Genomic DNA, 72,089 nt, shown 5'->3' on the forward strand with positions numbered 1-72,089 from the left:
TCTTAATCTCCCCTGTCTCATCTGCAGGCCACTTCCTCTGGTCCTCTCTCTGCAGTCACGGTGGAAGAGACAGACCCCACCTCACCTACAGACTGTTTTCAGGGAGTTGTTGCAGCTCAGCGTGGCCGATCACAGAGCGCTGGTTCTGCTTGTCAGAGTTCATCATCTGAGAGCTGAAGGGAGCAGTTAAATCCCTCCGCGGCTTTTATCGAGGCAACTGGAAGAACGTGGACACATCTGAGACTTGCACACCATTCCCATCGTATGAGGGCTTTCCACATAAACTTTCTCTCTCCTTACTGAGGCTTAAGAAGTGCCCGAAGGCACAGCACAGCGTTGACACGTTGACACAGAGCTCCAGCGCTGTCACCCCGCAGGGACAGGGCCCCGTGTCCCAAACTACAGCCTGTGTTCAGCCGCTCCCGCAGCTTTTGATTGTTCACCTCACAAACTGCAAAGGCCTCTGTGCTAGAAATGCCTCAGACCCAGCGCCTTTTCCAATCCCGCTCACTCTCTACGGCAGGAAACCCCACACCTCGGCACACTTTGCTACCTCCCATACACACGGGCTGCCCCGGGGCCGAGGCTGCCACCGCAGCCAGGTCCCCGAGTAGGGGTCCGTGACACCGCAGGGCAACGAGGAGGCGGCAGAGCTGCTTCCTACGAGGCTGGCCGCAGGCGCGGCCGCCGCGGGCCCGAAGCGCCAGGAGCGCCGGCCAAGCCCCGCTCGCCGCGGCCTCCCCGAGCAGGCCCGGCCGGGGCTGGCCCAGCCGCGCCGTCGCCACTGCGCATGCGCGGCCGCAGCACGGCCACAGCCGCCGGGGCGGGGGAGCGCTCCCGGCCCGGGCGCGGAGCGGGGCGGCATGGCGAGCCTGCTCCCCGCCGCCGCCTCGTCTCCCGCCGGCGCCGCGTCCCGCAGCAAGAAGCGTCCGGCGAGCCCGGGCACCGGCGGCGGCGCCGCCAAGAAAAAGAAGGCGACGGCGCCTGGCGGCTCGCAGGTAATGGTGAGAGAGGGGCGGCCGACACGCATGCGCGGTAGCGAGCTGCCTTTCCCCGCCCATTCCCGCCGGGCCGGAGCGTGTCCCGCAGGGGCCTTCCCGCCGGGCTGTCCCCGCTCCGGTACCGCGAGTACCCGCGACACGCCGCCGCCTCCCGCCCTCCTCCTCTCCCGTCCCGCCCGTGGCCGCGCTGGGAGCTGCAGCCCGCTGCGGTGTCCCTCGGGCCGGCGGGGCCTCTCCGAGGTCGGGACGCCGACTGTCGGGCCTTCCTTCATCCCGCTGTAGCGTGGGGCTTGTGTCCTCTCCCCTCCATTTGCACAGCTGGGGCTGTGGGCTCATTCTCCCCACTTCCCGGCCGGGTGCGCGGCCGGATGAGGCAAAGCTTAACCAGGATGCCGTGGGAGCTCCGTTTGTGACCGCGGAGATGCCGTGCGTGGGGACACACGTGTGCGGTGACACTTCCTGACCGAGCTGCCCCACAGCGCTCTGTCCCCTTAGCTTGCCTCCAGCAGCAGCTCTGTAGCGAGGTGTGCCGCGCCTGAGCCCCGTGCGTACCCCCAGACTCATCAGCCTCTGACCCTGCGTGGTGCTGGTTTTACTGTGAGCAGGCTGAGCGGTCGGGGAGGGACTAGTGCTGGACAGAGCACAGTTCAGCAGCTGCTGGATCTGCTGTGTGCACGCACATGGCATTCTCACAGCTGGAGTAAGTGGATAGAAGATTTACATGTGAAACGAAGATGTAACCTCAGAGCCTGAGTTTTGGGGAACAGGGTCGATCAGGGAGGAAGAAGGGCTCTATTAATGTCAGTTTGTCCTAAACTCCAACCCTCAATCTCAGCAGGTGGTGCAGCCTCATTTTCCACTTTGTGTGACACCAGCACCCATCTCCAGATGATGTCATCTGCCTCTTGATGATGGCAAGGTGTAGATCACACCATTATAGAAATAAGCAATCACTCAAACCCTTCTGTTTTTCATCTACCTCTTGATCATGAGGTGGCATCTCATGCTCCTAGATGTTCAGAGTCAGCATGTACATGACTTCTGTATAGACTTTAGATGCTTTTATGTCTTGGGTTATTTGTTCCAGAAAGATTTGGTAGCTGCAGTGGTCAAAAGAAAGTTGGAAAAAATGGTGGGCTCCTTTCTTCCCCCTAGAAATGATTCTTCTCAGTAATATTTCATGAGCTATAACAGTAGCATAGCTACAAAGTCTGCCCTACTGCCAGTTAGGTTGCTTGTTTTCATGTGAGCCACCAGATCAGGGGAGTGCTCATGCATTTTTTACCAATCTTCACTCCAGGCAAATAAAAGCTGTTGTGTACGCACGAGAGCACAGACACAAACTCTTCCTCATTTGAGTGATGCTCTTGTTTTCACCCCGTGGCAGTTACGTGGTTTCTTTTCTGGTGGGCTTATCCTAGGACAGGGAGTACATACCATAGTGCTTATTGTCACTAACAAACTGCACCACAACTGTGAAAAATTACTTCTTGACATGATCAAGTTTGACAACTTCTTCAAGGTGTGATAGAGATCATGGTCTGGATTTTCCAGCATGGAGCAGTCTGCTCTTTGCATGCGCATGTGTGTGTGTGTATGCAGATATAAAATGTTATATATTGATATATTACTTAAATATATATAAATTAATTTATGCTTAAAAGATTTCCCACACTCTTCAGCCTCTAAAACTGTTTTCCAAAGTTCACACCATACTTAAGCTTGTGGACGACTTCCAGTGTTATGAGACAATCCATGATTTCTTACTCAAACTGGGTTTCAATAGTGTGTGATAAACAGTTTTTGTAATGCTTCTCACAAGTCATTTCAGTGGAGGAAGAAGTTATTTCTCAACACTTCATCCAAGTCATCGTATGCATTCATTGACTTCAGCAGTGCAGATCAATCCCACAAGGAAAAGAAAAAAAGTGACTCAGAAAATATTTAACCTCAGGAATGGGACAAGAAACAGCTCATTCAGGCAATCTCATTCAGTGTTGCTGGCTGGCTCTGAAGCAAGCTAGTTAAAACGGAAATGGAATAGGGGCTCTGCATGTTTTGAGTTAAAAATGTTGGTTATGCCACAGCTCACCAAAACGTATCATGCCATAGCTGAGCATTAAATGGTTTGTATTTTAAGTAAACTGACGTTATTTCCTTGGTTGACTAGCAAACTGCAGGTAAGAGAATCCCTACTGGGAGGTTTAAAACTACCTGCAGGGGTCAACTTAGTTCTGGGGACTCTCTATTGTATTAAGTAGTAACTTCTGCTGAGAACTTTGTGCTGGTCTACATAAAAATACTGTTCATGATGTGCCAGCTGTGAACATCCCCACATCTCTGATTCCATCTTTGTGAAATGAAACAAAAAGGGATTGTTGTTAGTTCTGCAAATCACATACTTAAATTTTTCACTCATATGCTCTATGTCACAAGCAGCTGTCACAATGCTCACCCTGAAAGACACACTGGTCTGGTAAAACTGTAAATTTCAAGAGTGTGTTCATTTTTTTATAGAACAGATTTGCTTAAGCATAGCAATGTAATCAGCTAGTTTGAGTAGATGTGTATATCCTATAAGAAGGCACAATTATCAGACAGCATACAGATTTTTATAAACCTCATTTTGATTTTTTTTTTTTCTCCAACATGTGAATTGCTACTTTCTCTAAGATACACCTCAGGAACATTACCAAAAAACATTCTTCAACTTTTTTTTAGAGCGTTGTGCAAATAACACCAAGGTTGTGGGTTCAGTTCCCATATGGGCCATTCACTTGAGAGCTGGAATTGATGATCCTTGTCAGTCCCTTCCAACTTAGAGCGTTCTGTGTGATTTGTGTGAGTTACCGACCCAAAGGTATTGAGTCATATTTGTTTTGGAAGCACATTGCTCATAGAGCTTGTCAGTCATGTCTAGAGAAGGAGATACATGCTTTTAGGACATAACGCCCATTTACCAAACGCAATATTAAAAGTGAGTTTACAGGAAAGCATGATTGCAAATTGGTTACTTCACTTTCATCAGCATTACACAATTATTCCTCCCATGCTGTTGTACCACTGCAAAATACCTCAGTTTTTGCTGCAGCCACTTTGAGGATTATTATGTATATTAAATGGTAACATTAGTGTGTCAAACCCAGTGCTGTGCTGTGATTTACACAGCACCATTCCCTTAGAGATCTCTGCCCACTGGTTCCCAGTGGCTGCCAATTCAGCTCCATCCCTGGCTCTTGTGCAGACTTGTTTCCAGGTCTCCTGTCTCATTAATTACTGTCACTTAACCTGGGATAGAATCTTCGATACTGATCTTAAAATGCCAACAGTTGCTCTACCTTAATGTTCACACCATAATCTTTATAAACTATACTGCAGCAGAAGCTTTTAAAGGAGTATGTTCTAGATCAAGATGTAAGTAATGAAGTAAAATGCTTTTCTGTGACAGCTAACAATCTTTAACGATAGAATTCACAGTAAGATTGGAGAATGATTTGAAAAAAGTTTCTGATTTTATCATAGGAAAAATTAATGATTGAAAATATGCTAAATAATATGGTAAACCTAAATTTGCTTACATTATTTGTGAAATAACTTCAGCCTTAAACTGGCAAAGTATTAATATTGATTTTATTTATAATTATTATTATTGCAGCAGTACTACTGGTATGTCTACTTAATGCTTTCTGTGTTTCTCATTCTATAATTAAAAGCAAAAACTATACAACAATGTTAGAAAATAAATCAAAAGAGTTTAGTTACTACCCTGTTAAATAAACTCCTCTAATGCACCACACAAAAATAAATGGAGTAACTCTGATACAATTAGAACTGCATTTTTATTTTGGATTTATCTATATTATGATGGTTTTACCTCATAAACTGAAGATCATCAGATTTCACAGTTCTGATAGACACGTGTAAGCTCAACAAGTGGACTTAAATAGATACATATTAACATGGTTACTGTTACATAGTCAAAAGCTGCCCACTAAGGGCAGGGAGCTTATCCTGGTATAGAAACAGCGCAGAATTTGACCCTAATCATCAGTAAACTTAATAAATTCTCCTGTTATGCTATTTTACCAAGCCTAGCACTCTTAGCAGGAAACCATCAAATCAATTTAAAAATAACTTTTATTTTAAAGAGCCCATTTGATCTGGCTGTTAGTTCCTGAAAATCGAGGTTAGGGGGAATGGGTTTAGCTACAGAATCAGCAAGTACCACTACTGCTACTGAGCTGAGCTGCTGCTGTCACCATGTTCTGGGACAACCTCTTGGATCACAGTGTAGCACAGTATGACAGCTTTCTGAGTGAAAGTTTCAGACCTTGTTTACTGCACTCAGTATGATACTAAACTTATTCTCGTTATTTTAGTATTATTCCATATTAGACTTTCTGCTACAGAAAAGCATGAGTCTCCTTTGTAGTTGGAAATATAATAAACAAGTAGCTATTATCACCAATCCACCTGCCCTGAAAGACAGAAGGAACCTGACACAGCATCCTAGTAGGGAGATACAAGAACATACCTACTTGCCACTTTATTAAAAAGCTGTCAGGTCATTATGCTCTAGACTACACTTTGTTTTAAAACCTCTCTCATCTTGTAAGATTGTAACAGTAACCAAACATACATTAATTTAACCAGTGAAGCAGTTCCAGTCTGAAGCTACTACTTGCCTGGAATGATATCTTTAAAAGATACAGTGTGTACAGGATGTTGATTCAAACCTAATTAAACTGATTTAAATGACACTTCCATTGGATAAAATATAGATACCATGATACACTGCAGATGATTGCTAGTTACTGATAAAAACTGCCAAGGTGAGCTCTTCAAGTTCAGCCACTTGTGCAATTACATCAAACCCTGCCCAAGAGTTTTGGCCCTTACAAAACTAGCAGCCAGTTCAAAACAAATAAACTTAACAAGAGTTTTAGCAGGTTGCATTTCCATTGGCAGAGCTATCCCACACATGTTAATGTCCTCTGGGATCACACTGCACGTCACCAGACCACTGAAAATCTCCCAGACCTGCAGTTCTCAGAATGAAGCTCTCAGAGGGTCACAGCTTGTATCTAATCCTTTCAGACTCCACACTGCAAAGATACTTTCTGCAACAAAGCTGATAATGAATAACTGGAATACTCTTTGCAAAATACATCTTATTTTCAGGCAGTCCACTAAGGAGAAATGGGATTATCCTGAACCACCAGTTTTTGTCACTTGCACATTTGAAGTTAAATCTGTTAAAGAACCAGAATCTCTCCCTGATGGGGGAAAACGGTAATTAAAAGACAAAAAGCAGATTTTCTACAGAAATCTGGCAAAATTTATGTGTGTTTTAAACTTAGCTTTATTTTAAAAAGGGAATTGCTTTTATAGAGCAATCTAGGTTAAAATGGAAACTGTCAAAACAGAGCTAAGAATTAACTTTGCTTGACATTTATCAGATTTTGAAGGCTTCAGATGATCTGTAATCATAAAAGTACATGAATTTCTAAAACAGACTATGCCAATCTCAGAGAATTACCTGCCTCCCCCAACCAAATGTGAATAGATTTTAGTTTTAGAGTAAACACAGATGTGTTATGTGTAGAAAGGCAGAAGCATATGTGTGTTGTCTTTCACTGTGGGCATTAGTATGCTGGTGTCATGGGTTTTTTACCCTTTTTCAGTTGTCCTAGCAGACGATTTTAATCTCTCCTCTAGCTAACAGAAAATGGAGTCTTACTATGATCACAACTAGTTTCAGGATTCATAATAATCATGCAGGAAATTTAGGAGATTTAATAACAATGGTTCATCATTTCTATCATAAAGAGAAAAAATAGGATAGGCTATTTTTTTGAAGGAGAAAGAGCAATCTGAAACACCTCACACATGTTCTTTAGCATGAAATTTTCTCTGAGAGGTAGTTCCCCTAAAAAGGGATCTCAGAATCCAGTTAATGCTGTAAAAGAGTCAGATTAACAAAAGAAATTTTGCAATAACTTAGCTGTCTAGATGTTGCAGATTTGAAGAAGTGTTAGACTGTTTTTCACATTTTTCTGAAGTGCAATAATTGTGATTGGTAGTAACTTCCAAATCTTGCTGTAGCAAGACATTGATAGTTACATCAATTATATATTATATCCATTTATTCAATGTGTTCATTCTGGATTGGAAAGGCAAATATAAATATTAATTTATTTGCCAGGGAGTGTTGTGAACACATATTTCAAACATACCAAGAAAACAGACTGGAGAGATTGGCTGTTTGTTTAAACCTGCAGGAAGCCATAAAAGCTGTGACACACTGTGTTGTGAGGTTTGCCTGGCCCTCACACAAGAATTCGTATCCATAAACAGCATGTCTTGCCTCATTGCAAAGCACACCTGCAACTTTAAGAGGCTCAATTGGGCAAGTGGGTTAGTTTCTCATTACTGGAGTCCCAGTCTCCTCCTATCTCCTTCCCTCTTATCCACCTCCACAAGTCTCAGTTGCATGCTCCTGCTGCCTGCCTCATGCCAGCTTTGGCTCTCCCCAGACCTGTTCCCACTGCCAGAGGTCAGCAGTCAGGACTTGCAAAACATTCCCCCCTCTTAGAAGCTGCATTGCCTTCTGCTGCACTGGTGGGCTGGACTGATTCACAGGGAAGTCTAACAGCTGTGGGGTGTAGCACAAAGAGTCATGACCAAGTGACAAGGAAAACCACTTTTCCATTACAATCTACTTCATGAGTTTACATACTCTTAATTCCAGATTTCATTAGTTGACTGTAACAGACTAAATTAAATGCTCCATCCAGTGTCCCTGCCTGCAGGAAGGCCTGGAAAGTAACAGCTTCAGCGGTCATATTGCTTGTCTGTCAGCCTCCAAGTCCCTCAGCTGATTCTACTGACGGTGAGATGCCACCAAAATAAGCTATCAAGAAATGTGTACTACTCCTAATTATACTTCTCCCTGAAGATTGAGGCAACTCGTTCTACTTGGGATTCAGAACCATGAGCATCTGTCTTTTTGAAAGCAGGTATTAAATCCTTTCTTTCAAAAGTAGAAGCACACTTATGCACTGATACTCGCTTTTTATATTGTCTGTCCTTACAACTGCTTAATCTGAAGTTAACTGAAGTTAACTGTTCTGCCACTGCCTCTTTTTCCCAAGCACACTCCAATGACTGGGTTAAAAGCAGGTCTGGTGTGGGAGTGTGGAAAGGTGTCCTCCTCTACAGTCAAGGATGGAAGTTTTCTCTCTGTTCCAAAGAGAGCAAATCCATAGTTTGGTCATGAACATGGTTATCAGAATGGTCTGCTTATGTATTTTAGGTCTTTATTTCTATCATGTGTTTTGTCTTATGATCATTTCGATACAAAATATACAGTTCTGCAAACAGGGATCAGAAATAATTTCCTTTCTAAACTCTAGACAAAAAGTGAAATAGTCATATCATCTAATAAGATGTGTTTACGTTGTAGTAAAAATGCAATACTGTTAATTCAAGAAGCAAATTTGAAATGGATAGAAGGAAACTCTTGTGAGTAATACATACTTACACTGTAGCAGAGAGGGGTGAATTCACCCCTTATTTTGGGAGGGGTGAATATCTGTGGCTACATGTCTTACAATTGTCCCAGGATGTAAGTACTGGCTGACTCAGGAAGAAAAAGTCTTTGCTGTTTAAAAGACCCTCCTGTGGATAAGGAGTTTTTTTGAGAATTAAAAGTAAATTCCTTTTATAAAACATTGTAGCCATTGCTGGAATTTACCACATGAAAAGAGACTCTTATTATCATATTTGACTTTTTATAATTTATTTAACAGAGAAATATGATTTGTTGTGTATCGTATGTCTTTAATTTTCAATAAATACACAAAATCCCATGCTTCTGTGTACAACCTACCTAATATGTGTACTACATAAAATCTGATTTAGTTAAAAAAGATAGCTCATTTTGCAAACAGGCCTAGAGGTGAAACCTTCTACACAGTTTTAGGCAACTTAGGTTTTTGAGTTTCTGCCCTTGGAGTGTGGACATGCTTGTAGCTTTACTTACTCCAGTGTTCATAAGGACGCAGTGCACTTATCATGACAGCCTTATTTATTGCTTCCTCAGATTTTTACTTTTCTGAGTTAATGAAAGAACAAGAAGAAAGGCAGGAAAGGCTGAGACACCTATGATAGTTTCTGCATAAATTAGACAAGGTTTACAGGCATGGCTAGCATCACTTAAGCAGTACAACTGGAAAACTCAAATTTCAGGCATTTAAGTCTATTTTCACATTTGAAAATGAAACAGCAATTTTCCAAGATAAATACAGAACTATTGCTTAGAATTTGGTTAGATATGAATCAAAGAGACCATATTTGAAGAAAAGGTTATTGGCATCTCAGGAGTATAGGGGATGTTCATCAGGCAAGAGAGAAAGTACTGTGAGAACACTCATCATTTAGGATAAAGGTGGAGGGAGTTAAAACCCCCTAGGAAACTGTGTTCAAGTTATGTGCCATAAAAAGTTTTCCTGTTGAGTCTGTAGTCTATTGGTATGCAGTTCATCCAGAAACTTGTCTTAATTTTCCAGATAAACAGGTACGTTTAATAAAAGATGACTCCTCTGTCTAAAAACTTTGTTACATTTCTGCCCTGAAATCATCAGGACTACAACAAAATACTGCTGAATTGGAACATCCAGAAATTAGGGCAGTAATTAATGTGAGTTATATGACTGCTTATGACCAAAAGAGCTTTTTGTTACTAAAACCAGTATTTTCTATTTTATAAGATACTGATTTCTAGCCAGGGAGATGGAGAGTTGTGCAATCTCTGTGCTTGGAAGTTTTCGGGGCCTGCTGGGGCAAAGCCCCAAGAATCTAGTCCTAGGTCAGTCTTGACCCTGCTTTGAGCAGGAGGTGAGCTGGTGACCTCCTGAGACCCCTTCCAGCCTCAGTGATTCAGTGTTACTGTGTCAACTCCAAATGTCTGATTATGTGTCTAAGATGAGTGTGTCCTCTCCCTAAACAAACAGTCCTACAATCCTGTTATAGGCAGGTTCAAACATGAAAATTTCCACAAAAATCAATGACTACATTTTGACATTATTAAGTCTTCCTATACTGTAACAATGGTTATGTTTTAGTAGAACTGCTCTTCCCTTAAAAGGACTGGACAATGGTCTGACAGGAAAATTAACTGTGAAAGTTAAAGACTGGACTAGAAGAAGGCCATTTTTCCCTGATATATACACAGTGTGTTCAGGCTCCTCAAACCAAAGGAGTAATCTGAAAGGCCTTGTTCTTTAAGTTTATTATCCTTATTTACATAGTCTAGAACTAGAAGTGCTAGTTTGAGTCTTACATTCATGACCCTGAATCTTCTCAAGTCAGAAATTCCACTTTCACCTGAATTTTTGTTAAATTTATTTGTTGCGGCCAGAATTGCCTTTTTTACGGATACAGACTTGCCCCTTTTTTAATCTGTCAAAAAGATATTTTTTATTTGCTGAATAATTCATTGTGGTAAATGTCTTAACATAGGAGCCTGTTAAACCCACCACAAAATGTTAATACTGTGTTTCCCTCTCACCTACAATTGTGGATGTGATACCAAAACTTCATTAATTCTAATGTAGTGGCAAGTCAAGTCTTTTAATAGTTCTGTTCTATTTCAAGCAGAAAAGGCAGTTAGAATAGAAGTTTATTTGAAAACACCAAACTGTCTGGCACGTTTCAGATCTGCTGCAGTTCCTTAATTTCAATATATGGTATCAGGGTGAAGTGCCACAGAACTTGCATAGCTGAGTAAACAACCACCTACTTGTACAAATGTTTCTGCAGAAATATGTCAGAAATTTGCCTTCAAATTAGCTCTACCACACAACTCTCTCTTCCCTTTTCCTCCTGAGCTGCCTCAAAATAGCCTACAAGAGATACTTATATTACCTTATTTTCATCTAAATTAGAATTTGCCATATGTTTATTTTGGCTCAGTTGTTAGGGTTTTTTTTTTCCTTCTCCAGTTAAATGTAGGTATCCATAGGATAATGCACCTACAGTTTTGCTGAGTACAGGAGACTGGTGTGCTATTCAAAGAATGGGGTTGTTGGTAGTGAGTTTACTAGATAAAGGAAAGTGAATGCAGTATTCAGGGTATGTGCAACCAGATTTTTTTTTTTTTTTTTTTTTTGTCCTATAATATGAGACAAACAATAAAGATGACAGATTTAGCTTGAAGAATTTTTACATCTAAGGTATAGTTTCTTGTCTTGTCTTCTTTAAAAGACCTTTGGAGCATCTGATAAAATTACTGTTCTCTGATACATTATACCTTTGATAACTTTTAGAAAGAATGTTTTTATTCTCAGTTCTTGTAGCATTGCAATGTTTCGTAGATTGGTGTACCTAACCTTTGTCTTTCTGACATGGTGTTTCAGTATGGCAGTCTTAAGTACCTGTGCACAAATGGAAAAACCTTCTAAGTAACTTCAGACTGCAATGCACCATGGCAAAAAGTAGTGTGGTTAGCAGAAATGAAATAAAGCTAGAATTTTTATGTACTTAAAGTGACAAGAAAGACAGAATCAAGTGCTAAAATGTGCAAAAAATAGGGAAAATGCAAAAGTAAAGTTTTATTTTCTATATTGGTTTACCTGGTAGTCCATAACATTTTGAAGATAAAATTTAACTCTTCTAATTCGGGTGTGTTTTTTCCTAAGCAAAATAGATAGTGTAGTAGCTCTGAAAGAGTTTGCAGTTGAAACTATTTAATTGCCTTCCCTTGAAGAAATGTAGTTTTGGTTTTTTTGTTACTCAGGTGTTCTTTCCCATCAGAATGGATAATATTCTTCAGAATAAACTACAATCAGGAAACTGAGGTTTTGGTTTTTTTTTCCAGAATGAAATTACTCTCCCATCAATCATAGGAGCCGATAACTTTTTGGTTTCCTTGTCCTTGATTCAATCCCGTGTAGATAAATGGACTTGGATCCTTCTCCTGCCTTGGCTGAAGGCTGTTACCCCGCACAGGGATTCTGGTGTGCGCCCTGAGCGCAGCATTACAGTGGTAACAGCACATGAGCATATTGTAATCCTCCACTCTTTTCTCCAGAAGTACTTTGACCTTAACTGTTCTGTACCAAATGATGTATTTTAAACTTTAAGATGCAGTTAAGCCAAAGTCCTTGACTGATTTTTTTCTGCTAGAGAAAGGAACATACTGGCAGGTTTTTTATAAAAATTCAATTGTGATTTACTATAGTCTTTCTTGCTAGTACGCTTCCATCCATTTTCAGTCTTAAAGCCCATCAATTTAGGAGACTTTTTTTATTTAGAGGGATCAAAATATTCTGTTAGCTGAGCTCACTTTTACCCTTGATGAAAGTATGACCCAACATGTGTTTTTGGATTCTAAATATACTGAAAGTTTTAGCTCTAGGGCCACTTCAGCAATGCCATTCAGTTTATGCTTAATAATTTGTCCAAGTTACAGTTTTCTTAATAAAGGAAACTGTCAAACTTTATAAACAAGGAATAGTCTCAATCCACCAAATGAAATCTAAAAGTGAGAGATCCCTTGTAATTATTTAAACCAAAAGGAGCTTTGTGGCAAATGCAAATTAAACCAAGCTTTTCTGGGATAGTGCAAAGCTATTCACAGTTGTGTCCCAATTACATTCTATTTGAGGCTTTTCCCCACAGGAAATAGTAATTTTTTTTTTCCTTTAAATATCTCTAAGTTATAAAACTTTGTCTTTCACAGTACTTAAAAGCCTTTAAATGGGAAAGCATGTTTGGCGTGTGAAATCTCTTGAGAATAAATCCAAGCATTTTACTAAGGCTTGTACTCTTTTTCTGTTTAATAATTTTGAAGAGAAGAAAGTGAACTTGAGTTTTTCCTTGGTTTGTTGTTGTTGTTGGTTTTTCTTTTTTTTTTTTTTTTTTAAGTGAGCAGTACCATTATGAAAGGAGATCTTTTGTCATGAAATTGCTATGTCTTTTCCTCCCAGGTTTTTAAGAAATGCTTGAGAGGTGGGGAATGTAATTAAAATCTTATTCTCCCTTTGGTTGCATTTTTAATTTTGAATTCTAACCCTCTCACATCATAATAGAGCTTTGCATTAGGGTGTTTTATACCTCCATCAAAGTGACTAAAGTAATTAGTATTTTATACATTTTGGTAAGTATTTTGTCACTGAAACCACCAGTGCAGGTGAATGATAATGGTTTGAAGCTCAGGCACTGACAGGATCCTAAATGAGAATGTCGCCTTTTAATCAAGAGCACTTGGAGTCTATGGTATTGAAATGCCCTACAGAGAGCATAGAAAAGCCATCCATCACTTTGTGACAGTCCAATCTTTTAGTGCATGAGTAAAATTTTATTCAGCCTTTCTGAGGCAGTTGGAATGTGAGATGTTTAACTTGCCTCAGAGCAGCAGAAGTTCGAAAGCATAATATCAAGATTGCTATCTGGGCAGCTTATGTGTCTTATGTATTACCTTTTTTTAAATTGCAATTGAAGCATTTTCCATGTCCTGCTTCAAACACCTTCCCCCATACTCTTATATACACAACAGCAGAGATTACATCTGAATTTTAGTCATATGTTTGGAGTTGATTTGCACAGTTGATTAGCTCTTGATGCTCAGTGGAAATACTAAGCAAATCAGAGGGAAAGAACTGCTGCTTTAGGAAAGCAGGTTTTGTAAATCTTGTACAGGTAAATAGTTTGACATGTGATTCAGAAATCCTCTGGGATATGGTTAGAAGAAGTGCATTTAGTGATACATGTACTTGGAATTGTAAACTATTATTATAATAGTCAACAATCTAATTTCAAACTTTGTGTTGCTATGTTTGTTTTTAACACCCTCTTTCAGCTTTCTTTATAAGTGAAAACAGCAGTAGCATCTGAGGACAATGTGGTAATATAAGCAAAAATATTTTTGTTGTCAGGCCTTTAGGGTATTTACTTGTGATGTCAGTGGAAGCAGAAACCTATACCAGGACCCTTGTCTTTTAAGATGAGTTGACAGTGATAAAACCCACTGACTTAGATGGTTTTACTCCCAATTTAAACTATATGCAAATGAGTTGCCAACCCTAGTGCTTGCTTGAAATCGGGGATAATGATCTGCAATGTACTTAATTAGCTGGATACTACTCAGGATTTTGGTTTTTTAAAGTAAATTCAGTTTTTCAATGCCCTTTGGAACCAAATTTGCTCTGAATGTGCAAGATTAGGGATTTTTTTTTTTCTGTCTTGGCATTTGAATACAATTTTTTGTCTTATGCCAAAATAAGGTAGGACCTTCTGTGAAGGAAAAACGTTCCTAAAATACTACCATGTACCCAAATGCTGAGAGAGAAAAGGCTGAGGAAATTGTACTGGGCTTTATTTTAGTGAGTAGAAAGGAAGAAGGAACAAGTTTTTCCTGCTGAATCCAAGAACTAGTAAAATGCAACCAGATGAGGAAGACATGTTTATACATCTTATATCTTACTGAAAAAGTCTTTCCAGCAAACCCTTTCCAGCAAATCATGGACATGGATAGAGTTAATCTTGTCCTAGACAGTGCTGCTTCTTCAGTCCTGCATTTTTACTGAATCTTCAGTAAGTTTGCTTTCAGAAATGTACCATGGTTATAATCTTGGCAACGGGAAATTTTTTAACCATCATTTTAACTTGAGCTTAAACACGTCTAATTCTGACACCTTTCTCAGTGAATTATTCCCAGCAATGTAAAGAGCTGCATTTTTGTCTGCCAGAGGGTACGTGTTCAAGATTTAATGGCCCCTGTCATGTCATCAGGCAAAGTTAAATGATTTAAATATTCAGAATGTGCAAGAGCCCAGGCCAGCCTTGTTATAGTGAGAGCTAATATATTAATCAAACAGCTTAATATATGTTCCAGTATGAGCAGTATTAGCTGGCACTCTGTTAAATAGCTGACATTCAGGATCTACTCCCAATTTTAAAAAGTCTGCTCATATAATCGCTGCTGTCATCTGGTGACATTCGTGCTCTTTTTCCACATGGCATTCTCACTCACTGTAATTGTCTGCTAGTGAAAATACAGGTATTATCCATCGATTTTATAAATTACCATTTTCTTCCCTGGCTGCATGCCACAGCTCTGTCAGGATATCACAGAACTTACACACAACCAAAAGCCAAGTAAGTTCCTACAAGTTGGATACTGCTGCTTTAAAAGTAACCTACTACAGGAATGATTAGACACACACCATTATTGAAGCTGAGTTAAAGCAACACTGTAGTAGTATTGTGATTATGAAAATCAGCTGCCAAAAGAAAGTAAAACTAAATTAGAGTATTTATTGAATTTCACATAGAAAGGTTGAAGACAAGTGGGTTTCTCAGTAAACTGGGTGCTTGGGGCCAGACCCCTCTAATTACTTCTTTTTCAATAGTGACATACAACGCCCTCATCATCACTATAAGACAAAGCCAGCATTTCAGAAATACTGAATGCAGAAACAAAACCAAACCAAAACCCAACATGTGCAAGCACCTTCATCTACAATTCCTGTACTCAATATAGTGTCAAAACTAACAAATTAATGACTTGCAGAAAACAGGAAGAATCAATGTTTTCAGTATTGTTTTTGAATCCATAAATTAGAAACTCTCTTTCCAATTCTCACAGAATTTATTTGTGCATTTAAGTTTTGATTTACCAACACACTGTTCAGTTAACTTCTGGTTTTAAATTTTCTTTTAGCATGTAAACTGTTAATACCTAGTGAAACTGGCCACTGATGATCATAGTATACCTTCAGTGATGTGCAAATCAATTTTTTTTTTCTAAGGCATGATATGCATGTATGCAGCGACAGGATGCCAGAAATGCATGTATTTGTATCTTTGACTTTATGTTTCATATTTTCATGGGTTTTTTATACATAGTAAAATCCTATTAGTCTAAAATAATAAAAAATATTATAGAATATAATCCAAAAATAAATAGGTAAGAAATTTTACTTCAGTATATATCAGCTATTCTTATACGTACTGATATTGCGGAGTTCTAATCCTTACTGGGGGAATTAAAAGAAAAAAAAAAAAGAAATTATGAGTGAAACAAGCACTTTCATAATAAGCTAATTTCACCTGGTATTTAGTCCCATTGCTGACACACATCCCAAACCCCACAATGCTGATTCCACCTAGAAATAGCCAAAACAAAGAAATTAGCTTCCATGGTCTACAAGTTTTGCTTGTCCTCTCTAAATAAAACCAGACAGATGGCGCAATCTTTGGAAATCAAGTGAAAACATCTGTGGTAGGGAATTTGGAGCAAAATATATACAAAAAATTAATAGGTCTATCAAAACCTAGTACTGAAAATAGTATGTGAATAGGCGGCCTCCAGTGTGTTTTCTCACAGTACAGACAGTATATACAGCAGGGTCCAAACTAGGCTCATTCCTGGGGTTTGGCTTTACTTAAAAGAAACCAGTGTAAAGGTAGCAAAGCTTAGGTCTGGTCTCTTCCCCAGACTTGGCTGCTCCTAAAACAAACTTATTAGGACTCCCCAGTGTTTGCTGCAGGTTTTCAGTCTCTCTAATTTTTGCTACCAAGTTCTCCGCTGTCTTCCTCCATTGTGCGACTGTCACCCAGTCCTAGGACATAACAGGGAGGGCAGTATCCCACCCAGCAGGGATGCTCAGAATAGATGGTCTTGTGAAAAGAACTGCAAAGTAGAAGCTCATCCCCTCACTATTTCTCTCATCTGTCCCAGGAGGGATAGAGGTTGCCAACTTGCCGTACTGTGGTTGTAGTTAAAATTCAGCTGAAGCACATAAACGTGAGTTTACAGAGGGAATAAAATTGCAAAAATGCTCCTGTAAGAAGTATTTGCCCTGCTGCCTATGACTTTTAATACATGCCATTCCAGTCAAGGTTGCTCAGTGCCTTGGGGATACTGGGAGGAGAACGAGAAGAACAGAGAAGGGTAACATGAGAAGTGGCAACATGGACTTCAGTGGGGATTAATAGCCACAGAAAGAGGTGCTGGAAGAGTATGAATTACTGATAGTTACTTGGCTTAGCTGCAGTCTTTACTGCAGTCTTTTTATCCTTATTTGAGGTAAAACTAGCACAAGCATGTTCAGCTGTACTGACGTCACATCTTCATTTTTCCATGCAAGTGTACCCTGTTAACGTAAAGCCACTCCAAAATTTTTGTTGCTATAATCTTCAACAGACTATGGAGAAAAACATACTGCTTAGTGACTAATGTAGCACAAATTCCCTGTAGCCCTAGTTACATAAACTACCATTTAAAAGACACAATTTAGTTATAAAGTGCACGTTAAAAGCTGCTCTCTCCTTGAAGTGTATATTGAATTCCTCATAAAGATTGTTTACAAGATCAGTTAAAAAAAAAAAAAAAAAAAAAAAAAAAAAAAAAAAAACTTTAAAGAAGCTTTTGAGCATGGTTGCACCTTCTTTTGAGCCCCACAGCAAAGCACTTGGGATTATCCCAGGAGTCGGGGGTGAGGGAGTTAGCTAAGAGAGCAGCTCAGTAGGGAAAATGTGCTGGGGATGGGCTGTGGATTGGGCAGGAAGGGGAAGCTGCCCCACATGTGACTGAGGGTTACAGCACACATTGAGCAGAGCATGTTCCCTGGTGACAGACACTTCCTCACTGTGCTCACGACACCACCGGCGCTTCACAGGACTACAAAGGGCATTTGAATTCCTGTTTGTTTGTCCCAACCCATGACACTGAGAAATGAACTGTCTTCCAATCTAAACGACCAAGAAAACAAGCACATTTGGGAAAGATTTGTTCAACTGATGTTAAAAGTTAAATATTACCTTTACGGTGCAGTAATTGTTCACTGAGGAATCTCTTTTCAGACTGTAAATAATGGTTTGTTTTATCACTGTATTATTCACTTTCAGGAAACGTGTTTTGGAGAACAAAGGTAGATAGATCCATATCCCCTGCCTTTAAAAAACTTCCAGAAAACGAACCTGAAAAATTATATGACGTTCCCTATGCTTTAAATCCTGACATTTTAAACATAGGCCAGAGAGATTTGTAGATTCTGGAGGCACTTGCAGTTTATGTCTGTAAAGCTACAGAGGATATCAGCTGAGATTTCTGCAGGCTGCAAGGGAAGAGCTTTTCAAAGCTCTGTACTGCCAGAGTTCACGCCTCTGTGCAATAGCACATTATTTGGGAAAGAATGCTTCTGCTCAACTCTTTAATGTTTTTCCAGAAAGAAAAGCACATTAGCTGAGTGTGTCTCTGCCATGGTCCCATTGCTAAAAATCAGAGTTTTTGTACAAGCAATGCTGAGTGAGGGAACTGGCATGCCTCTACAGTACATCTTTATCTCAGTTCCCAGCATTTAACTGGAATCACAATACTCAGTCTTATTTGCTTCCCAGTCTGTCACAGGGCTCTGAAATCATGGTATCAACTGCATGCCTCAGTCGTATGAAAACTGCTTTACAGCCCTGCACTCTTTGCCTTAGACAGGAGACCTCTGCTCCCAAATTGCCCGTGACAGTTTCAGAGGCTACTGCTGGCATTATGTCTCACTGGCACTGGAGGGTGACTTGGGTGATCCCATGAACCTGATGCCTTGATGGGCAACAAACCCAAAAAGCAGCAGTTGCTGCTCTAGATCCTGCTGCCTGTGCCACCGTGCAAGGGATACCAGCACCAGCAAAATCAACATCTGCCCTGTAATGAGAACAAGCCCAACACTTCGCAGCTCTAATACCTGAAATCTCTTAGGAGTCTGTATGGAAAAGAAATTACATGTAGTATTCAGGAATTGTCCTGCCAGGAACAATTCCTTACTTTCCTTCCCACTGCACCAGCAAGATTAGCTCTGAATCCACACAGAAAAAAAAACCATTTAATATAGTGAGGGTAGTATGGAGGTATATCCAGCTGCAGAAATTACAGACTATATGTATAAGGAAGTTTCTTCCCCTTTACTATTTAACTATTTTTATTTGGTGAATCTCAAAGTACTAGTTACTCTTTTGAGATATTATTGAAATACTACTCAAAGCCTGTTTCATAGAAAGCAGAATACTTAGGAGATCACTGAAGGGGCAAAAGTGATAAAGTAATTATCTGTAGAACTGGATTTAAAACCAACCAGATGGTACCAAAGAAAAGGCAAGAATGCTTTGAAGCATAAATCTGAGTGCTGATTCTTCCACTTACGAGAATTTACACTGATAATGAGCAGTATCAGAGATAATGAATTCATGAAAAATAATCTCGTATCTCAAGCCTTGTCTTTCTCAAAGCTGACTAATGTTTGCTGCTGAAATCTGAAGTGCTGGAAGCATGCATGTACAAGAGTATACTTTGAAACCTAGGAACTCAGTGTATAAAGCCACTTTACTCAGGATTGATGAAGATATTTCCTCTGCTCACTGCCACATAATGTACATGTTTCCAAACATCCATCTGCATTTGTGCTGTTTCATTGACAGTCACTGTCTTTTAATGTTTTCTGTCTTCAATGAAAGAATGAAGTTTGAGCTACAGGCTTCAGTGTTGCTTCTGCTGTTATTATTGCCTTATCCCCTGTAATACAAACTTACAGGGGACTGTGTTGTTTTGAAAACAGATTATTTCTATTCATATTTTTATTTTAGTAAGGCACTAGAAACATGGCTTTTTTACTTTATACTTCCAATACTTAAGACCTCTCTTTGCTGTGTTGAAAACAGGCACTGCAGAATGACTGAAGTATTTCCCCTAAGAAGAGTTCAACTTGCCTAGTCCCTAATCCTGTAATTACTTTTGCATGTATTAAGAGTAAAAACACTTCCCTTGTAGTCACATGGAGAAGGATATGCTGAATCATGGCCTTATATAGTCCAGTTTGTAGAGATGCTCCAATAAGCCACAAAAATAACAGTCCTTTTTTCATACTTAAATGAGTATTGTATCAACACAAAAGGTTTTTACAGGAAAACACTTTTCCACTAAGTATTATCTCTCTAAATGTAACATAAAAGAACATTTTAACCATCTGCTCAGGAAATACTGACTTAGCTTTTAGCCAAGCTTTTACTCCAAGTAAAAAAAAAAATCAAGATATGAATTCCTATTGACTAAACTACCAAACTCAGTGGCAAACATTTATGTATGTAGCATGGACTAGTTCTGGTAATGTGAAGACTTACAGGTCACTAACAAATTAAAAAAAACAAACCAAACAACTCAGCTGCGTAGAATTATCAGAAATTGCTTAGACTGGCACACAACTTTTTTAGCGTTCCAGTCACACACATGTTTTCTGGCTGCTTTTCCTGCTAAATAAATAAACAAACCATAAAGAAAACCTAGAAAACACTAACTAGCACCCATGTAGATTTTGTGAATCTTGCATATAAAAATAATATATAATAAAATACTTTTTCTCAGTCCTCACTCATGCACAGCTGGCCCCGAAGGATGAAGAATAAAATGATTAATGAATTTTTCTTTAGAAAGTTGATGAAAAGGCTTTTTATAAATTTTATATATTCCTGTTAATACTTTATACAGAACATTCTAAAATAGATCCAGTGTACATTTCTGCTGTTTTGGGTTCCACATGCTGTCTTGCAGTTTATAAAGTGAAGTGAGGTGGCTTCCATTAATGCTGCAATAAACCCCATGCAGTTTTTACTCAGTGGGCTTTGGCCACTCTATTCCCCTCCTCCCGTTTGTGTGTCAGTTGTAAATTGATTGAGAAATACTTTCTTTCATGCTTCCCCACTCTTGGCATACAACATCTTTAAAGATTTAAAAGAGATAGGGAAGCTAAAAAAGCAACAGGTAGGTAGGTAATACAGCAGATGGCTCAGTCTCCAGTTAAACTTGCTGAGGGTAAGACTGTATTTTTTTCTGCAGAGTGCAGGTGGAGAGGCTGTGAGTGAAAATAAACTTCTGAACACAGACTCCAGCACGGGATCAGTGGAAACTACTGCCAAGCCATTACCATTTAAAGACCCAAACTTCATCGTAAGTATATTATTTTAACAATTTGAAATTTCAAAGTTTTCCCATAAAAGACTAACTAGGATTCTATTTAACCATGTTCTTAGTGTAAATATTAAGAAAATAAGCTTAATAGCCAAAAAAAAGCTTAACAATTTTTAAGAAATTTACCTCAATCCATGTAACGCCACGGTCTAAAGTGCACAGTGTATTATAGCATGAAAATGGCACTGGTCCAGAGGCAGAACTGTTACATTAAATAGGACATCAAAATGGAACAGAGTAAGGAAACCTGTTAGATGCAGGTAAGTGTGGAAGTTTTGTGATATGGCATCTCACAAACTACCACAGCTAGAGAGGAACAATTAATGCTACAAATGCAGGAATCCCATGTTCCAGTTCCTAGTCAAGGCAGGCTACAAAGCAGTTCAGCTAGAAATTAGCCAGTCATTAGCAAATAGCATTTTTTTCCTCTTCTGGTCCCTGAAACTCTTAACACTCTTAACAGATTTGTGGTGTCTTCCAATCATTGCTAGATTTAGAAGTGAAATGCTCTGTGCTCCCTAGAAGTTTGGCCTGCCAGCATTCAAAGTCATGTAAACTCTTACAGCTGATGAAATGCAGGCTCCTAACACTCTGAGGGTTAAACTAGGAGAGAAGATGAAGAAGATTAGGTTAGTAATGCTGGGTTTGGTTTTGATATCTTTTTATCTTGCTGTGCCAAGGCCAATTCATTGGCACACTGTACAAATGCTTTCTAGACAAGCAAACCTCTCAGATTGCTGGTCCTAAGCCAGTACTTAGAAAGAAGGATTTCATCCCAGATTTCATCCTGTATGAACACAATACAATATCCCAGAGCACATAACTAGTAATCAGGCAATGCACAGCTCACTAAGCACAGGTTTGGCAGGGGGTATGAAATTAATCTCTGACATGTGAGTTGCTCTACATCTGCTTTGCAGACAACTTCAGTCATGAGAGGGGCATTCACACGACTGTATACTTTGCTCACTAATCCTCCAGCAAGCATCAGCATCTTTGAGAAATGGGGCTTATTGCAAAAGCTCCTTTTGTGCCCAGAGGCATCCCATGTAGCTTCCACATAGGATTTAAATATCCATGAGGTCCTGAGCTGATCCTTCAGTTCTTAGAGAGATGTCACCATTTCCAAAGAGGCGATACTTATGTCTGCATGCTTGAAATAATAATGAATGCACAGGGTCTTTGGCAACCGCTGCAGAAATAATAGACAGTTATAATAAAACCCATGAAATTGTCTCCTCCAATACAGTAACTAATTTGAGAAGAAATGCATTGAGTGCTAATCAGCATTTCGTTGGTATGACCTGGTAGTAATAATTTGGATGGATTTTTGCATCTTTCCAGCCTAATTGCCTTAAAATGAAGAAAATAAATCAAACAGTGTCTACATACTTGGCATATGTATGCCCAAGTTTGAACCATTAGCTCACTGCAGAGGATAGACTTAAGAGAAGAGAAGGAGGAAGAACTGACCTTTTCCTTAACTTTCTGATTAGAATTTACATCCTTTGGCAATGGGGAAGGGAAAAAAGAGTTTCTGACACTTGTGTAGAGCAATGGCTGCTGTAGAGTAGTAGCTCCACCTGTCCTAGCTCCAGCTTTCTCTGAACTTTGCTTAGTTCATTTGTGCTTGGCAGTCGTTGCCTTTTTGTTGTAAGTGTGTGAGATGATGCTCAGGCCCAGTTTTCAGGGGCATAAGTTCATATAGAAACAGAGGTTGGTTTTGAGAACACTAAAAAAAAAATCATTATGCCATGATTTGGGGGAAAATTCATTCAATTAATTTGAATTAGTAGTGTGGAAGTATATGTAGTTTCATCTCAGGCTGTAGCAGTCTCTAGTATACAACGATCTTTGGATCACTAAGGTGTTACCCTAAGAGCAAATATTTGCTTCTATGTTTTAAATCAGATATCCATCGCCAAAAACCAGTATATCATCAGCTCGTGAGCATCTTTCCTGAATATATCTTATGTCTACACAAAAAAAGCTTTCTCATTGAATCCTTCTTCCTGTCATCCTCATCAATTTAACTGGTTAATTTATAAACATCCAAAGCAGAAGAATGTTTACAGAACTTCACTGAGTTTCAATGAGGCTTATGGGGCAAGTAGTAATTATTAACAGAAATAGCAACTTCTCAATTGTAAGAACATTTTACTTTTCTGAAGTTAAGCTGTAAATCTGTGTCCTTTGATCATTTAGAAGTAGTACAGTATGTTGTGCAGCTTCTGTCTCTGGAGGGACATAAATAAATTACTCTGTAGCAATCACATTTGATAACTGCAACTGCCATTACAGTACCTGTAGCAAGCCTTCCATTAGTGTTTCTTTCAAAATGCAAAATTGTCTTGGCAGCCAACATTCTATTTATTATTCTTTTTCTATTATTCTGTCTCCTAGCCTTTGAAAGAAAAATAAAATTTCCAGAAAGTTTCTCATAGTATTCATTACATTTTACAAGATCTGTTGTGTTTTCTGCAGTTATGGATAATTTGTAAAAGAGCTGCACCTGAAACATGCCAAAAAAGGAGGGGGAAAATTTAGCTGTATAATCACAATTTTAGAAACAACTTCATAGTAATAAGTTCTAATATGATAGGAAGTACATACAGAATCCTGTAATCTCAGGCTAAGCCTAACCACATTGATTTTCTATTTCCATGTTAAAGCAGATTTTAATTTCCTTCAGTTAATAGGAAACATAGAAGCTTTGACACAGTCCAAAAAGCTTTGTTTTTGCTTGCAGCCAAGATTAAAGTGTACAGTATTGTAGCTTGCTGATGAAATAAGTGAGAATAACAAATGGTTCATGACAAGATGAGACATATCGGAAAGACTATGAAATAGAAGTGTCATGCTCTGAAATGGTATTCTTTTTTTTTTTTTTTTTTTTCTCTAAACACCATATTTTTAATTCTAGCACTCCGGCATTGGTGGAGCAGCAGCTGGCAAGAAGAACAGAACGTGGAAGAACCTAAAACAAATTCTTGCTTCTGAAAGGGCATTGCCATGGCAACTAAATGATCCTAGCTGTAAGCTGCTTAGATGCTTTGCATGTATTTATAAATAATAGAATCCACACAAATAACTTTCTTTAAAACTAACCTAAATTATTTCATCGGTGCATGCAGTATCCTGCTTGAACAAGGTCCAGTAGTACATTGAAGATTACTCCAATCACACTCGTCAGCTCTAAGTGGAAAGTAGGGGAAAGCAAATAATTTGGAGTATCATGGCAAAGTTCAAAGACATTTGAGGGGAGGGTTTCATGAGAAAAAATACTTATCCAAACCAAGTCAGAAACCCTTATTCTCATGAGGTATCGCCTTTTTGCTGGTTAGGTGCCTACTCCTCTGTGTACCGTCCAGAGGTCTTTTGGTGGGTGGCTGCTGCTTGATTAGCTCTATTTGAGCACTTTTCAAATAGTTTCTGCTAAGCCACATACCTGCAGTAGCTTAGACCTCAGCCCAAGCTTCCTATCCAGCTCCTTATCCTAGATTCTTGGGAGATTTAAGTCCTACATCCTCTCTTTAGTGCAGCACAGCTGAAACTACACTATTAGCAGTGCTGATTAGCAGTCCTAGCTGGTTACATTCACAGGAGCAGAGTTACAGCAGTGGTCTTAATCTAGATATTCTTCAAGTCTGCTTGTAAAGTAGGATACTACTGAATGTAGCTGCCAGCAGAATGCAATCCTCAGATTGTATTTAAGCAAGGGGAGGCATTTCAAAACTGAGCATATGCATATACTTTTTGTCAAACTTGGTGCTTTATCCAAAAATAGCTTGCTGCTTTTTGAAGTGTTTTAGATGCAACTGTTACAGAAAAATGCAGACTAGTGTGTTCCTGGCCATTGTAACTGACAGTGTGCTGATGTTGCTATTTCTACCATGCTCTGTTTGCAACGAGAAATTTACAGAACTTTTTATAAGAAGGATGGAAAAGAAATTCAGTTTCGTATTTAAAGTCAGCTGTCTGTGGCATTAGGGTCTTTTGAATTATGAGATGATGAGTTAGAAATTTGATATGGATGGAATATGAATTGAACATAGCATCTCAATGAGTTGCAAGGGAGATCAGGAAAGGGGAAAGAAATTAGTCAGGTACAAGATATTTTTTGTAAACACCCAAAAGTGAGGATTTAACTACTTAAGCATACCAACTGTATCTTAAAAAACATTTATGAATGATAATTACTATCTAAAGGGCACCAAAGAGCAGCAATTTCCAACCCTCAGTTTAAACATTCAGACAATTTTCTAGGTCATTGACTGGGCTTAAAGTGGTACACGCTTAAAGATTTAACTGATTTAGAAGATTACTTTGCTTTTCTGGATTATAGTATTTCCGAGCTGCAGTCTTGAGCAATGTTTCACGGTCTTAGCATACAGTGTGCATTTGATAATGGCTATTCTTTGCACGTGACTGACTGCAAGGGAATTCATTAAGACTTGAAAGAAATGGACACATTTCAAATGGCATTTTCCTTTTGGGGAGGGCAGTTCTGCTTGCTGAACTGTATTAATAAATGAACAGGATATGGCTGTGATTTACAGTGCTAACAGGATAAATGTTTTCAGAGGTGATTCTGCTTCGGATTTCTTTGCCTTAGTGTTGCTAGTTAATAGAGACCTCAGAGAGTAGGTTTATTATTTAGAATATATATATATATATATGACACCGAGTTTATGCTTTTGTTTCTCTCTAGATTTTAATATTGATGCTCCTCCTTCCTTTAAACCTGCTAAGAAATATTCAGACATCTCAGGACTTCCAGTAAGTTGTTGTTTTGGGATTTTTTCTCCTCAAAATTGGCGTCTCACCTTCCACAATGAAATAGCATTGGTGCCTTGTTTTGTAAAAGATGATATGCTGAGGTTCCTACTCAGACTTGGCCCTAATAATTAACCGGTGATTTGGACCAAACCCCAAATACTTGTCGCTACATCACAAAACCCTTAGGTTGTTAATAGATGTCAGGACAGACTGAATACCTTGTCCTGCCAAGTAACGCCTATAACACCTCTTTGTCACCTGTAGAATCTACATTGGTGCCCATTATTTCTAATTCTTAACATATCTGGAGGGAAAGCTGGTCGTCCACAGTCTCTGTGACTGTTAACTTTGCCAAGGTATAACCACACTGACTGAAACTTTCCATGCTGTTTGCCTGATGTGGATTTATGTCATTGTATCTCGTAGAGGAAGTTTTAAAAAGATGGCTCAGCAAGTTTCAATAATGAGATTAGGCAAATTTTTATTGTTTGGCCTCTTTTCCGTCAGGTAAAAAAAAAACAAACCTTGTTATCACTGCTCTCAAACTTTGCCTCAAACAAATCAGCCTGAAACAGACACTTGGCACAGACTGTTGAGAATTTCAAATACTCCTATGCTTCAGAGCTGAAAGTTGGAGTTTGGCAGATGTATAGCCTGTGTGTCACAGATGGGCTCTTTTATGTGTTTTTGTTAAAGAAAGGGGGAAAAAAATGAGCCGCATTTGACTTAGGTACATTTTGTATATGCTCCAGAAAGTCTTGGTAGTTACAATTTGGTGCCTGAATTCCCCAAAGATTCTGTTGGCACAAAACAGGAGTAAAATCATTGAATTCTGCCCAACACAAATTTGTATCTCCTGTCGAAATTGTTTCTATGTTACATGAATAATCTTTACTTAGAAGAGGTATTCTTTTCACCCCCAAATGTTAGTGATTTATTTTGCAGAAGCCTGTGCATTTCTTACAATTGAAGTGAATGGAAATATTGTATTTTGGAGTAAAAAAATGCTTAAGTAATGCTTACACTAAGTACCTACACTAATGAAAACTTTGTAATGTGAAAGAGCCTTGCACAGAATTTCTGTGGCACTTCCCGCAGTTTAATCTGTTTCTCACCCATAGGGCACTAGCCCACCTTCACAGGCTTGATATCACCTCCTGGAGATGTCCTTAAAGGTAGACATTTGTTATGCTGATGCAGGTTAGAATACCACCTTACATTCTGTGCACTGAATTAGGCAAAAGATCCTCATTAGAACAGAAAAAGGGTGAGCACTTTACTAAGGGCTGCCTTATAGTGGATATTTAGTGAAAGGCATCCAAGAATAGATATAGCACCAACTGTAATCCTGCACATCCTAGCATTTGATCTTGATTTGGTAGCATATGTTTTCTTAGACTTTATTTTTAAGTAACACATTTAAATAAGGCACCTAGAAGGTGGCACGTGTCCAGCCTGTTCCTCTGAATGTGGTTTGGAAAGGGAGTGAATTGCTCAGTAAAGGCTTGTAACCCTTTGTTTTCAAGAGGGAGTGGAAAAACAACATCTCCTTCACAGATGAACTGGCAGACAACAAATGGAAGAGACTGCTCACAAACCCAGGGAAGATAATTTCCTCTAGCCAGGCAGACTCCTGCTCCATCTCCAGGGAACCAGACAATGCTTGCCAGTGCATGTATTTCAAAACTAATCAGTTGTTGCACCTATAGTGAACTGATGATGGAGGTATAGATGGGAGAGGAGACCACATCCCTACCAGTTAAGGGTCAGTTAAACCTTAGAAGATTCTCTCAGTTCCTCAGTTTTCCTTACCAACACCTCTTTTCCGTCAGTGATTTACGTACTATAACTATTCTAGCTTAGTATAGATACTCTCTATACAAATGTATAGACGTTTCAGTGCTGCTTTTGTTTTCTTTTCTTCTCTTTACACTTTTTTTTTCTTAATTTTCTATCCTCCAATTGCACTGTGAGTCAAGTTTCCTATTTTACCTGGCCTGAAGATTTCTCCAGGCTATGATAAAATTACCACATTTAAAAAGTCCTTTTTTCAATTAAAATAGCTGAGACGGTGTGTCCTTTAAATTGCTAGGCTAGAAATGTTTCATAAGAAAGACTGAATATGCTTTCAAGATCGCTTCCTAGTAGGAGGATATGTGGGACAATAGAATACTGTAGAAATGCAGTATTAGAAAAATATCCCTGTATTTTCTGTGTAAAATATAAAAGCATTTGTGTAAGAATGTATTTTCTGTGGGAATGCTGGATTCCCCATGGGGGGAAAAAATTCCTTAGCATTACCCATTTAGGGAAGAATTAAATTGTCTACTAGGTACAAAAAGAGAACTGTATTAAAACATTTTCAGTCAGCGTACTTTCTCTTATATTAGATGCCACAATTAAATTCTACTGATCCCCTTCTCTTTCTGTGTAGTAGCACAAATGGAATTAAATTTACCAGTGGTCTCAGCAGAGCAGCCAATTTATATTTGTAAGGCAGCCTAGAATTCTAAAGCTAATATCTACTATATTGACACTGCAAAATAAACCTATTGTTTCCAAACTTGCAAGATGAGTATTTAGATATTTTAACATGCAAAACAGAGTAGTTTATTGTAAAGCAGATTTTAAAAAAGACCAAACCTTCAAATGTTTATGCTTCTCTTCCATTTCTGAAAATGGATCAGCCCTGTTACTATAGAAACAGCCTGAGATACCTAGTTTATTGTATTTTAAGAGCATGTGTCCATGGCCTTTGACTTAGTTTTCAAACACGACAGAGTTTTTTCTTTGAAAATTCATATTAATTTAATATTCTAATCTATGATCATTTCTGGAGTATTGGTGAAGTTTCTTTTCAGGCTGAAGCCATGGCATGAATGGCTGGTTACCATACATTAGTGTCTGCAAACAGGATAGCTCACTACATAATACCAGAACAGTGAAGAGCTGCCATAATATTTTTAACCTAGATTGGTGCACAGTACAACTTGCAGATATTGCTTGTTTACTCTATTACAGAATCATGCACATTTGGAAAGCAGTCTAATTGCTTAGCTTTTTGTTACATGAGGCAGGATGTAAAGAGTGAAATAAAAGTAAATTTATACCTGCTGTAACCATGAAGTTACCAGCAGGGATAAATTTGCTCCTAATGTTCTAACTTTGCCATTTGTTTGAAAACTTAATTGATGGCTTGAACTGTTACCTGACTACATTTAATTAACCTGGCAGCATTTATTTGTAAAGAAAACCAAGATACAAATATCACTAAATTTTCTAAGTCATATCAGACGAAATGATTGGCTGGATTGTTACCATGGTCAACAGGTGCTTTCCAGCATAAAAGTGTAGAGAGCTCTGCACTGTAAATGTGTGGCATGGGGGACTACTCCAGCTCTTCCTGGCCTTCCCTATTTTTAGTAGCAATGCCTTGAGGGCTCTCAAGTGCCTTGCAGCCTTGCCACCATGTTGTGCTAAAGAAAGGCACAGAGGACACTTTTGGAGCCACGGCAGGCACTTGGTAATCCAATGCCGAAGAGGCAGGGTTTGTCCTGGAGGCTGAGTGTGGAGAGGCAATGCTCTGATGCCTCCCTTCTCCCAGTGCAGCCCCTGGCCTACCCCTGAGCTCAGCCAAGCTCCAGGTTTCTGTAGCAACAAGGAAGGGGAGAGGATAGAAGGAAACTGGCACCGCTCCCAGTCATTCAGGGCCCAAATATAGCCGAGGATACAACTGTAGCCCAGGGTGAGCTGGCCAGGCTGCTATCCTTGAAAGCAGGCATCTGGAGCAAACAACAATGCTGGGTTCAAATCTCTTATCAGTTCAGTCACAGACCCATAAGCTGAGACTCCCTAGCTTTAACAACCACTTTAAAGTAAATTAAAAGCTAAGTTGTATGCAGCAAGAGAAAGGCAGTCCAAAGCTATCAGAGCACCCATAATTCAGCCTCTTTGTGGGTAATTTATTGGCAGCAGCCCGACTCTTTGGAGAGCTGCCTTTAGAGAGACTGCACAAGGCACAGAGTTGCTAGGGTGAGTTTAGAGAGTTGAGGAATTTCTTTTGCACTGTGTTTTATAGGAAACTTACTTCAGCCCTCTGTTATGTTTAATGCATTTCTAATCTTACTTTATAGGGGTCTGTTAACTTCTCATAAGTTCTCACATGAGGAGAAAGAAAAAAAGACAGACTTGTGGCCACATGGTAGAACAGCAGCGCTGTTACTAGGAAGAGAAACTCACTGTTTTGTGGTCTTGTAGTTAAGATACTTCTTTTACTATTATGGTTAGAAATTTTATTTGAATTGTATCTCTACCATTGTTTCTTTTTCAGGCAAATTACACAGATCCACAGAGCAAGCTAAGATTTAGTACCATTGAAGAATTTGCCTATATTCGGATGCTCCCTTCAGATGTGGTTACAGGATACCTGGCTCTAAGGAAAGCAACAAGTATTGTTTCCTGAGCAGACTAAATATTCTTGTATATTGCTTATGAATGGTGCTCATTTGGAGTATCATGACGGAAACTGACTGTGGGACTGAGATTCTTTAAAACAATGCATAGATTTTTACATCTGGAAGTAGTTGATGATACATGCATTTGAAGAACATATGGATTTAATTATCACAAATGCTGATGTTTTTTAGTTTGCCAATTTGTTAGCAATTTAGTTTGGTGAACAGAATAACTTAGACCTTGAGGATATGTATCTCTACTATAATGTCTCATTTATATTAATTTCTGTAAAGACAGGATTTCATCTCCACCCTGTATATTTTATGTGCTACTCTGGCTCAGAAGAAACTGTCATTTGAATTAAGGAAAAGGTAACAAGTTATCCAAATGTCTAAACCTGCCTTACCAGATGTGCTTGCCACTTGGCTATGAAGCTTGTCCCATCTTTAAAGCAAAGCTGAAATACCCAGCAAGTGCTGCTGTTGTGATGACTTTTCAGGGTTCTGTGGCACTGTGGAAATGAAGACACAAATGTTTGCCGACACAAATAAAGTTGGACTCAAACTTACTTGTAAAATGCATTGCTTTTTACATGTTCTTCAGTGTAACAGGATCCAATCAAATCACCGTGTAGCTCTTAGTCATGACACTTTCCAGTTTGAGGGCTTCATTTCATAACCTCACTATTCTTCTACCTTTCCTAGTGATTATAGTACTTGTACTAATTAGTATGAAGAAAGTACTAATTTTCCAGTCTTCTAAAAAAGATGCTAAAAAACAGGAGTTCCCCTCCCTGTTGGCATTCTGACACCCAGATGGCCTTCAGCAAGGCAAGACCTTCTACATGAGAGCACTGAACTTAGCACCATGAGACACTGAAAGAATACATGAGAACAATGGAGCATTGTCATACACTAGAAGGAGACTGAGTTTGCTGGGAGGATGGCTGACAGGTACATGCCAACACACTGGTGTAAGAATGACCATGACTTCCTGAAACTAAGTCCAGGGGAAAAGGACATTCTTTCTTTATTTCTGTCCTCTTTCTTATGACAAGCTACTGTCTTCCAACTTCTGAGTCTTTGTCCCAGCCTTAAAGTCCGGATGAGTTGTAATCTGGACTCCCTCCTCAGGCTCAGCTGTTCCTAGCCCCCAGTCACACAGCCTTCACTCCCACACTCCGTCAACAATCCTGCAGTGGTGGCTCTACAACTGGCTGCTACATGAGTTACCACTCGCTGTGGGAATGCTCTTTTCCCATGTGCAAAACTGCCAAGTGGAACACTTGTGCCATAGTTTGTTAGTCTTGGACTCCCCAGGTCACTGGGGAGGTGAGGTGCTGATCAGGGGACAGCGCTCCTGGCTCAGGAAGCTCCACCATGGACATCAGGATCCTGTACAAGTCACGCTTCTCTTTGCCTGCATTAGCAGCACACAGTGGTGACTATTCAGTGTCTAGGCTGTGTTTTGAATGCATATTTCTATAGACATGATAATAATTAAGATAATTTTTTTTCTGATTGAAAGAATAAATGTGCAGAGTGCTATTAATGCTAGTTTAATTTCAACTCCAGAACAGGAAAAACAATGATGACATACATTGATTAATGGAAGTTGGTGGGACCCATTCCTCAGTTTTTGTGATCTAATATTGCCAAAAACAAATTCTAAAAGTCTTTGACATGCTTTCAATAGATCCTTCAAAGCCTTAGATATCTGATAATGCTACAACTGTATCACAGTACAAAAAAGAATAAGACAGTATATCTCCCTGCATGCTAGCAAGCATCCAAGCCACATTCTCTTTGCATTGGGTTTTACAATGGATATTTTTAACTGAATTACATACTGAACATGTGTTTATAAGATAAGCTTAACACTGGTATGAAAAGGAAACAAGTAGAACTGCTATAAGATCATTTTTGTTTTAAATAAGCAGACAGCAGCTCAGAAAATCGATTTCACAAGCTTGTTCTCTCCCACAAATATTTTTAACATTCTTTGGGAATGACTGTGTAGGAGCCCTGGCTCCTCCACTGTCAGAAGTGTTCTATGCACTCCTGCACTCTATATTAAGATGTTGCTTCTCAGCTAATTTCTCCTGTGCAGCATTTATCCATCCTGTTTTCAAAATCTGTGTCTCGCTGAATAAATCAGCATGAGAAAAGCAAATACATCTTAAATTTGGCAAAAACAATAGTGACTCTTCTCTCAATGCTCTGTATCCATATGATGGCTGTGAGACTCCCTTGGCTTCCCTTCCATGTTTCTCTCCTTGTTGGCCTTTTGTTCCTAGTCAGTAGTACCTCCCTTTTACTCATTAGGTTGTGCAGGGGTCAAGCCAAGAGTGATGAATCAGCCACCAGCACCATTCAGCATTACGTCAATCAACAGCAGTTTACTATGTGGAACAATCAAACCAGGTTTCATTTAGCAGGAAGCTGAGGACAAAACAGATCTAGTGACCAACATGTGCAATGACATTCAGTCCTGCTGGGTTCCTTTTGAAAACAGCACATGAACCTGCTGCTCTCATCAGTACCTTCTATGAGACAACTGAGCAGTACCTCCTTCACTTCAGTTAAGAGAAAATATGAATGAGTGAAAAGCTTATCTGTGCCAGAGAACAGTTTTAAAATGTTTTAGAAAAAGTGAAAATTGAGAAGTACATTTATATGTAAAAGTACTTACAGGATATTATCTAGATAAACATTCATAAGTTGAATTAAAATTGAAAAGAGGACAAGAGAAAAGCTTTTGAAAAGAGAAGCAGCAATGAATACCATTTCAGACTTGGGAAGAATGTGCTTTGGATAATAGCACTGCTGTATCTCTAAAGCAGAAAGGCAGCAGTCAGGGTGAGGACTAATCTGTTAGAGTACAACCATTACTGTGTGGGAAGTATCACCTGAGTGCATTTCTTCACTCAGACCATGGATGGCTTCAACCTCACACACATTTGCATTGTGATGTTCCCTGTCATGCCCCTGTAAGGGCTTACAGCACACCAGTTGCTAAGCGCCCACAGAAATCCCACTGACATTAATGAGAAGTGAGCTTGTCCAGCAGCTCTCAAGGTGGAGTCCAGCTGGCAAAGCTTTAGCCTCAGTTTTTTTGGCAGGTGGAAAGCACGTTTTCCATGCCTCATTTGCATTATCCCAGAGGCCAAGCTCCTGTTTTCCTGTGCAGCTTCCTGCCCAACACACACCACTAGTCCAGTAAACACTGGAGATGGGGAGTTGTCTCCAGCCTGCTATGGGATTTTCTGTTTTTATTTAAGACTGCAGTAGCTTTGCATGGATCTGCTCACCCTTTAAGGATAGTGCAGGCAGCTGTTGTCCCAGAGCAGCAGAACCACTGTATCTGAACTGCCTGGTGTGGCCTAAGCCCTGGTGCTGCCAGGATGCTGTGCTGAGCTGGGGCAGGGGCTGGGCCAGGTAGGGTCAGGGACTACAGAGCCGGCTGCTCCCAAGGGAAGGGGTCTGCTGGCAGCCCTGAGAGGAATGAAGCAATCAACAGCTGCAGCTGCTGCCTCGGCGCTCTTTAGAGGAAGGGAAAACAGGGTGCTGGAACTCCAGGGCTCTTCCCTTGATTATTCACTGCTGTTTCAAACAGCAGGTGTGTGCCCATGGAAACTTCCTGCCCCAGCCCTTCCCTCTACTGCATCTGAAGTAGGAATGACCTTGGCCCTACATCCTAGAAAGCTGCAAAATTCAATTGAGAGAGGCCTTGGGCCAGCTCTTTTTGGAGCCCCTCCATTTCACTGTCCTGTATTTCTTGGCTTTCTCCCATCATAATGTTCTAGATCCCTATGGAATTGCTGTATATGGGCTCTTGGAGGACAGGAGTAGCAGTTGTAGCATCTCCACTCAAGGAGATGTGTCTTAAGCTCCTTTGACAGCAGAAAAGGAAAGTAAGCAAAGGGGAGGGGTTTTTACTTGTTTTTACTGGGTTTTTTTTTTTTTTTTTTTTACTTTTACAAAACATCAAACTTAAAATTAACCAGTATAAGCTTAAAAAGGTTTTTCCAAGTCCACTCTGTTAAGAAAAAAAGCTTAAAAAGCATGATGACAATAATTTTCCTGAAGGGCTAGGTAATCTCTAATAAATTCATGCAACAATAATTTATTACTAGGAAAATAACCAATGGATTTTTAAGGTCTCTTATAATCTCTATCAATGTATGTGGCTTACATTCTCAAATAGCACATAGCTTTTCTTCCTGAATCACTTCAAGTAAGGAGAGTTTCATAGACTTGATGTCAGGTTTTAGGAGGAAAACCCTGACTTAATGCTCTTCTAAACGTGAGTCAAGTGGTATCTGTATTGTTACTGAACATTCAGTCACACTATAATGGTCAGACAACTAATATTACAAGTCACAGAAATTCCTTCATAATTCTCTTTTTTGAGTAAGTATTCCCCAATGAAAGACCATTTTGTCTGTTGGAGAGTGAATGGTGGAACATAATAAAATAATACATCTTCAGGCAAGAAAAATATTTTAAGTCCATTTGGTATCTGAAAGTACTGCTTGACTCATTTTTGTATTACCTGAGAAGCTTAACAAACCCAGTATTTTCAGGTGACTATACTACTGTAAATCAGAGCCCACAGACACCAATAGCACTAAGCTCTCAGGAGAGGTAATAACAACTAACAAACGCTGTTTAAACTACTGTAGTAGTTTAGTACTGCCTGTGTAATTGCACATGGTTTATGACTTACGAGGTCACTTGTATAGATCATTGCTGTCTCTTGACACTGCAGTCTAAAATCAATAAATCTCTACATAAAAAGCATAGAACTAGTGGACTGGGCAGTAAGCTGGGGCTGGCTGTGGTTACTGTTTACCAGCGTGTTCTCCTCGGAGCTCCCCTGAGGTATTGTATGCTGACTGCTGTGGCTCTGCTACTTGACTCCAGCACACCCAGCCTTGCACCCCAGAACACAGCATCTGGCTCAGGGACTGCCTGAAGCCTTCTCCAATGTCCCCAAGCTGAGATGGAAAAACTACTCATCTCTCAAATGAAGGAATCGTTTACAAGTCAGAGCCCATGTGAATAGCTCATGTGAATCCAAAGCACAGTTTATGGTAAAGGAGAATAGGTGCCCCTCATGTGGGTACTTCTGTTTCATACAGAAGTAGAAGCAGATCATACACAAGCAAGTTCTCAGCATCAGGTTTTGGAATTTCTCAAGACAGCTGCCTACCCTTGCATGGGAAGAAAGTGTTTCCTGCCTCGTCGTACTGAAATAAATGGGGTGTGTGTGCATTCAGTGCCACTGTGTAGAGTTGATAAATGTACAGCAATTTATCAGAGAAGAGGGGAAGGCCTGGTCTGATACCTGGTGTGAGTTGGGCACTGAGCAAGCAAGGGTAATAGGGAGTTTTTGAATTTTTGCTTGATCTCAATTATATCCTGGGGGACAGCACCTTCTCTGGAGTGTCTTCTCCCAGGAGGAGGAAATGCCTTTAAAAGGACACCATAAACATGTACATTGCCTGTATACTGTGTGCCTGGTCATTAGTTCCATTATTAATGGATAAACGTGGTGCAAAGGGGAGAGAATTAAGGATCTTTCAGTAAATTATCTGTGGGCCCAAATCTTGTTCTTGCAACAGAGGCAGTGTGGGATCTGATAATAACCTTAATAAAGAAGAATCTCAGGAATTTCAGCCAGAGCTGGACCTAGACCAAGGTGGAAGGACTGGAAGTGGAACTGTAGAAGCAATTGCCCTGACAATATAAGGCTATGTTGAAGAGAAATCATTTATAAAACAGTTTGTGGTGTGATCTGTAATCCTCTGAAGCAATATATACAGCATTATAGTGGCCTTAATATTTGAAATAAAGAATATAAATAGAGCTTAAATGACCACTTCAAACTGTGCCTTTCAAGAAGGTGTATATATATGTCATAGCTGGTGATGTGAAGTCAATGGCTGATATCAGTCTCATGTGTACAAGTGGCAGCAGCTAGTAGGCACAAACCTTATTCTCCTCCAAATAAAGTGGCTTATGTTACTGAAACCGGTGGTAAAGCAAAATCAACCAAACATTTCTGCCCTCTAACAACCAAGAATTTGTTTGTTATGCTTCATCACTTCTACCAGGCTGTACAAAATCAGAGAGCTAAGAAATAAGTACCAGCAACTCCTTTCCAGTGTTATGTGAGCTATGTAAACTGATAATTACTACCACCATTTTAGTGAGGTACAAGGCGTTCCATGTCCATGGGTTTGGCCCGTGCCTCCTGAACCCTTGGGAAACAGCACATTGACCCCTCACTGTGAAACACAGCCCTGAAACACATGGAACTGCTTTCTCCACAGGGGTTTAATTTACCTAATAATGAATTGGAAGCCAAATTCTCTGTGGACCTTGAAATGTCCCTCTGAAGCATCACATTGGGACAGAGAGTGCAAATGCCATTCTTCCTGTACATATCCTGTATACAATGCCACGGGACACACAGACCTCTCCAGAACCTTTGGGCAGTAACTGTCATCCCAAGGCCTGTTTATATCTTCCATTAAAAAGTAGGCATAAGCCACAGGGATGATTTCTGGCAGAAGCAGTGGAATCCTGCCCTTCCACCTTTCACACACAACGTGCACTTAACAGATTCTTGATTAATGCCTCTAATTGTATGAACTGGGATTGCACCGCAGCAAAACAGTTATACACAGTCCTGGAAGGTCAGACATGCCCCAGGGAATGGGAGAGCTTCTTTGAATCTGTCAGCTGAAAGAAGAGACAGCTCATATGAAAGGACCAGGCTGGGTGCAGGGAAGCATCCTTACCCTGGGTGGTGGGATAAGGAGAACAGGGACTGCTGCAGCATCCCAGCTGTACTTCAAACAAAGGCAGTAGCCTACAAGAGCCTTTCTGCAGATGCAATCTGGAAGAGCTGCATCTGCTGCTGGGGGACAGACCTGGCACTGAGCTGCTCAGTTCTGCTGAGGTTGACAAGCCTCTGGGCATGCTCAAAGGCAAGAGCTTCAGATAGCTTGGTAACCTCCCAGGATCCAGTCAGCAGCTGTGTGAGGATAGAGGAATGCAGGTTTGGGCACAGGCTGTCTAAACTCCAGCCCAGATTCTACTGGGGATCTGCAGCTCTCTGAAGATTTGGGAATGAGTCTCACCAATTCAGCGGATTTTGATGCAACAGCTTTATCATCTGACCAGCTCACACAACACACTTCTTGTCACCAGGAGGCACCTGGTAATGCTCCCAGCAGTGATCAGAAGTGGTGAAACATGAGCATTAGAGAAGTAAATAATCGAGGTCAGACAGGGGTCCTCTTATCATTCTCCCAGAACTTTTCTGCCTGTGAGGCCGTGTCCCCATAACCTTCATGATCTGTGCTGCACTAGCCTTTATATCCAGCTTGTGCCAACCTGACATGGATAAGACATGGGCAAGGTTAAAAATCCTGACCTACAACATACATTTCTAAGGAGTTCTCAAAAGACAACCAGAATCCAGAAATAAGAGGTGTCCTAAAATTACTCCTTTGCACCTCTGTATCGCTATAAGTGGCAATGTTTTGGTAAGAGGAGGGCTGCAGACATGGCAGCTGTTGGAAGGGCTTCAGGGGCTGTTAGGACTCGTAAGAATTACAGATACAGTTGCCTGAACCCCTACAAATGAGTGTTTGAAGTAACAGCTGGCTTTTTGGGTCATACAGAAAGAGAGGCTTTATTTTGTCCTAAATAGCACGTATGAGTTTGATCAGGTACTAATTATATCTGAGCCAGGAAGTTATAATCTCCAAGGCATAATTAGTAGCAGCACTTTCCCTTGAGATGTGATTCCCTCCATCTCTCATTTCCCCTCCCTGCTCCAACAAACCCAATAAGCAAGCAACCAAAACCCTTCAGAAATCACCAGAACTCCGTGATGTTCATCTTAAGAATGACTGAAAAATACATGACCAATTTAATAAAAGGAAGGGTTTATACAGAATGAGTAGAATCCACCTGCAGATCTGCAGTAACTGCTTGCTGTAAAGAGAAGAAGAAAACTCCCAAGTGGAAAGCAAGAAGAAAAGCTGAAACCACAGGAGGAAAGCTAATGGCCCATGTTGCCAGAAAGGACAGACTTGTACAGAGGATAAGCAAAATACCAGTGTGGGTCAAAGCCAGAAGCCTCACCTGAAAATAAAAAATGGCTTTGCCATGGGGCCAGCCAGCTGTCCTAATATAGGACAAACATACTTCAGCAAGTGTATTACTGCTGCCTAAGGCTTGCAGTTACCATTTGAACTTAAACTATCTTAAGTAAATTAAAAAAAGGACACAAGTACACACTGAAACCCTCCAGATTTCACTCAAAAAGGTACATGGACACTTATTCTGTTCTTTTACTGTTCTTGTATAATTCTGTTCTTTTCCTGCCAACTTGTCTAGATAGGGATATTTGTCACACCATAATTATATCCACAAACCCCGAGTGTAAATGTATGTACAAATCCTGAGTGTAAATATATACATTGTAAAGATTTTGCCAGGAACTTAATAGTGCATGAGCACTTCAGGCTTATCTCTAGATAAGGACTTCCATTTGATACTGCTGAAATTAATTCTCATCTAGACCAGCCCACACCCAGAGCTGTGCAGCCCACATGTACCAACCTCCAGCCTTGGCCTCAGGCTCCTGTAGGAAACAGTGCTGGGGATGGCACAGTGATTACAGCCACAAGAGTGACAGGGTTTACTGAGAGATTTGTTTTTCTTTGCTCTGACTTCATACACATCTCCACACAGAACTCCCCCCACATGACATTTTTAATGGTACCTGTTATATAAAGAACATGACTGGAAAAGGCATCTGCATAACATAGGGTTGCACCTTATGAATAATTTATTGTAGTTAAGCAAAAGCTAGGGGATAAACTTTAGTTTTGTTTGCTAAAATATAATACCTGAAGATGCTAAAAAGCCACTAAGATACTGTCTATTACAAGAAATCTTGCCAGGACCAGGACATTCAAGCAGTTTATGGCCATCTCAGTTATCTGGGGAAAGGTGAAATGGGTCTAATATTTTTGAAGTTTTATGGGGTATTGAGAAATCCAGACATGTATTTTAATATTTAGAAAATCCTGAGATCAGCAAGACTATCGTCTGCAGATTTAACCACAACTTGGACCTACCTCTTAGCACGTCTAGAAGTCTTAAAATTGCTGTAAAAACAACAACAAAACCCCCACCAAATTACCCTAACCAAGCAAACTAAAAAACTCCAAATGAAACATAGTCTTCCTTTTTAATATGTACACATAACAATGAGATTTGTGCTGTAAAACATTTATCTTTAAATGACAGAGTAGAATATTATAATTAATGCTTTTTTCATAACCAAGCTAACTGGAAGTGTCTCAGTGGCTGATTTAAGTAACTTGCAGGTTTTTGCCTGCTGGTCTGCAATGTGTGAGAGGGGTAAGAGTATCTCAGAGGCTTTGCAAGACTCACAGGCTCACAAAGTTCTCCTCCTGCCTTCTAGATGGTCCTGTCACCCAGCTACCATCACATCTACCTCTCATAGTAGGATATTTTTTAAACACGAGTTATTTGGTTCAACAAAGAGGTGCTGCATGTACACACCAGTGCTTTTTGCTGACAGACACAGTTTTCAAATTTTAGCATTTCTTCTCTTGTTACTTGTCCTTCCATATTTGAAATTCAGGAAAAACAGGAAAGTAGGCCCAACTCTTCACAATACTTGAGATTTTTAATTGAGTGAGACATTGAAACAACTCTAACACTGTCTGCAGGGACTTTCAACTAAAAACATAATAACACAATGACTTCCCTTTTGACGGAAGAATCAATAATGTCAAGTGCTTAGATTTACACCTCCCTTCATATGTACAAATCTACACCACCATAACTGCTTTACACAGTTTGAGTATTTACTTTACCTTCCTACACCCCCTGTTAATCAAGTCTTATTTTTCCATGACACAGACAGCTGTCTTGAGCTTTTCTAGAAGCTGATACGGCACACTTTTGTTTGGAAACTACAATAAATCATGGATGCACAGCTAATGCAACAGCTACAGTAGAATCACTGCTCATTAAAAAGTAAAAATAGGTGGATTGTGGTGTGTGGTGCAGTGGTGCTGGGGCAGCAATACAGCACTGCTCCAAAATGAGAGAAAAACCTAAAAATGTTAAAGCCATTTATGACACTTATCTCCAGCAAAGACACTAATTTCAGGTATGTGGAACAAAGAACAGTGTACTTTATTCTTTTTTTCATCTTTCTGCTTCTAGATTGGGCAAATTAAAATTGTTTTCTTACCACAAACTTCTGGAGACATCATGGTGTAAGTACGTTTTTCTGAACTCTTGCGCTAAAAAGCAATCAAGCAGCTACTGAGCTTTGCAAGAAGGGAGTGGCAACTTGGTTCATAAATCCACCTTAAAACAAGTTACTTTGCAGGGAGCCAGCCTGGGTGAACTGAGGCTAGCCAAAGGAGCACTGCAAAATCTTTTCCCTTCCATCCAGAGCCAGCATAGCTCACTAAAGCCAGTATTTCACACATGTCATATTGATGAGCTTAGATTAAAAGACATGAACTTCGGTGGGTCTCATCACTACCTAAACCATCAGCTATATGCTGACAAGAAAAGTAGAGGCATGTTGTCCCTCTCTCCTCCCTCTCCATGGAGGAGGATTGCTTCTATCCCAGACAGCCGGCCTGCTGTCCTAGCCCAGCCCCAGCCCAGCACTGTGCCATGGAGGCTGCCTAAAACTGCAGTGATGGGAACCCTACCACAGAAGAAATGGATGTGCGTGGCTAAGAGGGAGAAAAGCAGAAAAAGGAAATAAACATGACTGTCATCCAATCATCCAATCTGCAATGTATCTTTTTCTACAGGAAAGCCATTTTGTTATATAGTAACCTTTTTTTTTTTTTTTTTTTTCCTCCCACGGCGGCCAAGTTCTAGCGGAGCAAAGCTTTAGTCAGTTTCTGAGAAAGGAACCAGAGGTTTGCTGCCTAGGCAGGGGCAGTGGAAGGGGGAAGAACTGAGCAAATACCCTTTGAACTTTTCCAGTAGGCTCACGCAGGACTCTCTGCCAAACACGCTCCAAGCCAAGCAGCCGGGGAGCCCAGGGGCCGATTCGGTGCTGTAGCGCGTCTATCTGAACCTCCCAGAACACGCTGGTGGCCGAGCCTGGTATCTGTCTGACACAAGTTTCCGGGAAAAGCCGTCCCTTGCCGCGCTCCCGTGCCCCATTCCCGCCGCCGAGCGCAGGACGGAGCCCCGGGAGCACCGCGGCCGCTCTGCTCAGGGGCGGTGACATACCGCTGGCACTCCGGGAAGCCAGCTGTCGGGCTTGGACACGGCCACAGTGACACGCACACACACAGGTGGCTCCGTCTCTTGCGACATAGGGTCAGGCTTGTTTGGAAAGGCTCTTGCTTTGCGCAGTTGTTTCTCTAGGGGTCCGGAAACACGGTGAAAAGCAGACCACTTGTTGGAATTAAATTCTGGTGGGATTTACTCTGCGAGAGCAGCTCCCTGGCATTTCTCAAGAGATCAGCCCAGGCCATCAACAACATTTTTTTGGTAGCAAAATCTCATTTCTGTACTACTTTTGAGGAACATTACAACCCAGACTTGGAAGCCACTTTGTGGCTGACATGCATTTCCACTGCAGGTTTGGCCAAAGTCCCACTCCCTGCTGACTTCTGTTGCAGGACATTTCTGTTGACTTCTGTCTCCTGAAGTCTTCCTGATTCTGTTGCCAGGGTCTGGCACAGGCTCCTTGTGCCCTGAAGTAGGGACTCCCTGACTGAAAGAGATACTTGCTAAGGTGTGGGGCACCTCTGGATGTGTGCAGTTTTGACTTTGAACTGTTTCTCAGCTGGTTTTCACCTCTTCTTGATTTTTGGTGTAGCACTGATTTTAACATGTTTGCTGCTATCTTTTACCTGGTGGTATTTTCCTCCTGTGGGAGAAAGTGTCACTATTTTAAACCTATTGGAGGGAAAAACAGAAACTAAGAGTTAAGCTCTCTCTCAGCAACAGGGGCTCTTTTCTTTTCTGGATGGTCTGCACATGCTTCATTGCTGTTAATAATTTTACTCTGAATAAAATTAAATGGAGACCCCTACCTGCCAGGCCTGAGGCAAGCAATTTATGCCTTGAGTCGGCCAGCACGTCAGACATTGCTTGTAATGCTGATTCTTCTTTGCCAGCACTGTTTGATTAGGATGCAGGAGGGAGATGCTGCAATTAATGATGGCAAATGCTGTATGGAAAGGCATATTTCAGAAATGGAAAGAAAGCACTCCAAGTTCCTCCAGGTGGGGACTGGGTAAAATAAGGTTGCAGAGCTCAGCCTCAGTGGTCACTTCCCTCCTGTTTCCATCTGCAGGCTTCGGCCAACACGAGGAGTGATTCACAACTTGGAACTTGTGTCCCCCTCACCCCCTGCCTCTTTTTCATCTCTAGCCTGGCAGGGAAAGGCTTCCCACATGATCCTTGAGCCAAATCCAGCTGGAACTGCAGTTGTCTCATGGTGGTTTCATCCCAAATATCTTAGTTGCTATGCTGCCTTCTGTAGTTAGGAACTGCTAAAATTTTCTGTTTTCTTAATAGAATGCATCTCTTGATAGGCACAATGAATATGGAACTGGGAGCACAACTATGGCCTGAGGAACAAAAAGTCCAGTATTGCACAATTGGTTCGCATCTCTTGCAAAGATTTCATTAGTAATGCTCTCCTGGAGTTAAACAAATTCACTGCCAAGTACAGTAACTGAAGTATTCAGTAAGTAATTTGTTGTACTTGATACTTCTGACCACAAATGGATAACATTTTTTACAGTCTTTTTTAATAACCGTGTGGTAAAGAAGTTCAATAAAATCTCTTTTTTTGCGTATGGGTTGCTGAATCTTACCAACATCTCCAAGCATTTTTGTTCAGGATTCAGATATCCTGTGTGACTGGTCACCAGTGTTAAACAATATGGTTTCTATTCCTTACCTAAATTGTTATAGAGATCAGAACTATCTGAAAAATTTAAAAAGGCTCTGAAAGGAGGTATAGGGAGAGAGTAAATTTTAGAAAATTCAGCAGTCTTCCCTCCTCTTGCAAAAGAAATTACATCATATAATGCTGGACACATGCAGTTCAGAATTGAAAATACCCTCATTCTTTCTGTGCTTGAAGATACACCTTCCAAGATGATGTTTTACTCGAGACATCTACTCCAGTTCCTTCCTTGTGCATGTATACCTCATTCTTTTTATTGCAAAAGGTGTATTTACTGCTTTGAAATATAAATGCCAACTTGAAGGTTCACAGAGATGCTTACTTTCATATGGCACATACTTCAAACTGCTTTACATATTTACTGGTTCTCTGATTGGAATTGTCTGCTTTATATCATGGTGTGGCTGGCTAAGTACACCACTCCAGGTGTGGAAAGGGCATAAGCGTGTCTAGGAGCCCAAGGGCCTTCTTGATTACTGGGAACTTCAGATCTCACCTAGTTCAAAGTTCTCTCATTGACTTTTTGCCACCACAAAGAACAGCAATGAGCTGGAAGCAATTGAGGCCCTTTGATGTGGTGTCCAGAGGGAAGTCTCCATCTGATGAGAAAGTCAAACAGGGGCAGACTGTCATCTCCTGAGATTTCTGTATTCTGTGTTTTTTCTGCTAAAGAATGTGTGTTTAATGCCTGAAGGAGAGGAGACATACCATGTGCTTGTAGGCAGAGGACCTCTCTTTCTCCTCTACCACCCATCTGTTTATCCTGCTTTTGTGCGCCCTGGTATTCAGGCTAATGATTATTAAAACACATCCTAAGATGTATCCATTAGATAACAAGATTAACACCCAAATTCAAGCAAGAGCAAAGTCAATGAACTAAACTGTCAGCCTGTCCCAAAAACCTTATCAAAACAAACTCCTGTCTGTGGTTGGAGGCAACTTTATATTTCACCTTATAATGCAAGCTCTGTGACTTCTAGAGACTGCCTAGGATACTAAACTCACAGCTTCCATTAGGGTGTTATTTCTGGTCAACTTAGCAAAAGCAAAAACAAAACAAAAAAACAAGCAAAAAACCAAACAAACCCAAAACAAAACAAAAAGACACCTATATTTTGAGTGTTAAGGCCTGTAGCCTGCATTGATGACTGGTGAATATACTGTTTATTAACCTCAAAGCAGTAACTACTTTGCTTCCAAGCAATTTCATAGAATCGTAGAATCATTAAGGTTAGAAAAGATTTCCAAGACCATAAAGTCCAACCTCCAACTGAACACTACATGCCCCCTAAACTATATCACAAAGTGCCACATCTCCTTGTTTGTTGAATACCTCCAGGGACTCCACCATTTCCCCGGGGAGCCTGTTCCAATACTTAGCCGCTCTTTCAGTGAGGAAATCTTTTCCAACCGGAGCATTGCCTGGTATAAAAAGGTTTGAAAATTTCTGCAGCATGTATGCAAGCAGCCAGCATTGCTGTATAGGATAGTTTTCCATAGCTTCACAGAACAGATAAGGAACAGTTCATTCTGGTGAAACCTCTAGAAATACAGTATTGTTGTTATTGGTCTTTAAATGGTAGCTGTCTCTGAGTGCTGGCTATCTATAGTAACACTGCATCAAGCTTAGTGATCATGGATAAAGTTTAAAAGTCCATGTTTCATTTATTTACACTTACATAAATTTACTTAAGATATAAGCCACCCTTAGCTTTGTATTTTTAATTGTGAAAATATATTTATGCTTCAAATAAATATTTTCCTCAGAATACACAGGCTGCCACAGAACTTCAGCTGTAAGGATGATGCATACAAGCCCTCAAAAAGTGAGGCAAATAACAAATAAGGAATATGCAGTGCCAAGAGTCAAGTACTGAAAAATATAACCTCAATAAACCTTGCTTTACATAACCAGCTGTTGGAAAAGCCTTTCATATGTTGAAAAGAGATTGAATAACAAAAGCTGAATCCTGTCTGCCTTTGCTACTTATACAGGTAATCTTCTGGGGGCTCAGATGACTTAAATACTGTGTTATATAAATGAAATTGGAAGTTTAAACACCCTACGTGGGTGTCACAACCTCTACAATATTCTAAATGCTTTCTCAGATAAATCATTTGGTCAACTTAGAATGTTATATCATCAAAAATTACATCTTTCAAATGAAGATTCAGTTAAAAACCCAAACAAAATATCTTCTGCATATGAGGTAATAGAATACATAAATTAAGCTCTTCGAAAATTGTGAAAGAAGGAGATACTAGTAAGCATGCATATCATCTGTGCATAAATTCAGTAAAAATACAGCGTGTGGTATGAATGGAATCTATTATCAAAATGCATTTCCTGGGCACCAAAGCAGAAAATATGTTATCATTTGGTGGAACCAGTGTAAAGAAGTATCTTCCAAAGATTAAAACAATCTACAAGGGGACCTTCCAGTGTCTAATGGGACTATGTGTTTAACAATTTTTCTTTCTTCATATTGGTGTTTGAACTGAGTCACACACATTTCTCTTAAGGTGACAGTTTAGAACCTATTTATAGACACTTATCCTGTCTACATCATCTTGTTTTAATTAAAATTCGATCTTGAAACAGACAGAAGGATGGAACTGGGGGGACACTGTTGTACCAGCTACTGATGTTCTATTAAAAGTTTTTCTGCCCTGTGAATGGCAAGGCAAAGCCTACAGAAAAACACCAGCACAGAAACACTGCCCTGAAATCCTGCAAAACCTCCCTCTGTGGCAGGAGAAGGACAGTTGCAGAGGCCTCCTTCCCTTCCACTGGCACCACATGCTGCCCTGAGCCTTTTTGAAGTGATTTTTTGCTCTGCAGGCCCTGTTCTTCACATGCCTTTTGCCTTTTTATATAGTGCTTTTTGCCCCACTTCTCTGGGTTTTTCAGAGTGTGAGACCACTGTCTAGCTTAGAAAAAGCTTTTGCATTTTAGGCTTTTATTTATCAAAGGTCTTTGTGGTTTTCTGTTTTGAATGTGCTTCTGGAACACTAGTAGGCTCTTCTGAGTGTCACTGATCTCAGGAATCCTAGGTAGTTTGGGGTATTTCATATACTCCTGCATCCCTCCATTCTACCCCAGCAACTCCAGTTCATATTTCTCAGTCACAGTGAACTCAATCTTCCCAACAATACTGTCATTTCTTTCCACGGGTCTCCTCTCTGATAGGTTACCTCTGGCTGACTCCCAGATCCCCTGGATGCCCCTGGAGGAGGACTAAGATCTCCACATCTCTGTCTGGCTGAGACTGACACATGTGGATGTGAGCAGGGTCAGCGATGAGGTAACATAGGAGGAGGAAAAATTGATAGAAACATCAAAAGGCCTAAAAAGATAATCTGTACATTTACAGCTATGGCACCCCCTTTGCAAGAGAAAACACCTTACTTCAGGCTGCATATGGTGCAGTTCACACTTTCAAATAGTTGTGCCCTTTTGAAAAAGGCAGAGAGATCTGCCTTGGGGCATCTGGAAACTCCCTCTGATTGAACTCCATCTCCACACAAGCAGACAGTATTTTACTATCTAGTGACCCTCTGCCCTCTCAAGTGAGGCTGAAATCAGCCAGCTGGTTCAAAACCCACTGGAGAAATGGTGGAGAAAACTTGCACAGTACAAATGTAAAATAAAACCCTCAGCGGTGCTGCTGTCAGTGGGAAACAAGGGGATTTGGGAGCACAAGCCTGGTCTTGAACCAGAGGTGCACCTCATGACAACAGGCACTCATAGCTGCCAAAACGCAGAATACACATTTCATACCGGGCCTGAAGAATGGAGAGACACTTGAGCATCTTTGCCCTCACTCCTGGGAGTCCTGCTGCCCCAGGCCCGACAGCTCTCCCTGCCTTGTGCTGCCCTCCAAGGTGACAGCAGCCCCCAGCTGACCTCACAGCTCCTGCATCCCACTCTCCTGGGGTCTCACCATCCCAACCCTCCTTGGCAATTGCACCCAACCCATGCTGACCCAAGTGCTCATCTCCTCCTTCTGCCTCACACTAGCCCAGACTCCAGTATTCCCTCCTGTATGCACACACAGTCTCACATTTCCTTCCTCCGTTTTTCTGTCTCTGAAGTTGGACAATTTTAATGTTTTTATGTTAATTGCTTTTGAATAACAGCCTCTCTGGAAAACAAAAGGTTTCCCAGAGTGCTGGTTTCTTTGGAAATATTCCCATTGCCAACTACAAGCTGAAATAATAACAGTAATAGGAAAATTTCCACATAAGTATATAAGACTTTTTATTGACAACTGGTAAAAAAAGTTGTGGAGTTCTGTTTGGTTTTTTGGTTGTTTGAGATTGGGTTTTTTTCCAACATTTTCAAACTCATTTTCCCCTCCAGCCTCCCAATTCCCCCCTCCTGCCAAGACAAGGGCACAAAGCAGACTCTTGTTGCAGTTTGCTTCAAGAGAGGGAGAGGCAGTGACCTTGTTTACCGAGAGCAACCTCAGTGTGTACGAGCAAAGAGCTGTGTGGAGAGGCTGCCTGCCTTGGCTGGCATTCCTCTCTTATTAAAGACCACAGGAAATTATGGACATTTCTAAACCGGAAAAATTTGCAAGCAAGCTTGGGCTAACCACAAGAAAATAAAGCACACAGTAAGAATCACAAGGCTCATGGCAGAAGAGGAAAAGCTGACAACTTTTGATTCATACGCTGTTAAATGTTATGATGCTGCCATCTAACATTATGGAAATAAAGCCACTGTTTTGAACACTGAGCAGGTAGCTGCTTCAGCAGAAAAAAATGCAGGGTTTGCTCTTTTTCATGTATTTGTATGTGAGTTGGTGGTGCAGTTGGGCTGGCCTCAAAGAGACAGTGACACAGGGTTGGAGAGGGCCAACTCGTATGCAGAGCCCTTGCTTGCTTCCCTGGAGCCAAACCATTTGGAGTATAAGCCTGCTAAAGTCTGCCTTAGTCTGGCTTCCATCTCCCTGAACTTCCCTTTTGCCTTTAGAAAGTGAGAGTCCAACAGGCAGGGGCACAGAGTCAGCAGTCCCATTACAATCATTGTGACTGGGTGAAAGATGAACCACATGGATGCAATCCTACCTTTTTGCCTTTTGCTCTGACAGCCACAAACTTGAAGATTTTCCTTTCAGTTGGTTCTTTTTAGCTTGTCCTGTCTTCCCGTGTTATGCTCTAGTCCCACAGACTTCTTAAAAAAAAAAAAAAAAAAGAAAAAAAAAAAAAAGAAAAATCATTTAAAAGGTGTTCTAAAGGAAGGCATACATTACACACCATCTCATTTCCATGTAGGATTTTTCTTACAGCACGCACATGTTTGTTAACTACTAAAATATTACAAAGAGTACAACCATCTCATATGTTGTGTTGGCAGAAAGAGAGGAAAAGCATTTCAATTCTTAGCTTCCACCAGTGACTGGCACACTGTGGGGCTTGGCAAGGAAAAGAGCTACTGAAAAACCTTCTGCCAATACAGAGATTTCCCCTGAGCTGGCACTGGCATGGCTGTGCTGGGGGTTGTCTACACATGGGGCTGCCAGGAAAGAGGGAGGAAATCATAGCAGGAAAGGAGCCTTAAGATTATCTAGTTCCATTCCCCTGCCATGGGCAGAGACACCTTGCACTAGAGCAGGTTGCTCAGAGGGAAGAAAGTTTTGCTCATGGGCCCACCTATGCACCAGTGATCCCAATGCACACGCAGGGTGGAGGAAGATAAAGCACAGAAGCACAGTGGTACTTGGTGCTTTTCATATCCTTACCTTTTGAGAGGGCTGAAGGGCTTCACAAAGATTTCCCAGCACACTGCCACATATGGGTGCTGGAAAGAAAGTTTCTGTGTCCTCCACCAAACTTTTCTCGTCATCAATGCTCTTAAATCACAGAAGGCATTAAAATTAAAGAGGAAAGGAGCCCAAAGGAGCAAAAAAGACAGGAATACTTGCAAGATGAGAGAGAGAGAGCACACTGGCAAGCAACAGCTGTTACCAAATAAGCCCAAAATGCTGCAGCTGCTCGTTTTTCTCTAGGTTTAAAGCAACAGCTTGCAGGAAGGCTGCAAGAGCTTTGCAAGGGGCCAAAGAGCCAGGCAGGGAGCATCAGCTATTTTCAGTGTGGAATGTCAGCACAAGCACAAAGCCCAGAAGATATCATAGAATGGTTTGGGTTGGAAAGGACCTTAAATATAATCTAATTCCAACTCCCCGACCATGGGCAGAAACACCTTCCACTAGATCAAGCTGTTCAGGGCTTCATCAGCCTGGCCTTGAACACTTCCAGAGATGGGGCATCTACAGCTTCTCTGGGCAACCTATTCCAATGCCTCACCTCACAGTGTTTTTACTCCTTTCCAAAAGTATTTTCAGTGTTCAGTGACAGCTTTGGTCTGCCTGCTAGGTAAAATTTTCATGAGGTTTGTGAAACTGCCTATCTTGATTCCATCTACAGTGAAAATGCAGCAGACTTCCCTGTGAGTCAGGTGAAAATATGGTTTCTAAAATGGGGATCCATACAAACAGTATTTTGAGACTAAGCCTTTTGTTTGAGAGGAATTTCCATTTCCTTAGACATCCAAAGTTTGCACCATGTAAAAAAGAGACAAGCAGCTTGCTGTGAGGCTCCAATTCTTGTTTGACACTCACTGCCTGTGCGTGCATCCAGAATGGAATGCTGACAGAATGGTCAGGCACAGGAGGATCACCTGTGTCTAACCTGCACCTGCTGCTGGGAATTGTGTTACAACAGCATCCAAAAAGCCCTCAGTGAAAAATTCCTCTCCCAAAACTACTAACCTATGTTATCTCTGCTTATTCTGGTGGAAACTGGGTATGGACGGACAGACAGACAGAGATGCCACAGACCCTGGTACGGTTTTTACAGCAGACTATTCACACAGATATCAGTGTCTATGTTCCCAAAGGTACTGAAGCATCTTGTACACACCACAGTGACAGGGATCAGTTTCCCTGTTCCTGTAGTGGCTTTCTCCTTTCAGATCCCAAAAAACGGGGGGGTGATATCAATGTATATCTTACATTTATATATCAATGTATATCTTACATTCTATGTCTATGAGTATCATTTGAAGTAAAGGTAGATCCTCAAGATGTGAAACAGGTAGGTGAAAGTTGGAGGGAAGAGTCAACTGAAATGACAAATATTCGGGAGCCTGAGCATACAGCTGTTGAGTAAAAAAGCTTTATTCATTCAAAGATGGAAAAAATAAACAGAAAAATCAATACACTGTCCCTCTATGCTGCACATACCCAGGTAAAAATAATTAAAATGCATCTCTCTGCTTCCTGTGCAAATTTAACAAAGCACAAATGAACTGTGCTCTTCTGTTACTGTGGAGGCATGGAGGAGGGATGAATTAGTGTCAGACACCAGAATAGGTGAAGTAGTCACTTCAGCTCTGCAAACCAGCACGGAGCAGTGTGAGACAACCACCAGCCAGGTGTAAGCACCAGGCAAATTCCAGCATGCAGAGGCCACAGAGGGACAGGCTGCTGCTGCTGCAGGTGGATCTGCACAACAGAGATGCACGATCACTGAAAGGCAGGGAAATGCTGGTCGGGCCTGGAGACATGGAGAGATCAAGAGCAATGAGGGACTTCAGTATAATGATCTTCATCATTGTAGGATTTTGCCCTTCGTCTCCCCCGTTTGCCAAGAGAAGCTACAACCAACTCAAGTTATTTAAGTTGGGGCTGTCTGTGTGCTGTCAGCAAACTGTTTGAAGTTCTAGCTATTGAGGGATAAGCAGCTTTTATGCAGAAAAACCTGGCACTTCAAAACTTTCAAAAATTCAGACATCACACAAGGAAGTCTTTAAAAGCTGCCACTGATAGAGATTTTGTGTAAAGAACAACTGCTTTTCCATCAAACAGCAGGGAGGTAAAGAAATGGCACTCTTCTCTCCTAGTGTGCTGAAAGCAGCTATGGGCTAAACCTGTCAATTTAAAACAGAAATCAAATGTAAAAGCAAAAAATCCAAAAATGTACTGCATGACATCCATATATTAGAAAAGGTTGTCAATAATTTCTACTAATTATTATTGTAATTGGAAAGTAATGAGTGCTCAGCCCTCTGAGACTGAGTTTCTGAATTGTCTCAGCTTTGGACATCCACTCAACAGCGTGTTATTAGCTATTGTTTACAGGAAGCTTGAAGAGTGCCACAGTACAGATAACCCTGACCAGCTCTCCTGTACACTCTCAAACATGTGGGGAGTAAGCAGTGTCTGCTCTCTGCCCTTACCTTACTAGAAATCAGTCCTTTATTAGTCTGGGGAAAGCCCAAATCTTTTCAAGGACACACATGAATCATGTTCCACCTGTGGGCTATATATCTATTCTGCTGTTTAATTTACTGCACTTTCATTTAGTATCAACAGTATTCACATATTAAAAACAGGAAAACTGAGTCAGGAAGTTTGGGAACTTCTTTTATGTCATGGATTAAAAAAATACTTAAACCAGCACATCAGTAACTGTATTGAACAATAGACTAATAAATTCTAGAATTGCATATGCTATATAGTAAAATTTAACAATCCCTTATTCTTTAGATTAAGTGTCTCCTCACACAAAGTACACCCTGAAGCTCTCAGCAACAATATTTTTATCATCTATCCAGGTTCTTATATGGCTCCCATCACTGCAGCACCTGCTTTTATGGTAGCTGTGAAATACAGAGCCATAGAATCTAATATGGAATCAGAACCAGGAAACATTGTTTGTCCAACTACTATATGAGCCAACAAAGGAAACTAAACCAGAATTCCAATGAGCTCCGAGCTCTTTTTGTGATGCTGAATCAGTTGACTTTTACTTCATTGATCGCAAATTGCTATTGTTAAGATGAAGTATAAGAATCATCTGGAAGAAAGTCACCATTTCATGAGAGACTTCATTTTGCAGAGAAGGAGGGAAGAGTGTGATTCCCATTTCTTCTCTTACAAACCCCTCAAAACAGAGAATATTTGTCTTGCTGTCAACCATCAATTGGTATGAGTCACTCCTAACTTTGCTTCTGAAAAAAAGCAGGAAAGAAGAAATGAGAAGTGTGCACAAGAAAGTAAGTGCACGTACATCCCATCTGTTATGACCTGCCTCTCGGAACAAAATGGTATTATCTCCTCAGGGAAGGACCACTTCATTTTGCTCTCACAGTCATTAACATCTTCACAAAATAAATACAAGAGACAGCATTGGGCATTGTTTTGTACTCCGTGGGGATATGATTGATGGTACAAGACTGTGGAAGAATCAGGACTGTGAGAACATAAAGCTTTCATATGCCCCTTTCTCTTGTGAATGTGGTGCACTTTGGTAATGAACATGCTCAGGTATTCTAATCTCAGACAAAAACAGGAGTTTTACTTCTGGGGAACCATTCATGTGAACAGGATGAAGCAGCCAGTGTGTGGGGCTGAGGTGCAGCTCTGCCTGCAGCTGCGGCACAGCAGACAGGGACCTGCTACAGAGAGTGCAGGTGCACAGGGATTGTGTCAAAACTACCCTCAGAGCTGAGAATAAAGTGGATGAGAGGTAAAGTGGGGAGGTAGTGTCCCTTTGGCAATAGGGAGCTGTAGGGAACAGTATGTGCCAGAGGGAAGGGAGGCTGGGAGTAAAATGGACAGTAAAATCAGCCTGGGAACACTGATTGCCCAGAGAAGAGCACCTGCCATACATATGGAGATGCATTAAGACTTCCCCTAGGAAAGGTTCCCCAGGAACCTCCACAACAGACAGGCTGCAGCAGTCAACCATCTGACCATTAGGTCAGTGCAAACACAGAAAGTTCCCCTCCCACATTCACCTTACTCAGCCATGGATGATCCCCACAAGCAATTTTACTTTCTCAAGGACCAGTATCAGCTTTCACGAGTGTCTCAGACAAACTCTTAGTCTGAAAAACACAGGAAGTCTAGACAGCAAGACAGAGAAAGAGCCACCCACTGAGCAAACATGAGGTCTGGGCCAGAAGGTGTTTAGCAGGGAACACTTTGACAGGTCAGAAAACATGCAGAAGCAAACATGGGCCTTGAGACAGACACAGTGTTTGTGCTGTAGGTGCTGGATTTAGGAGTGTGCTTCAGACAAGATATCTCTCATATGCTGTAGTGAAGCTCTAGGGCGACCAGCCTGTACATGAAATCTGTCTTACTTGATTAAAATAGAGTCCAGAATCTTCTTAGTTCATCCACTGAAGTGTCAAGGAGCAAGTGGAAAAGGAGATGTTCCTTCACAGGAAAGATATCTCTCTGACAGCGTCACTTCGCAAAGATGTCAAAATGAGACAGGGAAAACACCTGCAGTGGTGTCTGTTCTCTGTCTCTGAGGCAGGGGAGAGAGGAGCAGAAAGGGCTGACAGATGCCCTTTTGAAAGCAGCTTTTCTGTGTCTGAGTTGCCAGGCCACCCATGGATGTGGGTGATGCCCATGCTGACAGATATTGCTGAAGGGTGCAGCCAGGGAAGGAGACCCAGGTTCTGCAGCACACCCAGGATCACCCAGAATCAAACACTCAGGGTGGGAGAGCGTAACAGAGGTCCAGACCCACTGTGGCTGTCAAAGTTCCCTTCTCTACAGAATTATGTCCCACCTCTGCTCCAGGGCTATGGAAGGTTACACTTAGAAACAGCCCTCCACAGGCAAGGGGGCAATCCACACAGTTCACAGGTCCAAAAATTAACACTTGCTGTTCCTTTGCTGGTTTTTGAGGCTTTGTTTGGCTCCCTAAGTGGCTGGAGGGTGACTTCCTCTAAGGCCCTGGTGCTCACCCTGTTTACCCCCAGTTCTGATGTGGCAGCTGCTGGGTGGGGGCTTTGGGGAGGGAGAAGCTGGGGAATTCCATTTCCACTGCAAGGTGACTGCTTGGTGGAGAGAAAGCACATGAGGGTGAGGGCCAAGGGGACTTCAGGGACTCTGATACCTGTGTGGTTTGGGTCACTGCTTCTAGAGAAGAGCCTGTTTCAGAAGGCTCCCTCCTGCCTCTCTCATGCCCTTCACTGGGTCTGGTCACTCTCCCAGCCACACGAACTGGGAATGCTGTTTTTCTGCCCTCAGGTCTCAGCATGGGTGATGGAGGGGACATCAAGTGATAGAAGTTCCTACTTCTTCCAGAGCTTGGCTCAGAAGGTTAATGGCTTGGCTTAGAAGGCTCTAAAATAATTAGAATCCCTGTGTCTCTCTCCTGTCTTCTGATGCTGGCACCTCTCTTCCCTGGAGAATTCAGGGAGGGGAAAAAAGATCAAAATAGTCTGGCTAAGCCTGTGTGTCTTTTTACCGCAAACACCTTCTGTTCTGGCCTATGCAGTTGCTTTCACAGCTGGAAAGTGATTTTTTTTTTTACCTTAAATAAAAAGAAAAAAAAAATGGCTGGACTGTTTTCAGTGTGCTCTAGGGAGCTTCAGGAAGCCACATGGAACTAAAATGCTCTCCATCACACCTCTGGCACTTCTCCACAGCTCCCTGGGTGTCACTGTGAATTAAGTTTTGTTGGCTACACTTACAATTTCTTGCAGGACATAACTCATTTGAGGTAAACACCTGGAAAACCTCTGGCTTTGGTAGTAATTACGGGAGACATCTTGATGGTGAAACCACATGTTCTTCCCTCAGGCCAGGCTTGAGGCACTCTGCTTTAGTGTGCCTGCACCTTGCTCCAGATTTTGAGGTGGCCCTCAAAAGATGCTTTCTACCGCCCATCTCAAAGGCTGGATGAGAAGATCTAAGGGGAAGCTGAAACCTGTTACAGCAGAGATCTGTTTCAGTGCAGGAGATGTCAGGTTCAGAGCCCTGCAAGGACACAGGCAGGAGGGAACAGAAAGCATTTTCTCACTCTCTAGGAAAACACTTTTCAGCTATCAAGCATTTCCTTTGATGTTCTCCCACCAGAACAGTCAATCCCTCCAGTAAGCTGGGTGATCAGGGTGGTCCTTCCACCTAGTTTCTCCTCACTGGCTCTTGCCGTGAAGAGCCCAGGTCCTTTGTCTGCTTTCTTTCAGAGGCACTGTGCAATGTCCAGAGAGATTCTTTGGGTTTTGTTTTCTTTCCATGCTGGCATCCCCACATGGCAGTGACTTGGGCTGTAAGCCATGCCAGCCCCAGACCCACATGGGAGCACAGACAAGACACTTTTGCAAAGATGAAACACTGCAACCAAGGGCTCTGAAGAATTCACATGGCTTATTCCTGAGGAAAAGATGAGGCAGGGAGAGATGTGGCCATGGCTGTTCTCTTTCCATGTGGATATTCAAATAGATAAAGTTTCCTTCCCTTTGCAGATGTGTGGACAGGGTGGTTAACATGGCCTTCATCAAGATAGGGACAGAGGAATGAGCACTTTACACTTTCTCCCTCTTTTCATTACATTATTTTTCAGAGACAAGTTAATATACTGGGACTGACCCTGACCTTATACCAGTACACCTTGGACTTCACTCACGTGTATTTCTATTTATACTGGAAGAAGAAAAAACAGAATCACTTTCTACTCCTAGCAGCACTATGAAGATGAGAAGAAAAAGGACTGTGAGTGCTCTAAGACTAAGTTGTCATAGCAGCATAATTACATTTGAGTCTACTTTGTACAAAAGCAGACTGCCAGAACCTCATTTTGGAGGGAGAATTGCTGTCAGGAGAAAAGGGGAGGGCTGTGCTGCTCTGACTAAATTGTGTTAGACAGCAAACAGCAAACTGGATCTGCACCTCCCTACAAATGAACCTCCTTGTATGAAACCTAGCAGGCCATTTTCATCTGTTGTAAATTCAGAAAGAGATCACATGAAACATTTCTTCATGGAGTTTGAGGGAAGTATATCAAATTTTAAACTACAGAGCATAACATTCTATTAATTATAGATGCAAGCAGTGTTTTCCAGAGGTTACATTGTCACTAAATTAAAATTTAAACAATGATGAATTGGTGAGATAAGTAACTGTTGAATAAGTAATTTCAGTAATCATGTAAATGATGGCTTCCCTGACCATCAGCATAAAATCCCTTTTTAAGGTGCTCTGATTGTGTAAAAAATACCCAAACAGAATATTCAGAAGAAGAAGAATCAAGCCAAAATGCACTTGAATTGCTTATTCTCTGATATGCATATAGGCTGGCTGCTCAGTGCAGGTTTTCATGGCATACCTCTAAGCGAGATTTCTCATGGATTTCTCTCTGGCAATTTTGTACACCTTTTTGCATCCTGGCAAACTATCCCAAGGAGAGACATTTTTCCACTGTAACATGGCCATATTCACACAATATGTACAATGTTTCTTGGAGGTTAGGAGAATAGCTCTGTTCCACACACCTAAAATAAGCCTCTCAAAACCTGGCAGTGGCTGCTGGGGTGGAGGTTGCAGGCTGCATGTCCCCTTTTCTTCTGAGAGCCTCACACCCTCCTACACTGGTGTCCCTGAGTCAGCAGAGCAGGACAATGGATACTTCATGCTCTCAGGGCAATTTCTTTCAATGACTTTAATCATAGAATGGTAAGAAGGGACCTTAAAGATCAACTAGTTCCAGCCCCTCTGCTGAGGATAGAGATGCCACCCTCTAGACCAGGTTGATCAAAGTCCCATGCAGCTTGGCCTTGAACACTTTCAGGGATGGTGCATAGACAGCTTCTCTAGGAAACCTGTTCCACTGTCTAACCATGCTCACAGTAAAGAATTTCTTCGTAATATCCAATATAAACAACTTTCAGTTTGAAGCCATTCCCCCTTGTCCTAGCATTGCATGACTTTGCTAAAAATTCCTCTCCGTCTCTCTTTATACCCCCTTTAGGTACTTAGGAAGATGTTGTAGGGTCTCAACAGAACCTTTTTTTCTCCAGCCTGAAAAACCCCAACTCTCTCAGCCTGTCTGCACAGAAGAGGTGCTCCTGCCCTATATTGATCATCTCAGCCCTCCTCCAGACTCACTCAGAGTTTATGTTTTATATGATTAACTTGCAAATTACGTTTTTTTGTAAAGAAACAGATAACAAGAGACATAAAACAAAAAAATGAAACATACACCAGATGGCACAGGATTACTAATCAGAAATAAGCAGACATACAATTTCTGCAACAACCTGGAGCAGAAAAAAGCAAAACTATACAGACAAAGTTTGAAGTTGAAGGTCAGAGAAGTAAAATAGGGGAGGAAGTGCCAGCAGTAAAGCAGAAAGAATATATTTGCTAGCAGAGAAATCATTATAGCTAACCAAAACTTTCATCCAGAGTAAAATAAAATTCCGCAGTAAACTTTATTTTTCTTTCATTTAGCACCATTATTTCTTTGTCAGAATAGAAAGACTTTTTTTGGTTGATGGTTTGTATAACCTTTCTGCTTTGCTTGTCAGGAAAATCTTTATCGTGAAAAAAGGTGTAATTGATGTGGTGTCTGAAAACAGCACCTATCATATGCTGAAATAATATTTCTGAATCATAAGCAGCTTCATTCATCTCCAGAAGACATTTGTGCTGAAGCTTCACTGTGACCATCTGAATGTCAACATCATTAAAAATTTTGCAGCCACTTAAAGTTTACTTTCAAGAGAGGTGTCCTACCAATCTTTCTTCCTATCTTGATGGCTGCATCTATATTTCTGAGCAGTCAATATTGTCTGTGCTATATTTTATTTTTGTGGTAAACACTAGATAAAATGAAAATGCTATTAGTTTTCTCTTGACTTTACTAGTCTGGGAAAATACCCTGACTCACTTTCCAGATAAACATGCACATTAAAATACATCTTGTGGTCTCCTACATTTTTATTCTTGTCATTTTACCGTCATTAACATTATCTACCTCTGAGTTACACTTCTTATTTTTTTCTTCTTTTTCTTAGGAGTGACATTGAAAAAAACTTCAAAAGTTTGTTTGGTTTTTTAAAAAACATGGAGCTGGAGCTTCCTGATTGTTGGGTTGGATGTTGTGCTGGAGTCCAGTAGGCTGATCCTAAGAGGACAACACCAGCACCCAGCACTGCTGGCTAAAGAAGTCGGGACATAATTTTCAGCCATTTGGTTCCTTTTTTAAAGATGCTGCAAGCCCAAGTTCCTTGCAAGGGCTGATGGAAACCTTGGGAAGTCCTTGGGGAACCAAGTCTATGAGGAGACCCACACCTGCTGCCCAGTGCTGCCCCACAGAGCCCTGGGGGCAGAGGGGAGGTTGTGGAACCACATCACACCTTAATGCCAGACATAAATTCCTCTTTCAGTCAAAGCATTTGCTCCTATCTGTAGTAAAGATCGTTCCTATATCTTCCTTATGTTTTCTAAGCCTTTATCTGATCACCTTCCCCCTCTCTCCCATCTGTTTCACAGCATAAAAAACACACTGAAACCAACAGCTGCGTGCCCAAGCAAGAAACAGCAGCTCCCCATCACATCCTGGGGACAGCAGAGAAGCCACTGTTTGAACACAGCTGGGAGCCAGGGCATGGCCTCCCCCCTTCCAGGAGTCTTAATACACCCAATTCTCCAATCCCACAGCTGCAGTGCCCAGACCATGACAGGGAGAAAAGGAGATGTTATTTAGAGCGCTTAACTGGCATCACCACCTCCCTGTTTGTACCCAGAGCTGTTCTGAAGACCTGGTGTCTGAACATGTAACTATTTATTACTGGATCTCTGAAGGAGACCTGTGTCTGCTCACAGAGCTGCTGCACGAGAGTCCATTCCTGTCCTGGGATGAGCCAGAGCTGTTGCAATGCCCTACTCTCCCTGGCAGCCTAGATCTGCCTGTAGCTCCAAGGACTCAGCTCAACCCACGTCTTCAGGTTGACTTTATCCTCTTCTCTAATGATCTCATTCTTGCCCCTGTCCTGTGTTCTGCCTCTAAATGTACTTTCTCAGCAGCTCAGCACATCAAATTAGGAATCTGGTTCGCCTGGGAGAAAAATACACTATGTTTCTCTGTTTATTCTTCAGCTGGATCAGTTTCCCAACGTGGTGCCCTGGATGGACACTGAAATACTTCTGCTAGCCTGAGCACAGGGCTACTCTGGGGTTCGGAACAAGGACCTGGGCCAGGCCAGGGATATGTTTCAAGATAGATCAGCTCCTTGAACCAGATCTCAAGATGTCTATCCCTGCATCAGTGCCTGCCCAGTGGAAGAAGCAGGAATAAGGGACAGGGGAAGAGGAGTCTGGCCAGCAGCTGGGTCTTGGATTGACTTAGTGTGGTAGTTTAGCATGAATGTGGAAGGTTTGGTTTTTTCCCTAAGGAAGTTCTAGCATGGATTGACAGCTTGGCTGACGAATAAGAGTATGTCTATGCCTCTGGAAATCAGTCTTAAATCATAAGTCCCAAGTGACTCGGCTCTTTCCTTTTCCAGCTGGCAATGAACTAACATCACCTTGTAAGTCAGAAGTTTGGGCTAGGTCCCCCGGGGCCAGGCCTCGAGGGGGGGACCTGTCTGGGGGGCAGTGGCCAGGGCTGGCTGTGTCTCCTCTCTTCCCCCCTCCCAGTTCCTCTGATGGGGAGAGGAGGAGGAGGATTGCAGACCAGCAGTCTGGCCCTGTGCCAGGGGCCATGGCGGCTGGGCCCTTGGCTTGGCTGCCAGAGCCTCTGGTCCAAAGGAGGAGAGACTTTTGAGAACTTTTCTCCGGAGCTCCAAGGAGCTGATCCAAGTTTGAGTCACTTTAGATCTGACCAGGGGTGGAGGAGGTTTCGTCCATCAGCATTCCTGAGCATGCTCCTTCTCTCTCTTCCTCCCCCCGCATCACCTGTGGCATTGAAGTTCTGGGAGTCAGCTGGAGAGGAGAAAAAGACTCTGGGCAAAGACATTAACCCTTTTCCCTCCTCCGTGGAAGACAGAGTGATTTGAAATGTAGATAGACAGCATTGAGACAAAGTCAGTGAAAGAACTGAGAAAGACTATTGGAAGATGGGATGGAGGAAGTGGACATTTCTGACCGGACTTCTCTAGATGTGAATTATAGGGAAATGGACTGTTTTTGTAATATCATAATGCTGCTTGAGGGAATGCAAGTTCTAGCCAAAGGGCTGTGTGTATTGATATATATGGGTTTTAATTAAGAATTTTGATTAGAATATGTTCTTGGCTCCTGGGAAAGAATAAGGATGTCTCTATTTCTTTTGAGATAAAGGTGAATTTAGAGATGGAAGAGAATCCTTGTTTTGTACTAGAAAAACATTCTTAAAATGATACCCCAAACATGTGGAAGCCCATAAAGAGCTTGGGAAACTGTTATATGGGGTGGGACTGCACAGAATCTGCAGAAATTCCAGGTGGTTGCAGATCTGTCGCATTGAAAGCCACCAGACCTTTTCTTGTGGCATGTTCTCCATAACCCTAGAGAGGCTCCTCTCCCAAGGTGATGTAGGATTGTGTTTAAATGGTGGCAACTGACTGAAAATCATAGTTTTCTCTTAGTGTTGAGTGGGAAAGTGAACAGTTTGAGGGGGGGGAAGGTATTTGAATGTCTCTTTTTTTTCTCTCTCTCTTTTTCTTTAGTGTATGTTTATAAAATCTATCTGTTTTTACTTTAAAGTTGTGCCTGTTTCGCCTTTTGTCCCAAAATCCTATCTCCCAGTTGGTAAACAAAATTTGGCGAACGTGAAACCACAACACTTAGTTAAACCAACTTCAATTACTAAGGGAAAAGAAAAAGAGGAGACTTATTGTTTGCTTACGTTTATTCTATTTTCCAGGAAAATCACTTATAAAGATTGGGTAGCTGGATGTCCTCCAATGATCATGACCTTGTGAATCTTTGGGGGTTTTTTACTATTGCTTTGTCAGACTTCATAAACATCCCCAGGCTTGTCTATCTTTCCTTTTTGTATTACTGGATGTAACAGAAGAGGCTATACCTTCATGCAAAGCTGGTCTCTGTGTTACTATTCACACTGATCAAGAATGCAGTGAGCCTACTTATTCCTGTGGGCAGATGGGCAGTTCCTGGCTTAAGAAATTCAGGACCTAAATAGACTTTAAGCAAAGAGGTCAGGAAAATTATTTTGAATATCAAATTCCAGAGAACAGCAACAGCAATTGAAGTCATAGCTCCAAAATGGCCAGAATACAATCCAAAACTGGAATTGCTCATCTTTTGACCGATTTAATGACAGGGGTTTGACAGATTGTTATGTCAGTGCTACCTAAGATGTGCTACTGCTACAGTGATCCATGGCATGGGACTTGAAGAGAGAAAGCACCCTAAACCTAATCCTAACCCAAACAAAGCAGCTTCCCCAACATTGATTGTTAATGGGTTTCAGAGAGGGAAATGAAAGGAGTAATGGCCAGAGCTTTCTTAGAGACACAGAGAAAACTGATCCCTGTTTGTTGCAAACTTGAATTGGATCTTGAAGCAACTAGAATAAACCCAGTTTATCAAATGACCTCAATTAGTGTAGCTAATTCTGAGCCTCATGGGTTTTTCCAAGTCAAGCACACTCCAGCATCTGCTTGCAATAAAATCAGATGACAGCGCTACAGCAGAAGCTGCCTCCCCCTTAAAATAGGAGCCCTCCCATCCATTGAATAGAGTGTAACTTCTGACTTGCTTTCTCCAGATATCAGTGGATGTAACTTGAAAGGTTTGAGATCTGAAACAAAGGAGGCTAAAGATGATCTTTTAATTTCCCATTCTATTAAAAGTGGGAATCTTGGCTACAATGTTTGAGTACTCAGGTGTGTAAAACGTGGGTAAAAGTTCATGGAAAAACATGCCCTGCTCCACAGCAGACAAACCCACCCACGCAGCAGTGAGAAAGGGTTTGAGTGCCATGAGTGGAGCCTGGTTATTACCAGCCAGCTTCAGCCTGCCTGATGCTGAGTTAACATGCCATTTTCCCTGTGCTGTCAAAGCCTTTGTCACGGTAATAGCCTGTTTCCTCTTTTTGTTAATATCTCTGTCAAGAGAATGAAGCAGCAGAATTGAAAGTGCCATGGTGTGCGATAACACCGTTCTGCTCAGGCTGCGCTGGCAGCCTGCTGTGTTTTGATTAACTGGATGTTGCTCTAAAATTTGTATGAAATTATTTTTCCATGGAAGCGCAGGGTGATGAAAGGAAGAAGTGGAGGGAGCTGGAGGCTGGTTGTCTGGTCACTCAGGAGCAGGCAGGGCTTATCAGGCTGTGCCTGCCTGCATCTGCTCCTGAGCCTTGCCTGTGACTTGAGGTCTGGCGAGGAGAAACTACTCTTGTCCTCACAAGTCACCTCCAGTTTCTGCTCAGCTCTCCTAATAAGAGTCTGTCAATAAATGCAAATTGCGACCTGAGATACATGGATGGTAATTTGGAATGAAACCCTTGAAGCCTTGAAGTACAAACTCTTTAGATATCCGGCAAGCATACTCAGTATATCAGCCTGTATGTACAGATGTTTTCATCCCCACCACACATAAACACCACAGTACAGGGGAGAGGATGTGCTGACTTTCAGTTCTGCAAATTTCTCAGTGACCCCAGGTCTTGCTGAGGCCCTACAGCATGATGTTGCTGACATGGCATGCCTCTCCTCTGCCTCTCCTGCCAGTAAAACCAGCAAGGATTTTGCTAGTGCAGGGCTTTGATTTCCTTCCATGTCTGGTTGGGCTTTGCAGCACACAACAAAAGAAATCCACTTCACTTTGCCTTCCCTTGGCCTCTGTAACTGAATGAGACAAGACTGATGAACAGGGAGCTCTAATTTTTATTTCCAAGGGTACCTCACTACTCTGGAAACAGGGATCCAGAATCCATAATCCATTTCTAAGATTAAGCAAAATTCACAGGAAAGGTGCAATGAATCTGAAAGCCTGTTGTAGAAACTGCTGGTGTATAAGACCTTGTGTTACTTGCTGCAGCTCAGAGAAGTGGACAGAACAATCCAAACTGACACATTTTCATTCTGATTTAGCACCAGTGCAAATGACACAGGATGTAAGATAGCCAGGACTCAGGCATTCCTGTTGTTGATCTCTGGTTTTAATGTCTAACTGAAGTTGTGGAGGGCTTTTGTGTTACAATCTGATCTGTTTTCTGCTCAGAATTCATGAGTAAAACAATTCTGACCTGTGTAATGTCCATATAATTTTTTTAACTTGCATCTACAGACTTTGTAACACCATTTCTTTGCAATCAATTGAAAATTGGTATGAAATTAACTCTCCCACCACTTACAAATTCAATCTCATGTTTTACAAAATATTTCCTTTTTTTAATGAGTTGGTTTGACTTTTCAATCTGCATGCTTATTATAATTTTTTCAGAATATTTTATGTATTTTTTGTATTAATAAAAATATTATTCCAAATGCAAATTTTGAATTTATCTGTGATTACGCCTTTCTCACTCTTCTTCCCCCTCTCCCCTTACTTATTAGACATATTTGATATACTCTCTCTACTCCAGCAGCTTTGTAATACATAAGAAGTTTGAGACATGGGGTTTGTTTTGGTAACGTAAAGAACTATATTGAAAAATAATTAAAATTGAGAGAATTGGGGAAACACCAGCACAACCTGATGTCTGACTACCTCAAGAAAGTGTGCCACTCCACACAGGCAACTTCCAGCTCTCTTGTCTATGGCCAATCCTCCCACAACCCTCCCCATGCAGAGGACTGAACATGGCTTAGACCTCTGTAAATCACCATATAGGATAAATTATTTTAGTCACCAATTCCCATTCCATTGCCTGACTCAATTCAAAGGTGAGCAAACCTGCAAAAAACTGCATATCCTACGTATAACAAAAATTGCAAGTTGTTGCTCTGTATGAGGTTGGACTGCTGCTAGCTTACAACAAGCAAGCACTGACAGCTGGTTTTGATTTTCTTTGGGGATTTTTTTGTGTTGTTATTTTGGTTTAGGGGTTTATTTTTTGTTTAGTTTTTGTGTGGGTTTTTTTTTTTTTTGTGGTTATTGGACAACAAATACTGGAATGGGATGTAAAAGCAGGATGCCATTTATATGACACATTGTATGAAAGGGCTTTTACCAGAATATTGAGACATACACCCTGACGAAAGAACATGCCTGGAAATCCAACCATTTCCAAGTGAGAAAATACTGTGCATCTAAGAACAATCATTACTGTAATGCAAACCACTATTTCTTACTAAAGATCAAGTGGGCAAAGATAGCAATGAAAAAAGTATTGAACAAGGCTGCAATGCAATAATAGCACAAATAGCTCACAGCTCTGGAAGACACAGGTCAGAAAATAAGTATGACAAATAAAATGTAGGAATAGAGGAGTTACAAATATCAAATCCAACAGAGGTGCAATCCAACTAGCAGGTAAAAAAAGAGAAATGTTTACAAGCAATGGGCTGGTTTTGCATTTCAAAGCATCAGATAATTGTGCTGTGCAAGAGGAAACACAAAAAAAGTATGGGAAAAATGTGGGAAAATGACAAAGGAAGTTTTGCAAGAGGAAACGGCCTTGGCAGGGAATGTGGATAGGATAATGTGTGTCTATGGAATATAATAGTTATCTGCCATAAACCATTCATTGCTCATGGCCAAAAGCAGCCAACCTGCATGGCTGGGCTAGAGTACGAGTGGGTATTTTGGGTCACAGCAGGAAACATCACACACTGTATTTTGTTAGGCTGCTGCAGTGTTTTGCAAACATGGAGAGGAGGGGGGATTGAAGATGTGAAAAAAGCAAGCCAGGTTGTTTCATTTGTTTATATTAAAAATAAATCGCTTTTGAAAATATGACCGAGTCAGTGAAGAGTATGAAACACAATCCTTTATTTGTTATGATTTTGCAAGTAGGAAGCAGAGAGAGGTAAAATCCATGCAACAAATGCACACAAAAGCTTTCAAAATTCCCCTCAGTCCATAGAAATTCTTTCAAGAGATCATGTCAGTATTGTTCTAAGACCAGCTTGCTTCAAAGTCCAGCAAAAATAGGCAGGTTTTTATAAAAGAAACAACATCTCCTGCCCAAGACCAGGCACAGTACACACCTCAGAAAGAAACACTGCCTAGCATGATGCCAAAGGAGTTCACTGGTAGAAAGCCTCTGGCAGTGCATTGTGTCACTAAGTGAAACCAGAGCACCCTGAGGGACTGCAAAGCCCTGTCAGCTACCCACTCCCTGGCTTTAAGCTTTGTGTTGGTTTAAGAACATAATTCTCAGGTTATTTCTTCTGATATCAATGTAGCTTTGCCTAATCTCAAAAAGTTACTCTGTCTGACCTCCAAGTGGCAGAGCTGTGATAATCTCAGGATATAAGTGAGGTAAAACTCATAGAGAGAGATAATATCTTTTATTAGTCTAACCAGCAGAGCTCAAGAAACCTGCCAAGTGTGGACAGAGCCTACATTCATTAGTAGCAGATACAGTGACTTGCAGCTTTGTGTGCTTCAGGGATGCTGAGACTGCAGTTTATGTGGGTCACAGGCAAGCAGGCCAGCTCAAGCATCACACTCAGCCTAGTTAATTCCTTGTGGAGCCTCTGCAGTCAAAGTTTGAATAGCTAGATTGCTGCAGGTCCTAGGCTGGGTAGGTTAAGCCTAAACTGTGTGCTCTGCATTCTGTGAATGGACGCTTGGGCACTTTTGTCACAGAGGAGCAGCAGCAGCCTTATGCAGTGTTGGGGTCCTGCCTGGCCCAGACTCCCCCTGCTCCTGACCCAACTATCAGCAGGACAGAATCAAGACTGGGGCAGGGGTTCATTTTAGCAGGGCTGTTTCTCTGAACTCATTCAGCTGCTTTATTTATTTCTTCATTTCATTTGCACACCCTTCAAAAGCACTGTCAATGTATTCATCACATTTCACAACACTCAGCGTATGAGAACAGGATGAGGCTGGAAGCTCAGGTTGCAGTGATCTCTTTTCCCAGAGGAGGTGAAGGCTCTCTGATAGTTGCCTCTTAAGATAAACCATGAAGAAATTAGAACTTACTAGATGAATAAAAAGCTACAACCAGTTTTAATTAATAGAAGCCTTTGAAAAACTCCAGAGCTAGGTTTTAACTCAAGACCAAGAGACATTAGGAACATTTTGCTTTGTTTTCTTTTAGATATTTTTGCCTTTGAGGTGATGATAATATGGCTGCTGGGTGATATGTTCTCTTTATAGTTTCATTATCTGGAATCCATAGACTTTCATCCTTTTCAACTTTATTTGTGGCAAATATAGGGGTTTTTGCCTATAAATATAGGAAAACTTGCGTATATTTATACATATAAAATAAGGCATATTTCAAGAATAAACACAGGATATCACACAAAAGGGATGAGGCCTAGAGACTTTTGACACTAAAGGTTCCACCCTGTCCTTTGAAGTACCAGCTTTAAGGGGTGAATTGCCTTCTTCCTTTATCTTTAAATTAGAAAGTGCAGGTAAGCTTTAAGGTATGGCTGCCTAGAACTGCCTCTGGTACTCTTAGGAAAATTATTTCCTTCAGGCACAAATTATATAGCTGAAATCGTATCTCTCATATATTAACTTGATTATAGGCCAGGATCTTTGTACTATGATCACATAAAAAGGGATGAAGAATTTCCCACAAAAAAAGCACTCAAGCAGTAATCATACATTTGAAAGCAGAAAATGAAAGTGCTCAGTGTTACCAAGCTTCAAGAAAAGACTGAATTCTCTGTTTAAGATCCATTAGACCAAAAAATGGTTAAATTGTCCTCAGACTATGGGAAGAATAGTAGCTGCAGTTTACAATAGATAAGTCTCACCCACATAATTTCAATGGAGTAGAGGCAAAAGTGAGGCACACTATATTCAGAACGACGTGATCACTTTAATTTTCCTTTATGAAAACTTAGTTTTACAGAGGTCAGCCTAAGGAGCAGATGCATCAATTATGGCTCTCACTCTGATTCTGAAATAGTGAGCACCCTCCAGATTGTGAGAGAAAAAAAAGACACTGTAGGGCTTTCTCTCAGCTCATGGAGCTTTTTGTATAGCAGGTACATGGAGCTTTAGGTGTCTTGCTATTGATTACTTTTGTTCCTCAATGCAGGCAGAGTCAGCTGCAGTCAGTCAGAAACTTGTAGCTTAACTTTTTGGAAATCCTGGCCTTTGGGAGATATCAGGATGAGCAAATTTTAAAACCAAAAATAGAATTAAAGTTAACCCACCACAAACATACATATATATACACACACACATACACACACACACACACACACACACACACACATATATATATACATATATACACACATAGGTATTACCCCAGGATAGACAAGGCTGGCATGACTCTTTTTTAATTGCTTTCCAATTTTATTGTTACTAACACTGTAACTCCACCTGTTTTACTTTAATGAAAGCTAACACTGAAATAGAAATAATTATGAGCTTCCCTCCTCCCTTATAATATTCTTCTTTTAATACCTGGGGTTTAAAATAAGTAATGCAAACTGTTTATTGAAACATCAGCATAAATTATAAATTGCAGGCCACGCTTACTTTTAAGACTAAAGAACTGTGGAAGGTAAAATGTGTAGTTTTAAATCCACATAGGAATGAGTTCTTGTTTTAAACCCAAGAATATTGTACCAATTCCCTCACCAGTCCACTAACCAGTGATGCAGGTAGGTGCTTCTATCAACACTTTATCCTTCAGGAAGCAACACATCCCCATTTGTGTCATTTTGCAAAAAAAAAAAACCCAAAAACAAACCCCAAAAAAATTTATCTTGTACAACAACACTGTGACTATCACTGGGGGTCACAGAGTTCACAAATGAGGTCAATTCTTCCCTTGAAAACTTTTTCAGAACAACATAGTTTGCAACCCAAAGGCTAACCAAAACAACTGTGGACCTGCTTTTTCCTGTCTTATCATCCCTCTTCTTCCTTTCTTGACATTGTAATGAACTATCAGATGTTTTGTGATTCCCAGTCTGTAGACTTAGTGGCAGCATTCAGAAGCACATCATGTGCAGTTTTAAAAGCATGCTTATCTTATTAATTTAAACAAGTTCATTCCTTGATCATTTGAATGAATTCCAGTTTCCTTATAATGGAGATTTGGTGCCATACCTGTAGTCAGGAGGAGGTTGTTCACAATATACTGCAGTCCTATCATTCAATAGGTTTAATTCTTACTCAGATCCAGCTGAGAAATGGCTGATCTAGTGTCCAGGTACAAGCATGTACACACGTGCTTCTTCTAGCCACTGCATTTCTCAGCTTAAAAATTTCTAGAAAGTCAATTCCATTGCATTCTTCCCTTCAATTACATATGCACAGAAGAAACACGTTGAAATTTAAAAAAAAAAAAAAAAAAAAAAAAAAAAAGCCCTAAATCAAGTCTTGTAAAATAGCTGTTAACTGATAATGCCTGGCTTTGAATTAAGAAACCCCAAACCACCAAACTTTTACTAAATGTCTGTTTCTAGTATAACATGCTTAGAAAGAAGTCCTATTGTTTCTGGTCACCTTCCTGGAGCAGATACATGGCTTTATGATCAGGTTCATCTGCTTTCATTCACCACAGTGGCATCATACATGTCACTTAAAGTATTTCCTGCAATCTGGAATCGTCAGTATTATGGTGTCTGGAAACAGTTAAAACTCCATCCAGGACTTCCCATCCTTGTTGCCTTTATCTGCTACCACGTCTTTGCAATGAGATTCTGCAGCTGACAGAAAATTCTGCAGCTGCTATTCTCTCCATGCTCCCAACTCTTTAAAATTGGTTTGTGCTAGAAGAGCCCTTAACAAACAGAAGAGTTTTTAAGCTGTCAAAATGTTACCGTCCTGATAGCCACCCTAACAAAAACATAGATTTTACCTTCAGGAAGCACTGTTAAAATTAATGGCAACATTAATCTGTTAGGAATATAAAATGAAAAGAAAATTTGAAGAAGGTGTCAAAACCAAAGAGGTTCCAGAACAGTGTTATTTACAACACCCAGACAGAATCAGCACAAACAGTGCTGAAGTTCTAGATGACCCTGAAGCAGAAGCTGTGAGATTGCAGACAGGCACCCCAAGATCTAGTTAAGCTGTGTTTGAGCACTGTGCCATAAAATGAGGGCAAACTTAATCCATCTGTATCATTTATCATTTATGCTGCATATCACTCCAGCTGTGCACAGACCCAACACACCATGCCTTTCCTCTGGCTGTGGTCTGTTAGTAGGAGACAGGAACTGGAACTCAGCTTTCCAAGTTGCTGTATCTGTTGAAGGGACTCGACCTCTGTGGAAGCCATCAGCACAGACTGATGCAAGAGGGATTATTTGTGGAAAAGTGACTGAGCCAAGACACTGGGAGACCAACCACCCACCTTTCACTTTTATATTATGGGCAATACCGTAATGTATTGCAGAAAAACAGTACGGGTCCAGGGGATCAATAACTGATTATCAGATCTAGGGTTGTTTGTTTGACACATTTAAAAGGATTAAGTCTTTCTGAAGTAAGGAGCATGGCAAAAGCTGCCCATATGCAATGAGAGAAAATACAGAAGGTGGGAGCTCTGGCAGGTGTCACTACTCAGGAAGACTTGGTGTCACTGTGAGACAGCTTCCTTAGGGAATTCTAATGGAAAAGCTTTGAAATTCTGAGGATGAAATCCACTAGGAAGACTTGGCTCTAACAGAACTAAAAGAATTTCAATGAAAGCCATCTATGCTTGATCAAACAACCCCACCTCGCATCCCTTTTCCTTCCATACCCCAAGGTCCCACCTTGCCACCACCTCTATGCCTACCTGCATCCTCCCTCTCCCACCATCACAAAACATGCTGCTTTTCCCTTTCAGTCCACTCACTACCGTCCCAAAGGCCAACATTCATGGCACTGACCACTGCTCTCTCTTGTCTTCTTGTTCTCTGTCGTCTGTTCTGGTAGCACAGAGGCTACCTGGCCAGAACCTCTCTCCCCACAGCAACCCTCCTCATTTATGCTTCTCCACAAACTGAGGAAATGATTTGGCCTTCCACAAACTGAGGTGCTTTGGTGCCTGTGAGCATTACTTTTGTCTGCCCTCTCAAAACAAACCAAAAGAAGCCAAGATGATTAGAAACAAATAAGAAAATGAGCAAGAGCTCTCACTCAAACAACAGCTGACATCTCTCCAGTGTTAACAGCAATAGGGTTTTGTAGGGTAAAAGAGTGGATCAAAAGTGTTTTCAAAAATCCCAAATTGCTGAAATTTAGTTTAAGTGTGGTTATAATCTTATGAGATGCAAGGAACAAGAAGGTGGCTCCAGAGGAAGCCATTTGCATTGGTTAACCAATGCTAGCTGCTCCACTGAGCCAGGGTCAGGCAAAGGATCAAGGTCTGCTCTTGAGTTTGAGTCTTTTCCTCTCCAAGGCCAGTTGCTAGCTCAGTGTAATACCCTTTTGGGATATGAAGGACTGGAAAAGCTCAGCACAGCTTTATTGGCTGAGTGGACTGAAAATGAAATGCTTTATTTTCAGATCCAGCACATTACACACCTGCTTCCAAAGCTGTCTGACAAGAATTTATATTCTTTTGATTGGCAAAAGAAATATTATAATATTGTCTTTGAAGGCTGTTAAATGTACAACTGGAATAATCATGTTTTAAATGCTGTGGTATTAGCTGTGACTGTGATCACTGTCAGCAAAACACAGAGATAAAAGTATCACCTTTCACCTCTCAAAAGCACATTTCGGAGAACAGATGGAAGCAGTAAGGTTGGGAAGGGTGGAGAAAAGCCAGTAGTAGACCTAGCAGCCTCAGAGGGCTGCCTAGGAAGAGCTTCCCCCTCATGACAAAAGGATGATTTCACTGTGACCCTCTCAGTAAGTGTGAAATCCACCTTACTTGGCAATGTGCCCCAAAAAAGGCTTGAAGCTCTCAAGGATACCTGATCTCCAGAAAGCCTCCAGAGACGTCAGCTAGCTTGTGCAGTCACCTCTATAAACAGAGGGGGGAAATCTCAGAGTAAATAAAAATGTGAACTTATGTTGCCTCTAACTATAAACCAAATTGTTTACCCCCACCTCTCCACCCTTTTTTGTGAGGGGGTGAACAACTGACCTTTCAGCCTTCCCTATTCAGGAAGATGTTTTTCTAGCACACTTCTGTGCTCTTCCTCCAACAGACTGTAAAAACACAAAAAAACAGATTGGGAGGACATATCTTTTAAAGGGTCTATGTAGGTTACAGGAAAAGGCACTTAATTGTTGGCAGATGGAAAACCTGACAGTGGGTGATCCAGCCCTGATGACAGGGAAAATACAGGTAAATAGCTGGTTTGCTCCATAACACATTTCTGCTTGCCATTACTTTAAGGATAAATAATTAGGATTTAAATTAAATAAGTCCAACCAATATTTCTTCACAAGAGAGAGATTTTGGTACTCTACAACTATGACCCATGTTGCTTTTATCTCATATAAACTAACCAGATGAAATTGCTTCTTTCCAGTAAGCTTTGTGAATCTATCCACATCTCATCATTTCTACCAGCTCACTTGGTATGATTTAAGCTAAAAGCAAACCCTTTGTAGCCAAATCCTCTTCTTTAAATGGAAATATTTGTCCTTTCTGTCTTTAATGGGTTTATTTTCTAAGCAAGCCTTAATTGGTCCAAAACACCTTAAAATACATGCTGTGAATTCACATTTGGGAAAGTATGTCACTGTCCACATTTAAAACCAAACTTAAGAATACTTTATGACTGTAAAAGAATGCACGGCAGTTTAATTGATTCCAGCCACATTAACAGTCACAAAAATCTGTGGTGCTTTACTAGGGAAGTAATGGGTTGTGAATAATTTATTTTCTATTCCTCACTCGCAGGTGATGGGGATTAACCTGGCTATTTCAAATGAGTTTTAGATTATTTTAGAGTGCTGAATAATATCCTGTTTGAAGGCAGCTATTATACGTCAACAAGCCAATGTTTGTGCAGCAGGTCA

The 72,089-nt window shown here is 41.0% G+C and overlaps 1 protein-coding gene across 1 annotated transcript; it reads left to right on the top strand.

Moving 5' to 3' along the window:
- Positions 1-457: 457 nt before the first annotated feature.
- Positions 458-30,820, top strand: INO80C (INO80 complex subunit C). Its single transcript, XM_066327123.1, is given in 8 exon segments — positions 458-730; positions 733-767; positions 770-847; positions 849-998; positions 20,887-20,997; positions 23,942-24,053; positions 25,730-25,797; positions 30,128-30,820. Coding segments are annotated over 8 exon segments (942 nt in total). The 5' UTR covers positions 458-474; the 3' UTR covers positions 30,260-30,820.
- Positions 30,821-72,089: the final 41,269 nt, after the last annotated feature.

The sequence above is a fragment of the Sylvia atricapilla genome, chromosome 1, assembly GCF_009819655.1.
Source record: "Sylvia atricapilla isolate bSylAtr1 chromosome 1, bSylAtr1.pri, whole genome shotgun sequence".
NCBI classification, from domain to species: Eukaryota; Metazoa; Chordata; class Aves; order Passeriformes; family Sylviidae; genus Sylvia; species Sylvia atricapilla.